The sequence below is a fragment of the Oncorhynchus masou genome, chromosome 15, assembly GCF_036934945.1.
Source record: "Oncorhynchus masou masou isolate Uvic2021 chromosome 15, UVic_Omas_1.1, whole genome shotgun sequence".
Classification (NCBI taxonomy): Eukaryota; Metazoa; Chordata; class Actinopteri; order Salmoniformes; family Salmonidae; genus Oncorhynchus; species Oncorhynchus masou.
In genome coordinates this window covers 69,049,827-69,121,915 of record NC_088226.1, presented here as the reverse complement: position 1 = coordinate 69,121,915, position 72,089 = coordinate 69,049,827, and the positions used below count along the sequence as shown (strand labels likewise).

At 45.6% G+C, this 72,089-nt stretch overlaps 3 protein-coding genes across 7 annotated transcripts in view; 1 reads left to right on the top strand and 2 right to left on the bottom strand.

Moving 5' to 3' along the window:
* The window catches only part of LOC135556734 (ATP-dependent Clp protease ATP-binding subunit clpX-like, mitochondrial), a 29,846-nt gene extending 13,935 nt beyond the window's left edge, over nucleotides 1-15,911 (bottom strand). Inside the window, exons 1-10 of one of the 2 annotated variants that reach the window (XM_064990145.1) lie at nucleotides 15,674-15,911; nucleotides 15,130-15,198; nucleotides 12,965-13,131; nucleotides 11,293-11,410; nucleotides 10,963-11,117; nucleotides 9,937-10,093; nucleotides 8,149-8,190; nucleotides 5,995-6,171; nucleotides 3,191-3,355; nucleotides 1,512-1,600 (exon numbers count right to left, since the gene is read on the bottom strand). In XM_064990145.1, the coding sequence (XP_064846217.1) occupies nucleotides 1,512-1,600; nucleotides 3,191-3,355; nucleotides 5,995-6,171; nucleotides 8,149-8,190; nucleotides 9,937-10,093; nucleotides 10,963-11,117; nucleotides 11,293-11,410; nucleotides 12,965-13,131; nucleotides 15,130-15,184 (1,125 nt within the window). In that variant the 5' untranslated portion in view covers nucleotides 15,185-15,198; nucleotides 15,674-15,911. Of the gene's footprint in view, nucleotides 1-1,511; nucleotides 1,601-3,190; nucleotides 3,356-5,994; nucleotides 6,172-8,148; nucleotides 8,191-9,936; nucleotides 10,094-10,962; nucleotides 11,118-11,292; nucleotides 11,411-12,964; nucleotides 13,132-15,129; nucleotides 15,199-15,328; nucleotides 15,600-15,673 lie in introns of those variants that run through there. The other variant, XM_064990146.1, reaches the window with a different exon arrangement.
* Nucleotides 15,912-30,127: 14,216 nt separating this feature from the next.
* On the top strand, nucleotides 30,128-37,858 carry LOC135556733 (brain aromatase-like). 3 transcript variants are annotated; one of them, XM_064990144.1, is made up of 10 exons: nucleotides 30,128-30,232; nucleotides 31,384-31,533; nucleotides 32,252-32,402; nucleotides 32,619-32,773; nucleotides 34,326-34,502; nucleotides 35,437-35,551; nucleotides 35,718-35,832; nucleotides 35,933-36,095; nucleotides 36,399-36,640; nucleotides 36,889-37,858. In XM_064990144.1, exons 2-10 carry the CDS (start codon nucleotides 31,425-31,427, stop codon nucleotides 37,126-37,128), a joined length of 1,467 nt encoding a protein of 488 aa, XP_064846216.1. In that variant the 5' UTR covers nucleotides 30,128-30,232; nucleotides 31,384-31,424; the 3' UTR covers nucleotides 37,129-37,858. The 3 variants fall into 3 exon arrangements, with proteins under 3 accessions (XP_064846216.1, XP_064846214.1, XP_064846213.1); XM_064990142.1 differs by having other exon boundaries at nucleotides 30,139-30,232; nucleotides 31,404-31,533; XM_064990141.1 differs by having other exon boundaries at nucleotides 30,139-30,232; nucleotides 31,401-31,533.
* Nucleotides 37,859-49,423: 11,565 nt separating this feature from the next.
* Nucleotides 49,424-62,087, bottom strand: LOC135556732 (acyl-CoA Delta-6 desaturase-like). Of its 2 annotated transcripts, none has more exons than XM_064990139.1 (14): nucleotides 61,966-62,087; nucleotides 61,157-61,251; nucleotides 60,756-61,067; nucleotides 58,298-58,408; nucleotides 54,877-55,074; nucleotides 54,547-54,648; nucleotides 54,075-54,200; nucleotides 53,597-53,657; nucleotides 53,412-53,488; nucleotides 52,821-52,918; nucleotides 52,570-52,666; nucleotides 51,757-51,836; nucleotides 50,076-50,201; nucleotides 49,424-49,854 (listed from the first exon to the last, which is right to left on the bottom strand). In XM_064990139.1, exons 3-14 carry the CDS (start codon nucleotides 60,990-60,992, stop codon nucleotides 49,803-49,805), a joined length of 1,365 nt encoding a protein of 454 aa, XP_064846211.1. In that variant the 5' UTR covers nucleotides 60,993-61,067; nucleotides 61,157-61,251; nucleotides 61,966-62,087; the 3' UTR covers nucleotides 49,424-49,802. The 2 variants fall into 2 exon arrangements, with proteins under 2 accessions (XP_064846211.1, XP_064846212.1); XM_064990140.1 differs by having other exon boundaries at nucleotides 60,756-61,057.
* Nucleotides 62,088-72,089: the final 10,002 nt, after the last annotated feature.

Genomic DNA, 72,089 nt, shown 5'->3' with positions numbered 1-72,089 from the left:
AAACCAGGCCCAGCTCCAGCTACACTTCATCCCTGAATCCACTTGTTTAACAAGCAACGCCTCATTTTCACCTAATTCTCTCATTCTGAAAATTAACCACATACTGTAGAGGGAAAACATTGGTTCATAGATAGTTTGTTAGCTAGTTAACTACTATCTAGTCAACATTTCACACAGATTGCCAGGGTCCAGTAAGCAACTAACACGTTATAACTTGGAAGGGCAAGGAGTCATATACCAGTTAATACTATAGTGAATTGGTTAGGTTATTAATGTTAGCTTATCTGGTGTTGTAACGATAGCTAGCTAACGCTAGCTGTGACTTTTTATTAGCCAGTTCATTTTCACACTATAAACTAAATTATTTGATCAGCTAAGTTATTTGATCAGATGTTGCTCAACATTTCTCTGGCTAGCTAATGGAGAATTCGATCCAGCTAGCAAGATAACGTTACTTAAAAATGCTAACAATACTTGTTCCACCACACTTTCTTTCTCACATCAAACTTTCCAAATGGCAGTTTTTATTTTTATTTTTGGTTACAGCTCATGAAGTACGCTTCCTTACCCTCTCACCCCCATCTCCGTGGTCAGGCTTCTCAACTACCTCTTCGTTACCGCGCTGCTGTAACTGTCAAACTGCCTTTCTACTCTCTGCTGTCTTCCCAGGGTGCACGCTGATGCTGTAACTGTCAAACTGCCTTTCTACTCTCTGCTGTCTTCCCAGGGTGCACGCTGATGCTGTAACTGTCAAACTGCCTTTCTACTCTCTGCTGTCTTCCCAGGGTGCATGCTGATGCTGTAACTGTCAAACTGCCTTTCTACTCTCTGCTGTCTTCCCAGGGTGCACGCTGATGCTGTAACTGTCAAACTGCCTTTCTACTCTCTGCTGTCTTCCCAGGGTGCACACTGATGCTGTAACTGTCAAACTGCCTTTCTACTCTCTGCTGTCTTCCCAGGGTGCACGCTGATGCTGTAACTGTCAAACTGCCTTTCTACTCTCTGCTGTCTTCCCAGGGTGCACGCTGATGCTGTAACTGTCAAACTGCCTTTCTACTCTCTGCTGTCTTCCCAGGGTGCATGCTGATGCTGTAACTAGCAAATTGGTTGTCTCTTCTCTCTTCAGCAGCGTGCTGCATTCTGTTGTTATGTGGACGGTTGGCTGAGACTTGGATACAGACAGTATAGCGGTAAACGCGCATAACTTGTTCGCTTACAGCCAGTAGTGATCCAAAGCACCCCCGCCCAATTTATTTACCCCTCCCCCCCATCGGATCTACACGAATCAGGTAGGTCACCTATTTTGGATTAAAAATGTCAAATTTCTGCTAAAGGTGACTAGTTTGCATCCCTGATCATTATTAGAGGTACGTAGATGACAGGGCGAGTGTTTGAACATGAACTAAATTATCATTATTAGAGGTATGTAGTGTTAAAGATAGAGTTGAATACCTCCCTCTACACACTAGAGGCATCTACTAGACTTGTGGACAGTGTAGAACAGTACTGACCTGTTGTACACCCTCTCCTCCTACGTCTCTGAGCTGGTGGATCCCAGGAACACTGCCGATCTTGTCCACCTCATCGAGAAACACTATGCCTATTTGTACAGGGAAATCACAGAAAAGAATTACAACTTTTATCGTCTAATGGGAATCAGAAATGGGTCTTTTTGCTGTCCTAGGTTATTCCCAACCCCTCTCTATACATCACGCTCAGAGACAGACACAGACACACAGAGACAGACACACAGAGACACACAGAGACAGACACAGACACACAGACACAGACACAGACACACAGAGACAGACACACAGAGACAGAGACACAGAGACAGACACAGACACACAGAAACAGACAGACACAGACACAGAGACAGACACAGACGCACAGAGACAGACACAGACGCACAGAGACAGACACAGACGCACAGAGACAGACACACAGAGACAGAGACACACAGACACACAGAGACAGAGACACAGAGACAGAGACAAAGAGACACAGACACACAGAAACAGACACACAGAAACAGACACACAGAAACAGACAGAGACAGACAGACACAGACAGACACAGACACACAGAGACAGACACACAGAGACAGACACACAGAGACAGACACACAGAGACAGACACACAGAGACAGACACACAGACACAGAGACACAGAGAGGGTACAAGAGGCAGGAAACAACACAGGGTCAGCTGTGGAACAACACACTGGAGCAGTTTAGCTCAGTAAAAAAGTAATTGTGATGTTCAGTTGAAAGAGCTCTTTGCATACTGTTCCAAAAAAGCAAAATGAGCGGTTAGAGAGAGATGAGCCAGCAACCGGACGGTTGCCAGTCCGAATCCCGGGTCTGACAGGCAAAAATCTGTCTGGAGGTGAGCTGGCAACCGAAGGGTTGCTGGTATCAACTCAGATGCCATTGCCTGCCATTGTGCCCATTGAGCAAGGCACCCACCACAACAACTGCTCCACCCAGAAACTCTCCAACCTTGGTGTCTTTCGGAGGGGTAAGGACAAAACCATATATTGGGGGCTTAAAGGGGGCTTCAATGGGGCTTATGTAATTAGGAAGTTGCATAATAAAATTGCAGAACACAGTCCAAATGTAGTTCCTTTTTCATAATACTGGGGCTTGTAAAACAGGTCTATTAAAGAGATTCTCCGGGACTTTTGTACAGTTTTTGGCCAGGAGTTCTGAAAGTAGTGCTCACGAGCCAAAAGTGGTGCCCCAAAATGGTGTACTACGTCACATCATGTGCAGAAAAATGCACCACGTCATTGTTCTCTCTCTCTCTCTGTCTCTCTGTCTCTCTCTGTCTCTCTGTCCACTGAGCTGTTGGGCCCACCGTGCAACATCATTGGATAACACAGGCCTCTTGCTCACACAAATGCGAAGGGCTGAAGCTCATTGGCTAGAACTTGAATTGTTAGGGGGCTGGCCCATGCGGGGGGAAATGTAGTGAAAATGGCACGGCACATCTTCAAGAATACAGTTACTTTAACTGATTTGTTGGCTAATTGAGGTAAAACAGTAATTCTCCTCATAGATTAATCCATGAACTGCACATTGACACATCCAGCCCCAAAAGCCAAATATTTTCTTAGTCGCCATAGTACCGGAACATGTCTTTAAACAGTCCCAAAATAACCCAGAAAACAGAGTTTGTGATTCACCCACCTTGCTGTGCTTTATCCACAGAGTAGTTGGCATCCTGCAGCAGCTTGGCGATAACAGACTCGATATCCTCCCCCACGTAGCCAGCCTGGGTCAGGGTGGTACAATCACAGATGGCAAAGGGTACATCTAGACACTTGGCCAGGGTCTGGGCCAACAATGTCTTGCCTGGGAAAGTATAGTAATTAATGTGTAAGGACAGTAAGGATGCATTTCACTGCAGTTTATTTGTTTGTTTGTAAATCACGGGTCTGACACAATGCATGTATTCTGCTTCTTATTTTCCTTAATCCATGTCAATAGAGGTTTTAATATTCTAACATGATATGAATAATAACACTAGATAGATAGGTAGATAAGGTAGATAGATAGATAGATAAGGTAGACTAGATAGATAAGGTAGACTAGATAGATAAGGTAGACTAGATAGATAAGGTAGATTAGATAGATAAGGTAGATTAGATAGATAAGGTAGATTAGATAGATAGATTAGGTAGATAGATAAGGTAGACTAGATAGATAAGGTAGATAGATAGATAGATAAGGTAGATAGATAGATAAGGTAGATAGATAGATAGATAGATAAGGTAGATAGATAGATAGATAGATAGATAAGGTAGATAGATAGATAAGGTAGACTAGATAGATAAGGTAGATAGATAGATAAGATAGATAGATAGATAGATAAGGTAGACTAGATAGATAAGGTAGACTAGATAGATAAGGTAGATAGATAGATAGATAGATAGATAGATAAGGTAGACTAGATAGATAAGGTAGACTAGATAGATAAGGTAGATAGATAGATAGATAAGGTAGACTAGATAGATAAGGTAGACAGATAAGGTAGACTAGATAGATAAGGTAGACTAGATAGATAAGGTAGACTAGATAGATAAGGTAGACTAGATAGACAGATAGACAGATAAGATAGATAAGATAGATAAGATATGGGAGAGATTTTTTTTAAATCATAATCAAGTCTCATAAAAATGTCTGCCTTGTATCAGTAAGGCAAGTCACTCGAATGTTTCAAGCAGATTACACATATAACGTCCTGCCTGGTTGGTCCTGTCCGGGGGTATCTTTGGACGTGGCCACTATGTCCCCCCGACTCCCCCGTCTCAGCCTCCAGTATCTATGCTGCAATAGCCTATGTGCCGGGGGGGTAGGGTCAGTCCGATACATCTGGTGAAATTCTCCTGTCTTATCTGGTGTCCTGTGTGAATTTAGCCTATGTGCTAGGGTCAGTCCGATACATCTGGTGAAATCCTTATCTGGTGTCCTGTGTGAATTTAAGTATGCTCCCTCTCATTCTCTCTCTCTCTCTCCCTAGGACCATGTCTCAGGACTACCTGGCCTGACCATGGCTGTCCTCAGTCCACCTGGTCGCGCTGCTGATCCAGTTTCAACTGTCCTGCCTTTGTCTGTGACAGACCCCCCCCAACCAAATCTCGCTTAAGGCCCTCAAAATGCTGAACACTACCCAAATAAAATCAAATGTTATTGGTCACATACACATGGTTAGCAGATGTTAATGCGAGTGTAGCGAAATGCTTGTGCTTCTAGTTCCGACCGTGCAGTAATATCTAACAAGTAATCTAACAATTTCACAACTACCTAATACACACAAATCTGAAGGGGGGAATGAGAATATGTATATATAAATATATGGATGAGCAATAGCCGAACAGCATAGACAAGATGCAGTAGATGGTATAGAGTACAGTATATAGAAATGTACCCTGTTTATAACTAAAATAAATGGTACCAAAAATGAATTAGAAGTGCCTTGGCTTTTTGTCCCAGGATATTGAAGGTACGAGCCACAACACATTTAGTTCGTCTCACACTGATGCCAGAACTGCTTTGATGACGTCACGAGTGATGCCAGGACCAGGTTTGATGACGTCACGAGTGATGCCAGAACCGGTTTGATGACGTCACGAGTGATGCCAGGACCGGTTTGATGACGTCACAAGTGATGCCAGGACCAGGTTTGATGACGTCACAAGTGATGCCAGGACCAGGTTTGATGACGTCACGAGTGATGCCAGAACCGGTTTGATGACGTCACGAGTGATGCCAGGACCAGGTTTGATGACGTCACGAGTGATGCCAGGACCAGGTTTGATGACGTCACGAGTGATGCCAGGACCAGGTTTGATGACGTCACGAGTGATGCCAGAACCGGTTTGATGACGTCACGAGTGATGCCAGGACCGGTTTGATGACGTCACAAGTGATGCCAGGACCAGGTTTGATGACGTCACGAGTGATGCCAGGACCAGGTTTGATGACGTCACGAGTGATGCCAGGACCAGGTTTGATGACGTCACGAGTGATGCCAGGACCGGTTTGATGACGTCACGAGTGATGCCAGGACCAGGTTTGATGACGTCACGAGTGATGCCAGAACCGGTTTGATGACGTCACGAGTGATGCCAGGACCAGGTTTGATGACGTCACGAGTGATGCCAGAACCGGTTTGATGACGTCACGAGTGATGCCAGAACCGGTTTGATGACGTCACGAGTGATGCCAGGACCAGGTTTGATGACGTCACAAGTGATGCCAGGACCAGGTTTGATGACATCACGAGTGATGCCAGAACCGGTTTGATGACGTCACGAGTGATGCCAGGACCAGGTTTGATGACATCACGAGTGATGCCAGAACCGGTTTGATGACGTCACGAGTGATGCCAGAACTGGTTTGATGACGTCACGAGTGATACCAGAACTGGTTTGATGACGTCACGAGTGATACCAGAACTGGTTTGATGACGTCACGAGTAGTCTACTAACCTGATCCGGTGGGGCCTAGCAGCACGATGTTGCTCTTCTCCAGTTTGATGTCGGTGTGTGTGGAGTCTAACACGTCTCCGCCCCTCCTCTCCTGAGGAGCCTGCTGAGTGGCCTGTTGCTGCATGGAGGCTCCCAGGGCGTTGCCATGGGGACTGATCCCTGCTATTTGAAGGAGTTCTATAATGACAAATGTAAACAAAACAGTCGTATTGTATATTTGGGTTCAGATTTGGCAGCAGGACAGTGGTGAATTCTAACCTGGTCCCAGATCAGTTTGTTCTCTTGCCAAATATCAACTCTGCCATCCTTGTCAAGCTTCTTCGACATGACTGATTCCATAAAGGAGTTGGCGAGAGGGCAGGAAAAAAGACTGGCACCCAGGCTAGGGGAATCCATTTTGGGTCAATGTTTCCCCATCTCTCATGGCAATGACCAGGCAATAAAACGTAACTTTTCCGAACAGGCTATGCAATGTTGGCCTCCTCTCTGTGATCTGGCAACTTGAGTTGTATTAAAATTATGTATTAATGAATTGTGTTATATATTTATAACAAGTTTGTGTCTTGTTTTTTGTGTGTTTTTTTCAAGGCATGATATTGCATAATCTAGGCTCTCTCGTTATAATGTGAAGTATCAGTATCTGTGGTGCTGCCTGCTGCCATTGCAGCAATAGGTCCAAGTTCAATCTAAAAATACATGCACCCTGCACTGCTAAACTGAACTGGGAACCAGTGTGGAGTTACCGAAATTAAGAAAAGCAGACCTGGGTTCAAATAGTATTCAAAATCATTTCAAATACTTTATATGTGCTTGATTGAGCTTGCCCGGTGCAATGCAACCAATAGAATAGTCGTAAAACTGCAAACCCCTCCCATCTGGCACTCGAGGTAGGCTAAAGCAAACGCTCAAAAGTATTTGAAAGATTTCAAAATACTATTTGAACCCTGGTGTGAATGAGGAGATCAGGGCCGAAGGCTGGGATAGATAGCAAGACTAGCCACCGTGCTTCTACACCTGCATTGCTTGCTGTTTGGGGTTTTAGGCTGGGTTTCTGTACAGCACTTTGAGATATCAGCTGATGTACGAAGGGCCATATAAATAAATTTGATTTGACTACAAATGTATTTTCTGGGTCATTGGGACACCTTATCTGTCCAGCATGGCGACTAGCTACACCGAGTTCACAACGTGCACACAGATTATTTATTACTGGCGCTGGGAATTGCCAGGGACCTCAAAACACTATATTATCACCATACTGAGGGACCTCACCATACCATATTATCACCACACTGAGGGACCTCACCATACCATATTATCACCATACTGAGGGACCTCACCATACCATATTATCACCATACTGAGGGACCTCACCATACCATATTATCACCACACTGAGGGACCTCACAACACTATATTATCACCATACTGAGGGACCTCACCATACCATATTATCACCACACTGAGGGACCTCACCATACCATATTATCACCATACTGAGGGACCTCACCATACCATATTATCACCACACTGAGGGACCTCACAACACTATATTATCACCATACTGAGGGACCTCACCACACCATATTATCACCACACCATTCTCACGATTCTATATGTATTTCGATTCGCCACTGTGATTTTACTGTGATTCGATGTTCCAAACATATTGGTCATCATATTATGTCTGCTGCAGAGAGACAAGAGAGAGTCATGAGCAGACCGAGTTTTGATCAGTCATGGGAAATAAAAGTGCTGAAATCTAATTGGCTGCCTATTTCAAAAGATGGAGAACAAATTATGAAGTGTTGGTGCAGGTACAGCCAACTAGTGCAACAATAATATTGCGATTTTGTAAAATAAATAAATAAATAAGATATATAGTATATCAAAATAAAATCCTGATATGTAACTATCAATTTTTTTTCCACCACCACTATTTATTACACTTCAAATCATAAATGGCAAATTATTTATAAAATAATTAATCTAACACACCTGCAAAACGACAAGTCATTGACAACAAGATACTATGAGTTGTCTGTAAACTCTGGCATTTGAGCAATTCTTGAAAATCAAAAAAAGTGACATGTTTAAAATAGCCAATGATACGGAGAAAGCTATGACGCAAGGAGGACCAATCAAATCACTTACTTGTGAATCTGTACTCATCCTCCCGTCTTCTCGTCTCTAGTTCTATAGAGAGGATGACATCATCATCATCATTATCACTGCAGCCTTGTAACAAAGCATCAGATTCCACTGTTGATTCTTGTCATTATCATCATGTTTAAATCCATTATCATCGTCCATTTAAGATGTTGATCGTGGGGGTAAAAGTAAATCACTGAGCAAATGCCAAATTATACAGACGAGAGCACCGTGGGGGTGACTGAAATCTGAACAGGAGTTTCAGAACATTCTAGTAAACAGTGGTTAGTTCTTGGTTCATAATAATGAAAGAATAACACTGTTGCCTAATGAAATTCTACTATTCTGAAGTAAGCAAACTTTAAAAAAAAAAAACTTTAAAAAAAAAAAGTGTTCAACCAAATGACTAACTGTACTGACCTCGGGGTGAACGAGGCCTGTTTCTAACTAACAGTAGACTGTACTACTGACCTCGGGGTGAACGAGGCCTGTTTCTAACTAACAGTAGACTGTACTACTGACCTCGGGGTGAACGAGGCCTGTTTCTAACTAACAGTAGACTGTACTACTGACCTCGGGGTGAACGAGGCCTGTTTCTAACTAACAGTAGACTGTACTACTGACCTCGGGGTGAACGAGGCCTGTTTCTAACTAACAGTAGACTGTACTACTGACCTCGGGGTGAACAAGGCCCGTTTCTAACTAACAGTAGACTGTACTACTGACCTCGGGGTGAACGAGGCCTGTTTCTAACTAACAGTAGACTGTACTACTGACCTCGGAGTGAGCGAGGCCTGTTTCTAACTAACAGTAGACTGTACTACTGACCTCGTGGTGAACGAGGCCTGTTTCTAACTAACAGTAGACTGTACTACTGACCTCGGGGTGAACGAGGCCTGTTTCTAACTAACAGTAGACTGTACTACTGACCTCGGGGTGAACGAGGCCTGTTTCTAACTAACAGTAGACTGTACTACTGACCTCGGGGTGAACGAGGCCTGTTTCTAACTAACAGTAGACTGTACTACTGACCTCGGGGTGAACGAGGCCTGTTTCTAACTAACAGTAGACTGTACTACTGACCTCGGGGTGAACGAGGCCTGTTTCTAACTAACAGTAGACTGTACTACTGACCTCGGGGTGAACAAGGCCCGTTTCTAACTAACAGTAGACTGTACTACTGACCTCGGGGTGAACGAGGCCTGTTTCTAACTAACAGTAGACTGTACTACTGACCTCGGAGTGAGCGAGGCCTGTTTCTAACTAACAGTAGACTGTACTACTGACCTCGTGGTGAACGAGGCCTGTTTCTAACTAACAGTAGACTGTACTACTGACCTCGGGGTGAACGAGGCCTGTTTCTAACTAACAGTAGACTGTACTACTGACCTCGGGGTGAACGAGGCCTGTTTCTAACTAACAGTAGACTGTACTGACCTCGTGGTGAACGAGGCCTGTTTCTAACTAACAGTAGACTGTACTACTGACCTCGGGGTGAACGAGGCCTGTTTCTAACTAACAGTAGACTGTACTACTGACCTCGAGGTGAACGAGGCCTGTTTCTAACTAACAGTAGACTGTACTGACCTCGGGGTGAACGAGGCCTGTTTCTAACTAACAGTAGACTGTACTACTGACCTCGGGGTGAACGAGGCCTGTTTCTAACTAACAGTAGACTGTACTACTGACCTCGGGGTGAACGAGGCCTGTTTCTAACTAACAGTAGACTGCACTACTGACCTCGGGGTGAACGAGGCCTGTTTCTAACTAACAGTAGACTGTACTACTGACCTCGTGGAGTGAGCGAGGCCTGTTTCTCCACCTCCACCTGTCTGCTCCCAGCAGGGATGTTGTTGTAGATTCTCTTGTAGTGATTATACACAGCTACCGCCAGCACTTTCTTTGCATAGGACTGACCCACTACGTACTTGTCCAGGTAGGCATAGATCTGAAAGGCAGGTTCATCGACTATAAGACAATATTACGTGGTCATACTTGCTCTTCATGACAAGTCTAACAATACATTAACTGTATCATAATGCATTATGGTTCGAGCACTGAATGCTGATTGGCTGACTGCTGTGGTATATCAGACCGTATACCACGTGTATGACAAAACATTTATTTTTACTGCTCTAATTAAGTTGGTAACCAGTTTATAATAGCAATAAGGCACCTCGGGGGTTTGTGGTATATGGCCAATATACTCCACTTTGCATCGTCGTGCCTAAGAACAGCCCTTAGCCGTGGTATATTGGCCATACACCACACCTACTCGGAACTTATTGCTCAATGACAGCACCAGGTATACCTGCAGCATTACCATAGTGGTTTCTGTTTAAGGATAATCATTACATCATAGAAACTAGAACCAGTTGTTGTTTGTTGTCATTGGTGCTCGTACCTTTTTGAGTGGCGGGGGGAGGTTTCTGTGTGGCGGGGGGGGGAGGTTTCTGTGTGGCATTGGAGGTTTCTGTGTGGCGGGGGGAGGTTTCTGTGTGGCGGCGGTGGAGGTTTCTGTGTGGCGGGGGGAGGTTTCTGTGTGGCGGGGGGGAGGTTTCTGTGTGGCGGGGGAGGTTTCTGTTCGTACCTTTTTGGATGGCGGGGGAGGTTTCTGTGTGGCGGGGGGAGGTTTCTGTGTGGCGGGGGGAGGTTTCTGTGTGGCGGGGGGAGGTTTCTGTGTGGCGGCGGGGGGAGGTTTCTGTGTGGCATTGGAGGTTTCTGTGTGGCGGGGGGAGGTTTCTGTGTGGCGGGGGGAGGTTTCTGTGTGGCGGGGGGAGGTTTCTGTGTGGCGGGGGGAGGTTTCTGTGCTCGTACCTTTTTGGGTGGCGGGGGAGGTTTCTGTGCGAAGGCCATTTTGACAGCCTCAGCTGGCGACTCCGCTTCTTTATTCAGGCCCTTCTTAGAGTCCGTCTCAGAGAGAACCACGAAGAAGTGATGGCACTTCTCGCACTTCACAAAACGTGTCGACGCTGAAGAGAAACAAACAAAAGTGAGAATATTGAAATATTTCTTTATCGCGTTTCTGATTTAATAAAAACAGTAGTGACTGTGTGACAAGTCAATCATTTTATACGGCTGCTTTTTCTGCAACTGGAGTCTATAGAAAACACAGCCCATGTGAATGGAGTATTTTTAGGTCCTCACATACAAAGGTCTCCACATGTGTACATGGGTCTCCACATTTGGGACAGTGTAGCTGGTTACCACCCTTCCCTGATCCACCAGAAGAGCCCGCCAATCTCTTCCCTTCACTGATGCTCTTCTGCATATATGATGGACACAAAGGAGAGAGAGAGAGAGAGATTGTATCATGAATGCAACACAGCAGAAAAACATAATTTAGACACAGAGGAAACTTGTTATAGCATGTATTACACTGACTCTATGCACACTCCAACACACTACACTGACTCTCCGACACACCACACCGACTCTCCGACACGCCACACCGACTCTCCGACACGCCGCACCGACTCTCCGACACACCACACTGACTCTCCGACACGCCACACCACACCGACTCTCCGACACGCCACACCACACCGACTCTCCGACACGCCGCACCGACTCTCCGACACGCCGCACCGACACACCACACCGACTCTCCGACACGCCACACCACACCGACTCTCCGACACGCCACACCACACCGACTCTCCGACACGCCGCACCGACTCTCCGACACGCCACACCACACCACACCGACTCTCCGACACGCCACACCACACCGACTCTCCGACACGCCACACCACACCGACTCTCCGCACCACACAGACTCTCCGCACCACACCGACTCTCCGACACGCCACACCACACCGACTCTCCGACACACCGCGCCGACTCTCCGACACGCCGCACCACACCGACTCTCCGACACACCGCGCCGACTCTCCGACACACCGCGCCGACTCTCCGACACACCGCGCCGACTCTCCGACACACCGCGCCGACTCTCCGACACACCGCGCCGACTCTCCGACACACCGCGCCGACTCTCCGACACACCGATACACTACACTGACACTCGAACAATCTTCAAATTCCGCTGCTGCTTCTCTTTATTATCTATCCTGATAGTAATTTTTACTCCAACCCACATATTACCGCAATCACTTTGTGTCCCTGCCCATTGACTCGGTACTGGTACTCCTTGTATATTACCTTGTTATTGTGTTCCAATCAATTTGTGTCCCTGCCCATTGACTCGGTACTCCTTGTATATTACCTTGTTATTGTGTTCCAATCAATTTGTGTCCCTGCCCATTGACTCAGTACTCCTTGTATATTACCTTGTTATTGTGTTCCAATCAATTTGTGTCCCTGCCCATTGACTCAGTACTGGTACTCCTTGTATATTACCTTGTTATTGTGTTCCAATCAATTTGTGTCCCTGCCCATTGACTCGGTATTGGTACTCCTTGTATATTACCTTGTTATTGTTATTTAAAAACACTGCATTGTTGGGAAAAGGCTCCTAAGTAAACATTTCACGGTAAAGTCCAAGTCTACAGTTGTTGTATTCGGCACATTTTGATTTATTAGAAAGTCTATTCTTGTGTCTTGTCAGGGTTTAATTCCATTTCAGTTCAGTCATTAAAATGATGGCTGTCATCACTTGTTCCCAGATCTGTTTATGCCATCCTTCCAGGTTGTTATGCCATGTTTGGCAATGACCATAGCAGTACGAAACACAGCACAAACTGATCTGCGTCCAAGTTAGTCACCAGTGTGTGATTCATTCTTTTTTTTTTTTTTAAAGAAAGAAAGAAAAAAGGTGTCAAACAGACATGTCACAATCCAGTGGAATCCGGTTTACCTTTCCCCCATCGCTGGATCCATCCTTAGTCGTTCCATCTTTAGAGGCAAAACATACTGCAGTTTCATGGAAGGATCTCACTCGGACTATGCGAGGTAGAGGAGCTTCACGAAAACCCCAACCAGGTCTGCTCAAAGCATAGAGCTGAACCCGAGAACAAGACAGCCCTGTATAACAGAAACACCACGCAACCAAATGTTTTGGCCGGTGTTATAATCCATTAACTTTGACATTTCAAATACAAACTCGCCCCAAATGTCAACATCAACCATTGATATTATGGAAACATAGCTAGCTAGCTGCCACCTCATGAACGCTGTATTTGTGACATCGCACTAAATTTTCTCACACCACATGTATCATAAATGGATGGAACAGGTGACCCGTTTTCAAAACTTGTGCTGCGTCCACGTGCTAGTCGGAACTAGGAAAGTCTGACATTTCCGACTTGCTAACTGGTTGTAGTTATACAACGTGCCGCGTTCAACCCGTTATCAAGTCGGAGAATTCAGTTCACGAGTTCCCGACTATCACATGAACACGGCGTAGTTCACGAGGTCAACATCACATAACTTTAGCTTATCCACTGAAATAGAGCTAGCTACAGTGCGTGCCTTCACGCCATAACTTTTTCCACATTATTGTTACAGCGATTACATTGATATTTTGTGTCACTGATATACACTCAATACCCCACAATGTCAGGGTGGAATTAAGTTTAGACATTTTTATTTAAAAAAAATAAAAAATGAAAAGCTGAAATGTCTTGATGTCAATCAGTATTCAACCCCTTTGTTATGGCAAACCTAAATAAGTTCAGGAGTCAAAATGTGCTTAACAAGTAACATAAGTTGCATGGGCCCACTCTGTGTGCAATAATAGCGTTTAACATGATTTTTAAATGACATCCCCATCTCTATACCCCACATATACAATTATCTGTAAGGTCCCTCAGTCGAGCAGTGAATTTTAAGCACAGATTCAACCACAAAGACCAGGGAAGTTTTCCAAAGGTTCAAAAAAAAAAAAAAAAAAGCAGACATTGAATGTCCCTTTGAGGATGGTGAAGTTATTAATTACACTTTGGATGGTGCATCAATATACCCAACCGCTACAAAGTTACTGACTAACACAGTTTCCAGAGAGGAAGGAAACCACTCAGGGATTTCACCAAGAGGCCAATGGTGATTTTATAAGTTAAGAGTTTAAGGCTGTGATATGAGATAACTGAGGATGTAACAAAAACACCGTAGTTACTCCACAATACTAACACAAATGACAGAGTGAACATAAAGAAAGCATAATGTTTGCAAAAAGACACTAAGGTAAAACTGCAAAAACATGTAGCAAAGAAATTAACTTTATGTCCTGAATACAAAGCATCATATTTGGGGCAAATCCAAGACAACACATCCACTCTTCATATTTTCAAGCCTGGTGGTAGCTGCATCATGTTATGGGTATGCTTGTCATCGGCAAGGACTAGTTTTTTTTTTAGGATAAAAATAAACAGAATAGAGCTAAGTACAGGCAAACAGACACTGGGAGACAAATTCAACTTTCAGCAGGACAATAACCTAAAACACAAGGCCAAATATACACGGGAGTTGCTTACCAACACAACATTGAATGTTTCTGAGGGGCCTAGTTACAGTTTAGACTTAAACGGTCTTTAAAATCTATGGCAAGACATGAAAATGGCTGTCTAGAAATAATCAACAACCTACTAGACCAAGCTTAAATATTATTTTTTTAAGAATAATGGATAAATATTGCACAATCCAGGTGTGAAAAGCTCTTGGAGACTTACACAGAAAGACACACAGCTGTAATCGCTGTCAAAGGTGATTCTAACACGTATTGATTAAGGGGGTTGAATACTTAGGTTAGTGTTTAATTTAAAAAAATATATTTAAAAAAAAAGTTAGAATTGTTCTTTCTATTTTGTGTAGATAGTTGACAAAAGAACTGACAATTCAATCCATTTTTAATCTCACATTGTAACAACAGATTGTGGAAAAAGTCAAGTGGTGTGAATACTTAGCGAAGGCACTGTAATTTGCAGGTTAGCAAGTTAGCTAGCTAGCTAGCAGAAGCGTTTAAGATGTAATGCGAATAAGTAGCTGTAGTTATTACAATTTCTCAAGATTGCAATCTGTTCTTACCTCTCTGTGCTGAATTTAAGAATATCCTCGCGGCCGATGTGCATGGGCAAGACATACTTTAGTCAAGGTCTAGCAAATAAAAACAATGAAGCAGGATTAGCTAGCATTTATCATCTCGGACAGCTGCTAAATTTCACAGGCCACAGCTACAGTACCTAGCAGAGTTAAACAAATCTGACAAACTAAACTCCTTACTTACAATACAGTTAGCTAGCCATTCAAGTTCACCTGTCAACAGGTAGCTGACGTAGATACGTGCTAACTAGCTATTTATTAAACAAAATGAACACCCCCTAGAGCTGGTAGGCCTGGCAATGTCTGTTTTGGATTGGAGTGGGGCAGCTAGCAACTTAGCAAACGGGGCTAGCGATAGAAAAACAAGTGAGCATTCCGGAAGAGAGGTACAGTTAGCAGGTCAAAGAGAACTAAACCGTTAAACTGGCTAACTATGTGACATGTTTAAGACGCAAAAAAATGTGTCTTGACAAAAAAATTAATATATATATATATATGGTTTGCTAACCAGCTAACCAGCTAACGTTACCTGTCGACTCGTAAAAGAGCACGATGGAACCAAAACAAGTCTTGACAGTTTCTTCCGGAGTACAATTCCGTTGACACTGTATGGTCGCAGGTCAACGGTGTCATACCAATGTCACTGTACAGATAGCATATGTGACCCGCTTCAACTCGGACCGATATTACCCCCCGCCCCGATACAGGTTGGACGACTGGACCCCTGTGTGATATAATGTTTGATGTTAGTAGGTCAGGCAAATTGCAAGACCGAGGCCAGCACCCCCCCCTGTGTTATTACGTATTTCAGAACAGTGTTGTTGTCTGTCTGCGTCAGATAAATCCAAGTCGAGGGGAAGTGTAAAATTATTATTCCTTTGGATTGGTTTGAGGTCATTTCGTCACATAGGGTCATCTGCTGCCATCTACCGTGAGGTGATTATTAACTTACTAAACCAGTTTCAGGACTGGACCGTCACAAATTCTAGGCCTACTCTCTTCTATAATGTACTGTATGTAGTGTGTTCTATTCTGAATTGTAGAGGAAATAAATGTGGAAGACTTCTGTGCTGTTGTGGTGCACACTATCAGCTGAGCCTAAAGGGATTGTAGTACTCTGTCTGCATGAAACATGCTTATGGTGACATTTCTCATTTGTCATTACACCTCTGCTGTCTTCAACCAAGATCTCAGCGATCACTGCCTCATTGCCTGCATCCGTAATGGGTCAGTGGTCAAACGACCTCCACTCATCACTGTCAAACGCTCCCTGAAACACTTCAGCGAGTAGGCCTTTCTAATCGACCTGGCCGGGGTATCCTGGAGTGATATTGACCTCATCCCGTCAGTAGAGGATGCCTGTTTTTTTTAATGCCATCCTAACCATCTTAAATAAGCATGCCCCATTCAAGAAATTTAGAACCAGGAACAGATATAGCCCTTGGTTCTCCCCAGACCTGACTGCCCTTAACCAACACAAAAACATCCTATGGCGTTCTGCATTAGCATCGAACAGCCCCTGTGATATGTAGCTTTTCAGGGAAGCTAGAAACCATTATACACAGGCAGTTAGAAAAGCCAAGGCAGAAATTTGCTTCCTGCAACCCTAACTCAAAAAAGTTATGGGACACTGTAAAACCCATGGAGAATAAGAACACCTCCTCCCAGCTGCTCACTGCACTGAAGATAGGAAGCACTGTCACCACTGATAAATCCACTATAATTGAGAATTTCAATAAGAATCTTTCTACGGCTGGCCATGCTTTCCACCTGGCTACCCCTACCCCGGTCAACAGCACTGCACTCCACATAGCAACTCGCCCAAGCCTTCCCCATTTCTCCTTCTCCCAAATCCAGTCAGCTGATGTTCTGAAAGAGCTGCAAAATCTGGACCCCTACAAATCAGCCGGGCTAGACAATCTGGACCCTTGCTTTCTAAAATTATCTACCGAAATTGTTGCCACCCCTATTACTAGCCTGTTCAACCTCTCTTTCGTGTCGTTTGAGATTCCGAAAGATTGGAAAGCAGCTGCGGTCATCCCCTTCTTCAAAGGGGGGGACACTCTTGACCCAAACTGCTACAGACCTATATCTATCCTACCCTGCCTTTCTAAGGTCTTCGAAAGCCAAGTCAACAAACAGATTACCGACCATTTTGAATCTCACCATACCTTCTCTGTTATGCAATCTGGTTTCAGAGCTGGTCATGGGTGCACCTCAGCCACACTCAAGGTCCTAAACGATATCTTAACCGCCATCGATAAGAAACATTACTGTGCAGCCGTATTCATTGATCTGGCCAAGGCTTTCGACTCTGTCAATCACCACATCCTCATCGGCAGACTCGACAGCCTTGGTTTCTTAAATGATTGCCTCGCCTGGTTCACCAACTACTTCTCTGAGTTCAGTGTTTCAAATCGGAGGGTCTGCTGTCCGGACCTCTGGCAGTCTCTATGGGGGTGCCACAGGGTTCAATTCTTGGACCGACTCTCTTCTCTGTATACATCAATAATGTTGCTCTTGCTGCTGGTGAGTCTCTGATCCACCTCTACGCAGACAACACCATTCTGTATACTTCTGGCCCTTCTTTGGACACTGTGTTAACAACCCTCCAGGCAAGCTTCAATGCCATACAACTCTCCTTCCGTGTTTCAAATCGGAGGGTCTGCTGTCCGGACCTCTGGCAGTCTCTATGGGGGTGCCACAGGGTTCAATTCTTGGACCGACTCTCTTCTCTGTATACATCAATAATGTTGCTCTTGCTGCTGGTGAGTCTCTGATCCACCTATACGCAGACAACACCATTCTGTATACTTCTGGCCCTTCTTTGGACACTGTGTTAACAACCCTCCAGGCAAGCTTCAATGCCATACAACTCTCCTTCCGTGGCGTTCAATTGCTCTTAAATACAAGTAAAACTAAATGCATGCTCTTCAACCGATCGCTGCCTGCACCTGCCCACCTGTCCAACATCACTACTCTGGATGGCGGTGATTTAGAATACGTGGACAACTACAAATACCTAGGTGTCTGGTTAGACTGTAAACTCTCCTTCCAGACCCACATCAAACATCTCCAATCCAAAGTTAAATCTAGAATTGGCTTCCTATTTCGCAACAAAGCATCCTTCACTCATGCTGCCAAACATACCCTTGTAAAACTGACCATCCTACCAATCCTCGACTTCGGCAATGTCATTTACAAAATAACCTCCAATACCCTACTCAACAAATTGGATGCAGTTTATCAAATTGCCATCCGTTTTGTCACCAAAGCCCCATATACTACCCACCGTTGCAACCTGTACGCTCTCGTTGGCTGGCCCTCGCTTCATACTCGTCGCCAAACCCACTGGCTCCATGTCATCTACAAGACCCCGCTAGGTAAAGTCCCCCCTTATCTCAGCTCGCTGGTCACCATAGCATCACCCACCTGTAGCACGCGCTCCAGCAGATATATCTCTCTGGTCACCCCCAAAACCAATTCTTTCTTTGGCCGCCTCTCCTTCCAGTTCTCTGCTGCCAATGACTGGAACGAACTACAAAAATCTCTGAAACTGGAAACACTTATCTCCCTCACTAGCTTTAAGCACCAGCTGTCAGAGCAGCTCACAGATTACTGCACCTGTACATAGCCCACCTATAATTTAGCCCAAACAACTACCTCTTTCCCTACTGTATTTATGTTATTTTATTTATTTATTTATTTATTTTGCTCCTTTGCACCCCATAATTTTTATTTCTACTTTGCACATTCTTCTACTACAAATCTACCATTCCAGTGTTTAACTTACTATATTGTATTTACTTCGCCACCATGGCCTTGTTTTTGCTTTTACCTCCCTTATCTCACCTCATTTGCTCACATCGTATATAGACTTGTTTCTACTGAATTATTGACTGTATGTTTGTTTTACTCCATGTGTAACTCTATAAATACACCCAGTCACTACAAAGATACAGGCGTCCTTCCTAACTTAGTTGCCAAAGAGGATGGAAACCGGCTCTGAGATTTCACCATGAGGCCAATGGTGACTTTAAAACTGTTACGAGTTTAATGGCTTGGATAGGAGAACACTGAGATCGACAACATTGTAGTTACTCCACAATACTACCTGTTATGTATGGAACGACGTGCTGTTCGTCGTACTGTACGTTGTTATGGTTTACGACAGTGTGCAGCTTTATGGATGAATAAATGGGTTGTCAGAATGAGTGTCAGATGTCATTTAACGACAGTGTGATGTACAATCCGAAACTGTGCAGATGTGCCTTTGACAGCTAAGCAAGATATAACATTGGCGACGAAGATGGCTGAATTCAGCTTACCACCACCAGGGCCATTCCTCGCCGTGTCTGGCGAACCTCCAGTCCCTGTGGAATAACTGTCTGGAAAGTTTTAACACTTATCTCGAAGCTATGGACTTTTCTAGAATCTCCGACAAGCGGAGGACAGTGCTGCTCCTTCACTGCCTCAGCACAGAGGATTTTCAGAGCGCTTGGATCGGCTAAAAATATCTCCAGTCACAGTTGGAGGCAGGCATCATTGAGCCAGTCAATGCTGCCCCCTGAATTACAAACTTGTTCATCGCAACCGAAAAAGTCTGGTGGAATCCAGACCTGTGTGGATCTCTGTGCCGTGAACAAGGCTGTTGTCCCAGATAAGTCCCCCTTGCCTACAGTCGAGGAGCTGACCTCACAATTTCATGGCCCCACAGTCTCCACGAAGCTCGACCTGCGTCAGGGTTATCTTCAGGTGCCCCTCCACCCAGCCAGCAGAGACCTCACATCCTTTTTGGACTTAGCTCCGCCCCCAGCAGCTTCCAGAAGGTGATGAGCACCATCCTCGCTGGAATACTACTAAACAAGGTCATCACAGTCAGGGATGGCCTACAGAACAAGGTCACCACAGTCAGGGAGGGCCTACTGAACAAGGTCACTGGGTATGAAATGAAAATATGGATAGAATAGAACACAGTCATGGCCTGGGTATGAAATGAAAATATGGATAGAATAGAACTACAATTTAGATGCATTGTTTGAAATGGCATGAAACACCTTTAAATATACACTTCAATATTTTCTGCTGGGGGGAGGGTGCTCGTGAGAACTAGGTCACCACAGTCAGGGAGGGACTACTAAACAAGGTCACCACAGTCAGGGAGGGCCTACAGAACAAGGTCACCACAGTCAGGGAGGGCCTACAGAACAAGGTCACCACAGTCAGGGAGGGACTACTGAACAAGGTCACCACAGTCAGGGAGGGCCTACAGAACAAGGTCACCACAGTCAGGGAGGGCCTACAGAACTAGGTCACCACAGTCAGGGAGGGCCTACAGAACTAGGTCACCACAGTCAGGGAGGGCCTACAGAACAAGGTCACCACAGTCAGGGAGGGCCTACTGAACAAGGTCACCACAGTCAGGGAGGGCCTACTGAACAAGGTCACCACAGTCAGGGAGGGACTACTGAACAAGGTCACCACAGTCAGGGAGGGCCTACAGAACTAGGTCACCACAGTCAGGGAGGGCCTACTGAACATGTCTGGGAAGACTGATTACCTGGATGGAGAATCAATGAGAAATCATCTTGTAATAGATGGCATCCAGGAGAGCCAATAGTGAGACATGTGCTGAATCAGAGGACAAAGTTCGAAAGCTGTTTGCTGAGGAGCTACAATTGGATCGACAGGTTGAGCTGGAATGTTCTCACCGGTCTGGGAAACCAGGGGGCACTAGTGGTGCCAATAGTGGTGCCAATAGTGGTGCCAATGGGGGTGCCAATAGTGGTGCCAATGGAACCAGACCCGGGCCAATTGTAGTGAAATTCTTCAGGTTCAAGGATAAGCTTGCAGTCCTTGAAAAATCCAATCGCCTTAAAAGGGTCTTTCATCTTCATCAATGAGGATTCAGTCCGTCAAAGAAGAAAGGAACTAATACCAGCCACGAAGGCAACAAGAGAACGAGGTGACATAGTATATCTGAGGTATGACAAACTGATTGTTCACTGTCCCTCCCAAGGAGTTCGGAGGAGCGACAGACACAAGTCCCCCAGTCCCCCCCCCCACACACACACACAGCCTGAGTCTGTCTCTCTCAGATTACAACTTCCGATTCATGTTTGGATATATAAAAACTTATAGTTACCTAAGAAAGGTGTGTTCATTACTCACTTGAATAATATGCAGTTTAAGGAACAAAATACATGACATATGCTGTCTAGTGCAGTCAAACAATATACATGTATTGGCAATATCAGAGACTCGCTTGGACTCTACTTTTGACGATGCTGAGATCTCTATACATGGATATAATTTGTTCAGGAGGGACAGAAATAGATATGGAGGGTGGAGTTGCAGTTTACATCCAGAGTCATACTCCAGCTAAACAATGTAAGGACTTCATGCTGAATGGATGAGAGGCACTATGGGTATAGGTGCATTGACCACATTCGAAACCAATACTAGTTGGTTTCTGCTATAGGCACCTAGTGCTGATGTTAAATATTTTGATGGAATTTGTGAAATGTTGGATAAGGTATCTGATGAAAATAGGGAAATGTATTTCTGGAGCGATGTGAATATTTTTATTTTTTAACACCAACTGTCCAATGAGAAATAAACTTTTGTTCTGTTACATTCTGTAGATACAACAGGACCAAATTCATTTTGTTCTGTTACATACTGTTGATCCAACAGGACCCAATTCCTTTTGTTCAGTTACATACTGTTGATCCAACAGGAACTTGATCTAAAAGACAGAAAGAAAAGAGGAAAAGTGGGATCAAATTACAATAACAACTTAACCATTAGCTTTAGTTCACTTTCTAAGGTTAATCAGTTCCCACTCGGCAAAAACTGGTTGAATCAATGTTGTTTCCACGTCATTTCAACCCCAAAAATCTATGTGATGACGTTGAATCAATGTTATTTCCACATCATTTCAACCCCAAAAATCTATGTGATGAAGTTGAATCATAGTTGTTTCCACATCATTTCAACCCCAAAAATCTAACACATGGACGTTGAATCAATGTGGAACACTGATTAGATTTGCAAAAAGTAATCAACGTAAGGGAAATTTTGTCTTTTTTTCATTGAGCTTTTAATCTAAATCCAATTAGTGGTTTGACTTTAATTTCCTGAGTCACTTTACATTTCTTCAGCCAAGTAGGTCCCTCTGGAGTTGAGCCAAGGCCCAGGGGATAGGATATGAGTATGGAAGAGAGAACCAAGCCACTGAATGAGTCCCAAATGACACCCAACTCCCACTGGGGCCACCCATATGCAAAAGTAGTGGCCCCAGCCGACTTGTAAGTCGCTTTGGACAAAAGCGTCTGCTAAATGGGATATATTTTTATATTTTTATATATAAATAGGGCACTACTTTTGACCATGAGCCCTATGGACCCTGATCAAAAGTAGTGCGCTATTTATGAAATAGGGTGTCATTGAGCACCACTGCACATAGTTTCCCCATGACATGCCGTTTAGAAAAAGGCTCCGGCTGTGAATGGAACTTCCCATAGTGCAATTTGGATTGAGATTACTCTTGGCATAGGCCCGGACATTTTTATAGGCTGGACAACTCTATAATAACTGGAAGTTTGGTAATTAATTTGAAATTTCCTGATCTCCTATCCTTTTCATTTGCATTCACAGTTGGACATAGATGATCTACACACATGAGAAAATCCTATACTCAATCCATGACCCCCCCCCGTCCGTCCCCGTCCGTCCCTCAAGTCAACACAGCGATGGCTCTCAAGGAACAACACTGGACTATGTGGAAACTGGAAATCGCATATCCTGAGGCAGTATTTATTGTAGCTGGGGACTTAAATAAAGGAAATCTGAGGAAAACGCTCCCAAAATTCTATCAACACATCTCCTGTGCTACACGTGCATCATGGACTCTGGATCATTGCTTCTCTTCCTTCCCGGATGGCTACAAGGACCGACCCCGCCCTCCCTTTGGCAAATCAGATCACGCCTATATTCCGCTCCTCTACACCTATAGGCTGAAACTTAAAACAGGAAGCACCCGTGGTAAGGACTGTTCAACGTTGTTCTGACCAATTGGAATCTATGCTTCCAAATTGTTTTGATCACAACTGAGAAATGTTCCGGGTTCGCCTCTGAGAATAGTATCGACGCAAACACTGACTCTGTGACTGGGTTCAACAGGAAGTGCATAGAGGATGTTGTCCCCACTGTGATGATTCGAACTTATCCAAATTCAAAAAAGCAGCCACATTCGCGCAAAACTGAAAGCACGAACCACCGCATTTGGGGCGGCAGTGTAGCCTAGTGGTTAGAGCGTTGGACTAGTAACCGGAAGGTTGCGAGTTCAAACCCCCGAGCTGACAAGGTACAAATCTGTCGTTCTGCCCCTGAACAGGCAGTTAACCCACTGTTCCCAGGCCGTCATTGAAAATAAGAATTTGTTCTTAACTGACTTGCCTGGTTAAATAAAGGTAAAAAATAAATAAATTTAAACCACGGCAAGGTGACTAGGAACATGGCCGTGTACAAACAGACCCTTTGTGACCTCCCCAAGGCAATCAAAGAGGCATAACGACAGTACAAGGACAAAGTAAAGTTGCAATTCAATGGCTCAGACATGAGACATATGTGGCAGGGACTCTTTAAAGCTAGGACTGATAAACAGATTCTATCTCTAGGCCATCAGATAGTTAAACAGTCACCGCTAGCCGGCATCTGCCCATCTGCCCTGCCCTGAACCGTAGTCACTGTTACTAGTCTGCTATCACCCAGTACCCTGCCATGAACCTTAGTCACTGTTACTAGTCTGCTACCACCCAGTACCCTGCCCTGAACCGTAGTCACTGTTACTAGTCTGCTATCACCCTGTACCCTGCCATGAACCGTAGTCACTGTTACTAGTCTGCTATCACCCTGTACCCTGCCCTGAACCGTAGTCACTGTTACTAGTCTGCTATCACCCAGTACCCTGCCCTGAACCTTAGTCACTGTTACTAGTCTGCTACCACCCAGTACCCTGCCATGAACCTTAGTCACTGTTACTGACCAGCTACCACCCAGTACCCTGCCATGAACCTTAGTCACTGTTACTGACCAGCTACCACCCAGTACCCTGCCCTGAACCTTAGTCACTGTTACTAGCCTGCTATCACCCAGTACCCTGCCATGTACCTTAGTCACTGTTACTGACCAGCTACCACCCAGTACCCTGCCATGAACCTTAGTCACTGTTACTGACCAGCTACCACCCAGTACCCTGCCATGAACCTTAGTCACTGTTACTGACCAGCTACCACCCAGTACCCTGCCATGTACCTTAGTCACTGTTACTAGTCTGCTACCACACGGTACTCTACCCTGAACCTTAGTCACTGTTACTGAACAGCTACCACCCAGTACCCTGCCCTGAACCTTAGTCACTGTTACTAGCCTGCTATCACCCTGTACCCTGCCATGAACCTTAGTCACTGTTACTGACCAGCTACCACTCAGTACCCTGCCCTGAACCTTAGTCACTGTTACTGACCACCCTGTACCCTGCCATGAACCTTAGTCACTGTTACTGACCACCCTGTACCCTGCCATGAACCTTAGTCACTGTTACTAGCCTGCTATCACCCTGTACCCTGCCATGAACCTTAGTCACTGTTACTGACCAGCTACCACTCAGTACCCTGCCCTGAACCTTAGTCATTGTTACTGACCAGCTACCACACGGTACTCTACCCTGAACCTTAGTCACTGTTACTCGCCTACTATCACCCAGTACCCTGCCATGAACCTTAGTCACTGTTACTGACCAGCTACCACCCAGTACCCTGCCCTGAACATTAGTCACTGTTACTAGACGGCTACCACACGGTACTCTACCATGAACCTTAGTCACTGTTACTGAACAGCTACCACACAGTACTCTACCCTGCACCTTAGAGACTGCTGACCTATTTGCATAGAGTCATTGAACACTAGTCACTTTAATAATGTTTACATACAGTGGGGCAAAAAACTATTTAGTCAGCCACCAATTGTGCAAGTTCTCCCACTTAAAAAGATGAGAGAGGCCTGTAATTTTCATCATAGGTACACTTCAACTATGACAGACAAAATGAGAAAAAGAATCCAGAAAATCACATTGTAGGATTTTTAATGAATTTATTTGCAAATTATGGTGGAAAATAAGTATTTGGTCATGAACAAAAGTTTATCTCAATACTTTGTTATATACCCATATACACCACAACAAATTGAAAGCCAATCCTCAGTAAAAGGCACATGACAGCGCTCTTGGAGTTTCAGACCATGAGAAACAAGATTCTCTGGTCTGACGAAACCAAGATTGAGCAAAGTACAGAGAGATATTTGATGAAAACCTGCTCCAGGGAGATTAGGACCTCAAACTGTTGTGAAGGTTCACCTTCCAATGGGACAATGACCCTAAGCACACAGCCAAGACAACGCAGGAGTGGCTTCGGGACAAGTCTCTGAGTGTCCTTGTGTGGCCCAGCCAGAGTCTGGACTTGAACCCGATCGATAATCTCTGTTGAGACCTGTAAATAGCTGTGCAGCGACGCTCCCCATCCAACCTGACAGAACTTGAGAGGATCTGCAGAGAAGAACGGGGGAAACTCCACAAATACAGGTGTGCCAAGCTTGTAGCGTCCTACCCAAGAAGACTGGAGGCTGTAATCGTTGCTAAATGTACTTCAACAAAGTACTGAGTAAAGGGTCTGAATACTTATGTAAATGTAATATTTCAAGGGTTATTTGGTAATAAATCAGCAAAAATGTCCAAAATTCTGTTTTTGCTTTGTCATTATAGGGTATTGTGTGTAGATTGATGAGGAAAGAAAACGATTTAATCAATTTTAGAAAAGGCTGTAACCTAACAAAATGTGAAAAACTCAGTGGTCTGAATACTTTCCGAAGATACTGTATGTACAGTACCAGTCAAAAGTTTGGACAGACCTACTCATTCAAGGGGTTTTCTTCATTTTTACTATGTTCTACACCATAGAATAATAGTAAAGACATCAAAACTGTGAAATAACACACATGTAATCATGGAGTAACCCCAAAAAAGTGTCAGAATATATTTTAGATTTTAGATTCTTCAAAGTAGCCACCCTTTGCCTTGATGACAGATTTGCACACTCATTGCATTCTCTCAACCAGCTTTACCTGGAATGCTTTTCCAACAGTCTTGAAGGAGTTCCCACATATGCTGAGCACTTGTTGGCGGCTTTTCCTTCACTCTGTGGTCCAACTCATCCCAAACCATATTTACATTTAAGTCATTTAGCAGACGCTCTTATCCAGATCAATTGGGTTTAGATTGGGTGATTGTGGAGGCCAGGTCATCTGATGCAGCACTCCATCACTCTCCTTCTTGGTCAAATAGCCTTTACACAGCCTGGAGGTGTGTTGGTTCGTTGTCCTGTTGAAAAACAAATGATCCCACTAAGTGAAAACCAGTTGGGATGGCGTATTGCTGGAGAATGCTGTGGTAGCCATGCTGGTTAAGTGTGCCTTGAATTCTAAATGAATCACAGACAGTGTCACCAGCAAAGCACACAGCAGTCTAATGTCCCTTGCTTGTGTTTCTTGGCCGAAGCAAGTCTCTTCTTATTATTGATGTCCTTTAGTAATGGTTTCTTTGCAGCTATTCGACCATGAAGGCATGATTCACACAGTCTCCTCTGAACAGTTTATGTTGAGATGTGTCTGTTACTTGAACTCTGTGAAGCATTTATTTGGGCTGCAAATTCTGAGGCTGGTAACTCTAATGAACTTATCCTCTGCAGCAGAGGTAACTCTGGGTCTTCCTTTCCTGTGGTGGTTCTCATGAGAGCCAATTTCATCATAGGGCTTGATGGTTTTTGCAACTGCACTTGATTAAACTTTCAAAGTTCTTGAAATGTTTTGTATTGACTGACCTTCATGTCTTAAAGTAATGATGGACCTTCGTTTTTCCTTTGCTTATTTGAGCTGTTCTTGCCATAATATTTACTTGGTCTTTTACCAAATAGGGCTGTCTTCTGTATACCACCCCTACCTGGTCACAACTGATTTGCTTAAACCCATTAAAAAGGGAAGGAATTCCACTGTTTAACTTTTAACAAGGGCACACTGTCACAAATATCACCGAAGGTGGCTCCCCTTCCTGTTCGGGTGGCGCTCGGCGGTCATCGTCGCCGGTCTACTAGCTGCTACCGATCCCTTTTCCCCCTTTTCGTTTGGTTCTGTCTAATTGGTTTCACCTGTTCCTTGTTGGGTTTTTTGGGTTGGGATTATTTAAGTTCAATTAGCCCGCCTGTGTTCGTGCGGGCTTGTTTGCTGTTTTGTCAAGGAGTGTTCCTGGTTTTTGTTGGGATTGTCGCTGTACAGCGTATGTACCCGTTAGTACATTGTTGGAGTGTTTTACGCCTGTGTTTCGGCGTCACCCGTTTGTGCGCTGTTACTGTACGGAGAATAAAGCGTTTCCTCTGCTCTCGGCTTCTGACTCCCATCACTCTTCGAGCGTTACACACACCTGTTCATTTAAATGCATTCCAGGTGACTACCCCATGAAGCTGGTTGAGAGAATGCCAAGAGTGTGCAAAGCTGTCATCAAGGCAAAGAGTGGCTTCTTTGAAGAATCTCAAATATAAAATATATGATGATTTCTTTAACACTTTTTTGGTTACTACATGATTCCATGTGTGTTATTTCATAGTTTTGATGTCTTCACTATTATTCTACAATGTAGAAAATATTATAAAATAAAGAAAACCCCTTGAATGAGTAGTTGTGTCCAAACTTTTGACTGGTATATATATATACATATATATCAGTGGAGGCTGCTGATGGAAGGATGGCTAATAGTAATGGTTGGAACACGTGTTTGCTGTATTTGAACACCTTCTCAGTGTTTTTAGATGATTTGTGATGTCTAGTATGCTACACTGAAAGTACAAAACATTAGGAACACCTTCCTAATATTGACTTGCACCCACCCGCTTTTTTGCCCTCTGAACAGCCTCAATTTGTCAGGGCATGGACGCTGTTGTCGAAAGCGTTCCCCAGGAATACTGTCCCATGTTGACTCCAATGCTTCCCACAGCTGTGTCAAGTTGTTTGGATGTCCTTTGGGTGGTTGACCATTCTTGATACACACAGGAAACTGTTGACCGTGAAAAAAAAACAGTGCACCTGGCACCTACTACCATACCCCGTTCAAAAGCACTTAAATCTTTTGTCTTGTCCATTCACCCTCTGAATGCCCCCCCCCCCCCCCCCCCCCACCACAATCCATGTCTCAATTTTCTCAAGGCTTAAAAATCCTTCTTTAACATGTCTCCTCCCCTTCATCAACACGGATTGAAGTGGATTTAAAAAGTGACATCAATGCGGGATCATGGCTGAGGTTGCATAAAACACTGTAAGTTCATTTTCCTCTTGTCTTTTCCCTTAAAGTTTCCTTAACTCTAAGTCAGTTGCACAAAGCATTTTGATGTGAATTTCCCTCTTAAATTAAGTGAAAAAAGTTAAGGGTGCCAATGAGGTCCCATAACTCCTTCATTCAGCATGGATATCAATGTAAACAGCAATTGTGGAGGTGAATGTTGATTTCATCTGCTCTGGTTACCAAAGGAAAACATCAACCAGCTCGCTACTAAGCTAAACAATGTAAGGTGAACGGCTAGAAAGCTAGCTGGCTAGTTAGCTATAGCTACTCTGTAAGTTAGCTTGACATGCTAGAAAGTAATAGAAACAAGTTGTGAAAAAAATGACCATCTTCTGAAGCAATTTGGTTATCCTGACTGGATTGTAGAAGTTCTATTTTGTTATATCACAAAATATGATATGTGATATGATCAATTTAGCCTCAGATTATATTAAATACGATTATATCAGCACTCCTACCTTTGAGAAGCTTTGTGAATACGGGCCAAGAACTATAGGAACATTCTTAAGTGTATTCTCTCAAGAAGCCCTCTCTAAGTTGATGCCTAGTCTCTATGGCAACCAGGATGATGCCAAATACCTTTTCCCTCTCCACCATTGTGCCATGCCTGGCCATGACACAAAAGCCTCCAGCATCATTAAGACCATGTCTTAATCAGTGACAGAATCAGGCATTCAGAGGGAGTGAACTGGAATGACCCTGCAGGTTAGACTACATGGATTTCTCTGTCTCTCTCGCTCTCTGTTTAACTGTTGTTTTACTTTCAATTGACTGTCTCTGTGCCCTGCTGTATATAGCTTGTATATCACCGCTGAGTATCTATCAACATCTAAGGGCAGCAGGTAGCCTAGTGGTTAGAGCGGTGGGCCTGTAACCGAAAGGTTGCTGGATCAAATCCCTGAGCTGACAAGGTAAAAATCTGTAGTTCTGTAGTTAACCCACTGTTCTCTGGGTGCTGAAAGACACCCCCCCTGCACCTTTCTAACCCACGGGGTTTGGGTTAAATGCACAAGACGCATTCAGTTGTATAACTGACTAGGTCTTTCCCTTCTCCAACTTATTGACAGACAGGGGCAAATGCATTAACATGTATTCTGTTGTAAATTTGCTGGATAAAAGCCCTATTGTTATCCTCAAATTAGCTGGGTCAGTCTGACCTGTTTAATTTATTTCTTTCTTCAGTTGATGAATTATATGGTGGTTCGCTTTCTTTTGAAGGTTAAGTGAGCCTGTTTCCATCAAAATGAAAGACCTACGGTCATACTTGAGAGACCAGGTCTACTCTATAATCTCCAACATTAAGTCTTTTTTTTGTGTGTTCATTTTGGGGTATACTTTTCCAGTTAAAAGGTAGCCAGGCCCTTCACTATAGCTCTATTGTTTTGCTTTGGCAGTCTTTTTGGTGAGAGGTTCATGCATTTAACGGCACTCGAGGGCCTAAATTGGTAGTGTAACCAAGCAACCGGTAAGTTGATATTCAACAGCTTGGATGCCTGTGATTTATCAGATAAAAGAATACTGATCATCTTTAAAACCAACCAGGAGCAGAAACAAGGACACAGGAGTGGCTACACAGGAGACGGACACAAACTGTAGCCAGGCTAGCGGCAGACTACTCTGGGGCAGTCCAGGATGAGAGCGGTGGGTATTATCCTTTTCCTACATAATGACAATTTTATAAATATGGTGGAACTTTTTGTCTGTATGTTTCTAATTAACCAGAGGGAATTGTTTTCTCTCTGAGGAACAAGACGTGTCAAGAGGGATATTCTTGAAAAGAGGCCTATAACAGAATATCGTTGAAATTTGTACAATTTTAAACATAAAACAAAAAATCTGTATTATACAATGTTACAGCAAACAAACCGTGTCTTCTAGAGGGGACGATGACGAGAACAAAGATGACCCAGTTTCTCCGATAGATAAAGAAACAACAGCATTAGTACATTCTGATAAAATGACAGACAACTCAGCCTTCCCCTCTGGTTTCAGAAGGTTCTAATATCTTTGATGTCTAATTTACTAAACTCCAGCCTTGGCAAGACATCTGGAACTGTACATGCAAATAGTACAACTGGTCAACTTAAAAAGCTTTCGTTGGTTGTGTTATGGTTACCGTGTTCACATGTTGTACCAACCCCATAGGACAAGGACAGGAGAAATATTTAAAAGGGGATGAAAAGAGAGCAAAGGGTTGTCACGGAGTTTAAGGCTGTCTACGTTCCGAATGGCACCCTATTCCCTATTTAGTGCACTACTTTTAACCAGGACCTATAGCACCCTATTCCCTATTTAGTGCACTACTTTTAACCAGGACCTATAGGGTTCTGGTAAAAAAAAAAAAATGTAAAAAGTGTCCACGACATTGGGTGTAATTTGGTTCTGGAAATACAGGGTGATTCAATACATATACCGTAAGCTCTTAGAAGCCTTTTTTCTTCGGCTGTCCCAATAGATAAGCAACAACTACTTCGGTGAGGTGCAAATCAAATCAAATGTTTTATTTGTCACATACACACATGGTTAGCAGATGTTATTTGTTTCTTCAGATGATGAATTATACGGTTGTTCGCTTTCTTTTGAAGGTTAAATGAGCCTGTTTCCATCAAAAATGAAAGACCTACAGTCATACTTGAGAGACCAGGTCTACTCTATAATCAGTGGGACATGTTTTTACTTTTTAAAATATTTAACCAGGTAGTCTCCTTGAAGTAAGTCAGAAGACCTTTTTCCCTGGGGGGGGGGGGGAGATAAAACTTGGAAGGAGAGTAATAAATAGCAGACTGCTCCAGCTGTCATCATAACACAGCAGCCTCCAGACCTCCTCACCGTAATGGCCACCAGTATAGTGGATGACACTAGCGTGTCTGGAGTCCTGCTGCTGCTGCTCTGTCTCCTGCTCATCACGGCCTGGTGCCTCACTAACGCCTCACACATACCAGGTAAGACCAATATGTATGAATGAGGTGTGAATGTGTCTACGGGGGGGGGAAGACGACACACAGCCACTCTCTCTTCGTCTAACAACTATCACTACCGTGTAATATGAATTGTCATAGTGTATTTTTTTTTGGTTTGATCGAAGATGAAACCTTTTGAGGTTTAATCGATTTTGGAATTGTATCTCTACTATCTCATATAAAAGTTGATAGCCAATAGTTCACTAGAATGACATTGGCTATTCATCTAATATAACGGTTATTACTGTGAAACGATGGCAAGTAGCAATCCTGTACTAACCTGCGTCTCTACTGTACGTGCCTCTATGGCAGGTCCTTTCTTCTGGGCTGGTCTGGGTCCAATCCTGTACTAACCTGCGTCTCTACTGTACGTGCCTCTATGGCAGGTCCTTTCTTCTGGGCTGGTCTGGGTCCAGTCCTGTACTAACCTGCGTCTCTACTGTACGTGCCTCTGTGGCAGGTCCTTTCTTCTGGGCTGGTCTGGGTCCAGTCCTGTACTAACCTGCGTCTCTACTGTACGTGCCTCTATGGCAGGTCCTTTCTTCTGGGGGCTGGTCTGGGTCCAATCCTGTCTGGGTCCAATCCTGTACTAACCTGCGTCTCTACTGTACGTGCCTCTATGGCAGGTCCTTTCTTCTGGGCTGGTCTGGGTCCAGTCCTGTACTAACCTGCGTCTCTACTGTACGTGCCTCTATGGCAGGTCCTTTCTTCTGGGCTGGTCTGGGTCCAATCCTGTCCTACTCTAGGTTCATCTGGAGTGGGATAGGAACAGCCTGTAACTACTACAACAAGAGATATGGGAGTATGGTTCGGGTCTGGATCAACGGAGAAGAGACTCTCATTCTTAGCAAGTAAGTTCTGTTGAAATGGAATTGGAAAATACTCCACTCATTCAGTTTGGTGGGGGTAGGGGGTGATATTCATCAAGCGTCTCAGAGTAGATCTAAGATCCTCGACCTCCCATGTCCGTTCATTATCATTGAAAAAGTAAAAACGGATCCAAGATCAGCACTACTCGTTTGAGACTCTCTATTTATGACACTCTTGGTCTCTCACTCTTGCTGCAGGTCCTCTGCTGTCTACCATGTCCTGAAGAGTGCCCACTACACAGCCCGGTTCGCCAGTAAACGAGGACTGCAGTGTATCGGGATGGACGGGAGAGGTATCATCTTCAACAGTGACATCCCACTCTGGAAAAAAATGAGGACATATTTTGCGAAAGGTATATGACAGAGTCTTGAAGTTTATTTATTACACGATTATCTAACTCACTAACATTTGACTCACTCTTACTAGATGTCAAATTAATTTATGTTCTGGTCTGATGCAGGGTTGGGATCAATTCCATTTAAAATCAAATCATATTGTATTTGTCGTATGCGCTGAATACAACAGACCTTACCGTGAAATACTTACTTACAAGCCCTTAACCAACAATGCAGTTCAAGAAAGAGTTTAGTTTATTTGGTAAATATTTTCTTAAGTAAAAAATAATACAAAGTATCATAATAAAATAACAATAATGAGGCTATATACAGGGTGTACCGGTACAGAGTTAATGTGTGGTGGTACAGGTTAGTCGATACTCTACCGTTCAAATGTTTGGGGTCAATTAGAAATGTCCTTGTTTTTTAAAGAAAAGCAATTTTTTTGTCTATTAACATAACATCAAATTGATCAGAAATACAGTGTAGACATTGTTAATGTTGTAATTTACTATTGTAGCTGGAAAAAGCAGATTTAAAAAAAAAAAATGGAATATCTACATAGGAGTACAGAGGCCCATTGTCAGCAACCATCACTTCTGTGGTCCAATGACATGTTGTGTTAGCTAATCCAAGTTTATAATTTTAAAAGGCTGATTTATCAATAGAAAACCCCTTTTACAATTATGTTAGCACAGCTGAAAACTGTTGTTCTGATTAAAGAAGCAATAAAACTGTCCTTCTTTAGACTAGTTGAGTATCTGGAGCATCAGCATTTGTGGGTTCGATTACAGACTCAAAATGGCAAAAAACAAATAACTTTCTTCAGAAAATCATCAGTCTATTCTTGTTCTGAAAAATGAAGGCTTCCGTGTGAGAAATTGCCAAGAAACTGAAGATCTCGTACAACGCTGTGTACTACTCCCATCACAGAACAGCGCAAACTGGCACTAACCAGAATAGAAAGAGGAGTGGGAGGCCCCAGTGCACAACTGCATTAGAAGGACAAGTACATTAGAGTGTCTAGTTTGAGAAACAGAAGCCTCACAAGTCCTCAACTGGCAGCTTCATTAAAAAGTACCCACAAAACACCAGTCTCAATGTCAACAGTGAAGAGGCAACTCCAGGATGCTGGCCTTCTAGACAGTTCCTCTGTCCAGTCTCAACGTCAACCGTGAAGAGGCGACTCCAGGATGCTGGCCTTCTAGGCAGAGTTCCTCTGTCCAGTCTCAACGTCAACCGTGAAGAGGCGACTCTAGGATGCTGGCCTTCTAGACAGTTACTCTGTCCAGTGGCTGTGTTCTTTTGCCCATCTTAATCTTTTATTTTTAATGGCCATTCTGAGATATGGCTTTTTCTTTGCAACTCTGCCTAGAAGGCCAGCATCCTGGAGTCGCCTCTTCACTGTTGACGTTGAGACTGGTGTTTTGCGGATACTATTTCATGTAAATAGTCCGGTGCCCATTTTTATTAATTGTATAGGGTGATTTCAATTCACTCAATGGAATTCTTCCTGAATTGTCTGAATTGAAATGGAATTGAGCCCATCCGTGGTGTTGTGTGTGTCAGCTCTGACAGGGCCTGGTCTGCAGCGGACAGTAGGGATCTGTGTGAGTGCAACAGACAGGCACCTGGAGCGTCTGCAGGAGATGACTGACCCCTCTGGACACGTAGATGTTCTCAACCTGTTGAGATGCATCGTAGTGGACATTTCTAACAAACTGTTCCTCAGGGTGCCTCTCAACGGTCAGTGGCAGGGTGTGTGGGGGGGGGAGGGGTTTGTCTGTGTGGGTGTGCCTGCATGCATGTGGGGACGTCTGTTCTCTGTCCTGGCACCCCAATGTTGGATTCAGCTTCCCCTTGAAGCTAGGACACCAGAGTCCCTGCCCATCTTCCAGAAACATCTGAAACCCTACCTCTTCAAAGAGTAACTTAAATAATACCACCCCCCCCTTCTCACATCAATCCCCCCCTCACCTTTACTAGCTCTGACTTTGCTGATAGCTACTTTATTGAGGAAAAGTGTACATACTATGACTGTGATATGTGGTTGTCTCACCTGGCTATCTTAAGGTGAATACATTAACTGTTAGTGGCTCAGGATAAGAGAGTATGTTAAATGACTCACTACTGTAAGTAGCTCCTGGGTAAGAGTCTGTTAAATGACTCACTACTGTAAGTAGCTTTGGATAAGAGTCTGCTAAATGACTCACTACTGTAAGTAGCTCTGGATAAGAGTCTGCAAAACGACTCACTACTGTAACTTTCTCTGGATAAGAGTCTGCTAAATGACTCACTACTGTAAGTAGCTCTGGATAAGAGTCTGTTAAACGACTCACTACTGTAAGTAGCTCTGGATAAGAGTCTGCTAAATGACTCACTACTGTAAGTAGCTCTGGATAAGAGAGTCTGCTAAACGACTCACTACTGTAAGTAGCTCTGGATAAGAGTCTGCTAAACGACTCACTACTGTAACTTTCTCTGGATAAGAGTCTGCTAAACGACTCACTACTGTAACTCTCTGGATAAGAGAGTCTGTTAAACGACTCACTACTGTAAGTAGCTCTGGATAAGAGTCTGCCAAACGACTCACTACTGTCAATGTAATGTAAATGGACATCCTTAACACATTGAATTATGCCAAGCTTTGACTGTGTGCCTTGTACTTTATGTAACTCAGAGAAGGAGCTGCTATTGAAGATTCAACACTACTTTGACACCTGGCAAACGGTTCTGATCAAGCCTGATATCTTCTTCAAATGTGGATGGATGTACAAGAGGCATCAACAAGCAGCGTATGTTCACACATGCACTTAAAGTCTCTATGTGGTGATTGGTGATGGTCACTGGTGATGGTCACTCGTCGGGGGGGTGGGGGTGGGGGGTTGCGTAAATGATGGTGTGTAGTAGTTTTGTAGAAGGTGTGTAGTTTAATCAAGTGTTTTGACGTCTTGTCTCTAGCAAGGAGCTACAGGACGTGATGGAAAGCCTTATCGAAACCAAAAGAAGAATTATCAGTGATGCTGAAAAACTGGATGAGGATATTGACTTCACCTCAGAACTCATCTTCGCCCAGGTCTGTTCTGCTGATTAATTGAAATCATATCATTGTATAGGGTGTCACTAAGGGAAACCTGCGATCTTATACTCTCTCGGTGTGTGTGTGTGTTGACCAGAACCATGGAGAGCTGTCGGCAGACGACGTGAGACAGTGTGTGTTGGAGATGGTGATAGCAGCCCCAGACACTCTGTCCATCAGTCTGTTCTTCATGCTCATGCTGCTGAAGCAGAACCCTGAGGTGGAGATGAGGATTGTAGAGGAGATCAGCACTCTCATAGGTGACTATGCTCACACCTTTCAAATAAAGGGGGTTTCAACAGTTAGGTGGAATTTCTAATAATATATAATATATGCCACATAGCAGATGATTTTATCCAAAGCGACAGCAACTTACAGTGCAGTGAGTGCATCTATTTTTAGTATGTGTTAATGATCCCTGCGGGACCCACAATCTTGCTGGCACCATACTCTTACTCTCTGAGCCACCCTTGACTAATAATTGAGACAAATATCTCACGGATGACAAATTCTATATTTTAGGCACACCATGCTGACAATCTCATGTTCACTTCTATCCACAGGAGAGAAGGATGTAATGACAGCCGACTTCCAGAACTTCAGAGTGCTGGAGAGTTTTATCAACGAGTCCATGAGGTTCCATCCTGTGGTAGACTTCACCATGAGGAAGGCGCTGGAAGATGACGTCATCGATGGGACCAAGGTTTCCAAGGGAACCAACATCATCCTCAACATAGGGCTCATGCACAAAACTGAGTTCTTCCCCAAACCCAACGAATTCAGCTTGGAAAACTTTGATAAAACTGTAAGTGAGAGTTGGGGTGGTCCTAATTGCTTAAAAGCATTGCATTGCAAACTGTTGTCATAATTGATGGACAGGTCTGTGAAATTATTCAGAAGTAGCATGTGGTTTACCTGGTTCCAGATCTGTTTCTGTCGTCTTGCCAACTCCATTGATTCATGCCAAACATTATAACGACCGTAGGAGTTGGCAAGACAGCACAAACCGATCTGGTACCAGGCTATGGTTGACCTCTCCTTTTTTTCCATCAGGTGCCCAGTCGTTTCTTCCAGCCGTTCGGCTGTGGTCCCCGCTCCTGTGTGGGAAAACACATTGCCATGATGATGATGAAGGCTGTCCTGGTGACGCTGTTGTCGCGGTACACGGTGTGTCCTCGTCATGGCAACACACTGAGCAGCATCAGGCAGACAAACAACCTGTCACAGCAACCCGTAGAGGATGAACACAGTCTGGCAATGAGGTTCATACCAAGACAGATGACCATAACCTAACCACATCCACTACTGACCACCACCACTACTGACCACCACCACTACTAACCACAACCACTACTGACCACCACCACCACTACAGACCACAACCACCACTACAGACCACAACCACCACTACTGACCACCACCACTACTGACCACCACCACTACTAACCACAACCACTACTGACCACAACCACTACTGACCACCACCACCACTACAGACCACAACCACCACTACAGACCACAACCACCACTACTGACCAAACCACCAATACTGACCACAGCCACTACTGACCACAACCACTACTGACCCCTACAACCAATATAACCTGTCCTGATCCAAAAACCTGTCACAGCAACTTGTTGACCACAACCAGCCACCAGCCACCACTGACCACAACCAGCCTCCACTGACCACAACCAGTCTCCACTGACCACAACCAGCCTCCACTGACCACAACCAGACTCCACTGACAACAACCAGCCACCACTGACCACAACCAGCCTCCACTGACAACAACCAGCCTCCACTGACAACAACCAGCCTCCACTGACAACAACCAGTCTCCACTGACCACAACCAGCCACCACAACCAGCCGCTACTGACCACAACCGGCCAGTTACCACTGACCACAACCAGCCTCCACTGACCTAGAACCAGCCTCCACTGACCACAACCAGCCTCCACTGACCACAACCAGCCTCCTCTGACCACTGATCACAACCAGGCACCACTGACTACAACCGGCCACCACTGACCACACCCAGCCTCCACTGACCACAATCAGTCTCCACTGACCACAATCAGCCTCCACTGACCACAACCAGCCACCACTGACCACAAACGGTCACCACTGACCACAACCAGCCTCCACTGACCACAATCAGCCACCACTGACCACAACCAGCCTCCACTGACCACAACCGGTCACCACTGACCACAACTGGTCACCACTGACCACAACCAGCCACCACAACCAGCCTCCACTGACCACAACCAGCCACCACTGACCACAACCAGCCGCCACTGACCACAACCAGCCACCACAACCAGCCACCACTGACCACAACCAGCCACCACTGACCACAACCAGCCGCCACTGACCACAACCAGCCACCACAACCAGCCGCCACTGACCACAACAGGCCAGTTACCACTGACCACAACCAGCCTCCACTGACCACAACCAGCCACCACTGACCACAACCAGTCACCACTGACCACAACCGGCCAGTTACCACTGACCACAACCAGCCTCCACTGACCTAGAACCAGCATCCACTGACCACAACCAGCCACCACTGACCACAACCAGGCACCACAACCAGCCTCCACTGACCACAACCAGCCGCTACTGACCACAACCGGCCAGTTACCACTGACCACAACCAGCCTCCACTGACCTAGAACCAGCCTCCACTGACCACAACCAGCCACCACTGACCACAACCAAGCACCACAACCAGCCTCCACTGACCACAACCAGCCGCTACTGACCACAACCGGCCAGTTACCACTGACCACAACCAGCCTCCACTGACCTAGAACCAGCCTCCACTGACCACAACCAGCCTCCACTGACCACAACCAGCCTCCACTGACCACTGATCACAACCAGGCACCACTGACCACAACCGGTCACCACTGACCACAACCAGCCACCACTGACCACAACCAGCCACCACTGACCACAACAACAGGCCAGTTACCACTGACCACAACCAGCCTCCACTGACCACAACCAGCCACCACTGACCACAACCGGTCACCACTGACCACAACCGGCCAGTTACCACTGACCACAACCAGCCTCCACTGACCTAGAACCAGCCTCCACTGACCACAACCAGACTCCAATGACCACAAGCAGCATCCACTGACCACAACCAGCCACCACTGACCACAACCAGCCTCCACTGACCACAACCAGGCACCACAACCAGCCTCCACTGACCACAACCAGCCGCTACTGACCACAACCAGCCTCCACTGACCACTGATCACGACCAGGCACCACTGACCACAACCAGCCACCACTGACCACAACCAGTCACCACTGACCACAACCGGCCAGTTACCACTGACCACAACCAGCCTCCACTGACCTAGAACCAGCATCCACTGACCACAACCAGCCACCACTGACCACAACCAGGCACCACAACCAGCCTCCACTGACCACAACCAGCCGCTACTGACCACAACCGGCCAGTTACCACTGACCACAACCAGCCTCCACTGACCTAGAACCAGCCTCCACTGACCACAACCAGCCACCACTGACCACAACCAAGCACCACAACCAGCCTCCACTGACCACAACCAGCCGCTACTGACCACAACCGGCCAGTTACCACTGACCACAACCAGCCTCCACTGACCTAGAACCAGCCTCCACTGACCACAACCAGCCTCCACTGACCACAACCAGCCTCCACTGACCACTGATCACAACCAGGCACCACTGACCACAACCGGTCACCACTGACCACAACCAGCCACCACTGACCACAACCAGCCACCACTGACCACAACAGGCCAGTTACCACTGACCACAACCAGCCTCCACTGACCACAACCAGCCACCACTGACCACAACCGGTCACCACTGACCACAACCGGCCAGTTACCACTGACCACAACCAGCCTCCACTGACCACAACCAGCCACCACTGACCACAACCGGTCACCACTGACCACAACCGGCCAGTTACCACTGACCACAACCAGCCTCCACTGACCTAGAACCAGCCTCCACTGACCACAACCAGACTCCAATGACCACAAGCAGCATCCACTGACCACAACCAGCCACCACTGACCACAACCAGCCTCCACTGACCACAACCAGGCACCACAACCAGCCTCCACTGACCACAACCAGCCGCTACTGACCACAACCAGCCTCCACTGACCACTGATCACGACCAGGCACCACTGACCACAACCAGCCACCACTGACCACAACCAGCCACCACTGACCACAACCAGGCACCACAACCAGCCTCCACTGACCACAACCAGCCGCTACTGACCACAACCGGCCAGTTACCACTGACCACAACCAGCCTCCACTGATCTAGAACCAGCATCCACTGACCACAACCAGCCTCCACTGACCACAACCAGCCTCCACTGACCACTGATCACAACCAGGCACCACTGACCACAACCAGCCACCACTGACCACAACCAGCCGCTACTGACCACAACCAGGCACCACAACCAGCCTCCACTGACCACAACCAGCCGCTACTGACCACAACCGGCCAGTTACCACTGACCACAACCAGCCTCCACTGACCTAGAACCAGCCTCCACTGACCACAACCAGCCTCCACTGACCACAACCAGCCTCCACTGACCACTGATCACAACCAGGCACCACTGACCACAACCAGCCACCACTGACCACAACCAGCCACCACTGACCACAACCAGGCACCACAACCAGCCCCACTGACCAAAACCAGCCGCTACTGACCACAACCGGCCAGTTACCACTGACCACAACCAGCCTCCACTGACCTAGAACCAGCCTCCACTGACCACAACCAGCCTCCACTGACCACAACCAGCCTCCACTGACCACTGATCACAACCAGGCACCACTGACCACAACCGGTCACCACTGACCACAACCAGCCTCCACTGACCACAATCAGCCTCCACTGACCACAACCAGCCTCCACTGACCACAACCAGCCTCCACTGACCACAACCGCTCACCAGCCACCACTGACCACAACTGGTCACCACTGACCACAACCAGCCTCCACTGACGACAACCAGCCACCACTGACCACAACCAGCCGCCACTGACCACAACCAGCCACCACTGACCACAACCAGCTACCACTGACCACAACCAGCCACCACTGATCACAACCAGGTACCACTGACCACAACCGGTCACCACTGACCACAACCAGCCTCCACTGACCACAATCAGCCTCCACTGACCACAACCAGCCTCTACTGACCACAACCGCTCACCAGCCACCACTGACCACAACTGGTCACCACTGACCACAACCAGCCTCCACTGACGACAACCAGCCACCACTGACCACAACCAGCCGCCACTGACCACAACCAGCCACCACTGACCACAACCAGCCACCACTGACCACAACCAGCCACCACTGACCACAACCAGCCGCCATTGACCACAACCAGCCACCACAACCAGCCGCCACTGACCACAACCGGCCAGTTACCACTGACCACAACCAGCCTCCACTGACCACAACCAGCCACCACTGACCACAACCAGTCACCACTGACCACGACCGGCCAGTTACCACTGACCACAACCAGCCTCCACTGACCTAGAACCAGCCTCCACTGACCACAACCAGCTTCCACTGACCACAACCAGCCACCACTGACCACAACCAGCCTCCACTGACCACAACCAGCAACCAGCCACCACTGACCACAACCAGCCACCACTGACCACAACCAGCCACCAGCCTCCACTGACCACAACCAGCCACCACTGACCACAACCAGCCACCAGCCTCCACTGACCACAACCAGCTACCACTGACCACAACCAGCCCCCACTTACCACAGCCGGCCTCCACTGACCACAAGCGGCCTCCACTGACCACAACCGGCCTTCACTGACCACAACCGGCCCCCACTGACCACAACCAGCCTCCACTGACCACAACCAGCCTCCACTGACCACAACCAGCCACCACTGACCACAACCAGCCACCACTGACCACAACCAGCCACCACTGACCACAACCAGCCTCCACTGACCACAACCAGCCGCTACTGACCACAACCAGGCACCACAACCAGCTTCCACTGACCACAACCAGCCGCTACTGACCACAAAAGGCCAGTTACCACTGACCACAACCAGCCTCCACTGACCTAGAACCAGCCTCCACTGACCACAACCAGCCTCCACTGATCAGAACCAGCCTCCACTGACCACTGATCACAACCAGGCACCACTGACCACAACCAGCCACCACTGACCACAACCAGGCACCACAACCAGCCTCCACTGACCACAACCAGCCGCTACTGACCACAACCGGCCAGTTACCACTGACCACAACCAGCCTCCACTGACCTAGAACCAGCCTCCACTGACCACAACCAGCCACCACTGACCACAACCAGGCACCACAACCAGCCTCCACTGACCACAACCAGCCGCTACTGACCACAACCGGCCAGTTACCACTGACCACAACCAGCCTCCACTGACCTAGAACCAGCCTCCACTGACCACAACCAGCCTCCACTGACCACAACCAGCCTCCACTGACCACTGATCACAACCAGGCACCACTGACCACAACCGGTCACCACTGACCACAATCAGCCTCCACTGACCACAACCAGCCTCCACTGACCACAACCGCTCACCAGCCACCACTGACAACAACTGGTCACCACTGACCACAACCAGCCTCCACTGACGACAACCAGCCACCACTGACCACAACCAGCCGCCACTGACCACAACCAGCCGCCACTGACCACAACCAGCCACCACTGACCACAACCAGCCACCACTGACCACAACCAGCCGCCACTGACCACAACCAGCCGCCACTGACCACAACCAGCCGCCACTGACCACAACCAGCCGCCACTGACCACAACCAGCCACCACTGACCACAACCAGCCACCACTGACCACAACCAGCCACCACTGACCACAACCAGCCGCCATTGACCACAACCAGCCACCACAACCAGCCGCCACTGACCACAACCAGCCTCCACTGACCACAACCAGCCACCACTGACCACAACCAGCCTCCACTGACCTAGAACCAGCCTCCACTGACCACAACCAGCCTCCACTGACCACAACCAGCCTCCACTGACCACTGATCACAACCAGGCACCACTGACCACAACCGGTCACCACTGACCACAATCAGCCTCCACTGACCACAACCAGCCTCCACTGACCACAACCGCTCACCAGCCACCACTGACAACAACTGGTCACCACTGACCACAACCAGCCTCCACTGACGACAACCAGCCACCACTGACCACAACCAGCCGCCACTGACCACAACCAGCCGCCACTGACCACAACCAGCCACCACTGACCACAACCAGCCACCACTGACCACAACCAGCCACCACTGACCACAACCAGCCGCCACTGACCACAACCAGCCGCCACTGACCACAACCAGCCACCACTGACCACAACCAGCCACCACTGACCACAACCAGCCACCACTGACCACAACCAGCCGCCATTGACCACAACCAGCCACCACTGACCACAACCAGCCGCCATTGACCACAACCAGCCACCACAACCAGCCGCCACTGACCACAACCGGCCAGTTACCACTGACCACAACCAGCCTCCACTGACCACAACCAGCCACCACTGACCACAACCAGTCAACACTGACCACAACCGGCCAGTTACCACTGACCACAACCAGCCTCCACTGACCTAGAACCAGCCTCCACTGACCACAACCAGCCACCACTGACCACAACCAGCCTCCACTGACCACAACCAGCAACCAGCCACCACTGACCACAACCAGCCACCACTGACCACAACCAGCCACCACTGACCACAACCAGCCACCAGCCTCCACTGACCACAACCAGCCACCACTGACCACAACCAGCAACCAGCCACCACTGACCACAACCAGCCCCCAGTGACCACAGCCGGCCTCCACTGACCACAAGCGGCCTTCACTGACCACAACCGGCCCCCACTGACCACAACCGGCCTCCACTGACCACAACCAGCCTCCACTGACCACAACCAGCCACCACTGACCACAACCAGCCACCACTGACCACAACCAGCCACCACTGACCACAACCAGCCTCCACTGACCACAACCAGCTTCCACTGACCACAACCAGCCGCTACTGACCACAAAAGGCCAGTTACCACTGACCACAACCAGCCTCCACTGACCTAGAACCAGCCTCCACTGACCACAACCAGCCGCCACTGAACACAACCAGCCACCACTGACCACAACCAACCACCACAACCAGCCTCCACTGACCACAACCAGCCTCCACTGACCACAACCAGCCGCCACTGACCACAACCAACCACCACAACCAGCCTCCACTGACCACAACCAGCCGCTACTGACCACAACCGGCCAGTTACCACTGACCACAACCAGCCTCCACTGACCTAGAACCAGCCTCCACTGACCACAACCAGCCTCCACTGACCACAACCAGCCACCACTGACCACAACCGCTCACCAGCCACCACAACTGGTCACCACTGACCACAACCAGCCTCCACTGACGACAACCAGCCACCACTGACCACAACCAGCCGCCACTGACCACAACCAGCCACCACTGACCACAACCAGCCACCACTGACCACAACCAGCCACCACTGACCACAACCAGCCGCCATTGACCACAACCAGCCACCACAACCAGCCGCCACTGACCACAACCTGCCAGTTACCACTGACCACAACCAGCCTCCACTGACCACAACCAGCCACCACTGACCACAACCAGTCAACACTGACCACAACCGGCCAGTTACCACTGACCACAACCAGCCTCCACTGACCTAGAACCAGCCTCCACTGACCACAACCAGCCTCCACTGACCACAACCAGCCACCACTGACCACAACCAGCCTCCACTGACCACAACCAGCAACCACTGACCACAACCAGCCACCACTGACCACAACCAGCCTCCACTGACCACAACCAGCCACCACTGACCACAACCAGCCACCAGCCTCCACTGACCACAACCAGCTACCACTGACCACAACCAGCCCCACTGACCACAGCCGGCCTCCACTGACCACAAGCGGCCTCCACTGACCACAACCGGCCTTCACTGACCACAACCGGCCCCCACTGACCACAACCAGCCTCCACTGACCACAACCAGCCTCCACTGACCACAACCAGCCACCACTGACCACAACCAGCCACCACTGACCACAACCAGCCACCACTGACCACAACCAGGCACCACAACCAGCCTCCACTGACCACAACCAGCCGCTACTGACCACAACCGGCCAGTTACCACTGACCACAACCAGCCTCCACTGACCTAGAACCAGCCCCCACTGACCACAACCAGCCTCCACTGACCACAACCAGCCTCCACTGACCACTGATCACAACCAGGCACCACTGACCACAACCAGCCACCACTGACCACAACCAGCCACCACTGACCACAACCAGGCACCACAACCAGCCTCCACTGACCACAACCAGCCGCTACTGACCACAACCGGCCAGTTACCACTAACCACAACCAGCCTCCACTGATCTAGAACCAGCCTCCACTGACTACAACCAGCCTCCACTGACCACTGATCACAACCAGTCACCACTGACCACAACCAGCCACCACTGACCACAACCGGTCACCACTGACCACAACCAGCCTCCACTGACCACAATCAGCCTCCACTGACCACAACCAGCCTCCACTGACCACAACCGCTCACCACTGACCACAACTGGTCACCACTGACCACAACCAGCCACCACAACCAGCCTCCACTGACGACAACCAGCCACCACTGTCCACAACCAGCCGCCACTGACCACAACCAGCCACCACAACCAGCCTCCACTGACCACAACCAGCCGCCACTGACCACAACCAACCACCACAACCAGCCTCCACTGACCACAACCAGCCACCACTGACCACAACCAGCCACCAGCCTCCACTGATCACAACCAGCCACCACTGACCACAACCAGCCACCAGCCACCACTGACCACAACCGGCCTCCGTTGGCCACAACCAGCCTCCACTGATCACAACCAGCCACCACTGACCATATCCACTGACCTGGTCGGTGGGGGAGAATGACCACAACCAACACTGACTTTTACCTCTGACCATAACCAGGACTGACCACAACCATCAATAATCTGACCACAACCAACACTGACCTCACCACAACCAACGCCAACCACACTGACCTGACAGGTGGAGGATGAACACAGCCTGACCATGCCCAGAATGATCACACATTTTACTGGTCACTTGATCACAACAGCTGAGACACACCTAGCACTGACCATATAAATGTAAATACATGAGTTACCAAGACTGTACAAACAGATATGGGACCAGGTACTACTACTGCTGGGCTATAGTCAATACTTTTTCTGTTTAAAGGCTACTATCCCACAACTATAATACAGTATTGCTACACTAGACTACATTTTCAACACTAGTCTGTGCATTTTTCTACTTATTTTCTTGTTTCTAGTTGTTTTTAAAACCATGTCATTAAAAATGTATAAAGAATAGTTTGTATCATGTGCATAACTACTGTAAACATTTACTCAATAAAATTACAATTGTGTAATAAATATCTTTGTAAAACAATTGTTATCCTCAGGTCTTGAATCTTAAACCTCTTTTGATATGGTTAATTGATATGGTTTGATATGGTTCATTGATATGGTTTGATATGGTTAATGGTGGTAGCAGAAATGGGAGATACTGTCTTGTGTCCGAATACCTATACTAGAGCTCTACGTACAGTACCAGTCAAAAGTTTGGAAACATCTACTCATTCAAGGTTTTTCTTTATTTGTACTATTTTCTACATTGTAGGATAATAGTGAAGACATCAAAACTATGAAATAACACATATGGAATCATGTAGTAACCAAAAAAAAGTGTTAAACAAATCAAAATATATTTAAAATTTCAGATTTTACAAAGTAGTCACTCTTTGCCTCATACTCACAGGGCGGCAGGGTAGACTAGTGGTTAGAGCATTGGACAAGCAAGGTTGCAAGTTCAAATCCCCGAGCTGACAAGGTAAAAATCTGTCGTTCTGCCCCTGAACAGGCAGTTAACCCACTGTTCCTTGGCTGTCATTGAAAATAAGAATTTGTTCTAAACTGACCTGCCTAGTTAAATAAAGGTAAAATATATATAATAAATACTGGGTCTCATGCCTCAATGAACTTATCCTTTGCAGCTGACTTAACTCTGGGTCCTCCTTTCCTGTGGTGGTCCTCATGAGATCCAGTTCATCATAGCGCTTGATGATTTTTGCAACTGCACTTGAAGAAACTTTCAAAGTTCTGGAAGTGTTCTGTATTGTCTGACCTTCATCTCTTAAAGTAATGATGGACTGTCATTTCTCTTTGCTTATTTGAGCTGTTTTGCCATAATATGGACTTGGTATTTTAACAAATAGGGCTACCTTTTGTATACCAACTGATTGGCTCAACTGATTGGCATTAAGAAGGAAATAAATTCCACAAATAAACTTTTAACAAGGCACACCTGTTAATTGAAATGCATTCCAGGTGACTACCTCATGAAGCTGGTTGAGAGAATTCAAAGAGTGTGCAAAGCTGTCATCAAGGCAAGGGGTAGCTTCTTTGAAGAATCTCAAATATAAAATATATTATGATTTGCTTAACACTTTTTTGGTTACTACATGATTCCATATGTGTTATTTCATAGTTTTGATGTCTTCACAATTATTCTATAATGCAGAAGAACCCTTTAATGTGTAGGTGTGTCCAAACTTTGTACTGTATTTAAATATATTTCAGTTTAATATTTTATACATTTGCAAAAATGTATAAATACATTCCATGAAATAACAAACAAAAGAAAAGTGTACATCGTAGCCATTTATAGTTTATTTGCCTAAGCATGACCTTCACCACGTACCAATTTGTTTTCCAAACATTTATTTTGCGTGTCAGCAATTAGACATTGTTTAAGTTACCCCCCTAGTACCCTACCTGAGCTTTCATGCGCTCTTTATTAAACTGTGAAAAGCATCTCTCTACAAATAGGTCGTAGAGTTAGCGAAGTTGGGTTATTTCTGTAGCAAATGAAAAATAGGCATTCTTATATCAGAAAATGTAGACTATCATACCCATATGTTAAGAACAGACAACAAATACTTTGCGAAATGTTTCTTGTTCTGTAAGGATGAGACCGTTTCACTATATCCTTCACCACCCGCTGTCGAGCTAAACTGTCTTGCATAGAAGCATTCTTCTGAGAAAGCGTAAGGTGTTGATTTTCTTTCAGAAGGCTGTGTATCTTGTCTTACCGTATTAGAATCTAAATGCTAAATTGCAGATTCTGCAGAATATATTGTTGTCATCTCCAAAGCGTCCCACCAGTGTATTGGCACCGCTCTTTTTTTTAAACTATATTATGGTTTTACATTTTTTTATATATTTTCTTGTTGAATTCATAATCTCTCTCTTTTAACTGTTCTAATTGTTGTTAATAATATCAAATGTTTTCTAAACCTCCGATGATCAGGTACAGAGTCTGTTAGAGGGGATCAGTTTAAGCAAAGTGAGGTGTAAAAATCACTGATCTACAAATAGTCGTCCATGCTAAATTAATAGGCTTAGTGCGATTACGTTCCCTATGCTTTGCTTGCGCCTCCCCTTTTCGTATCCTTGCGCCTCCCCTTTTCGTATCCTTGCGCCTCCCCTTTTCGTATCCTTGCGCCTCCCCTTTTCGTATCCTTGCGCCTCCCCTTTTCCTATCCTTGCGCCTCCCCTTTTCCTATCCTTGCGCCTCCCCTTTTCCTATCCTTGCGCCTCCCCTTTTCCTATCCTTGCGCCTCCCCTTTTCCTATCCTTGCGCCTCCCCTTTTCCTATCCTTGCGCCTCCCCTTTTCCTATCCTTGCGCCTCCCCTTTTCCTATCCTTTTGCGCCTCCCCTTTTCCTATCCTTGCGCCTCCCCTTTTCGTATCCTTGCGCTCCCCCCTTTTCCTATCCTTGCGCCTCCCCTTTTCCTATCCTTGCGCCTCCCCTTTTCGTATCCTTGCGCCTCCCCTTTTCCTATCCTTGCGCCTCCCCTTTTCCTATCCTTGCGCCTCCCCTTTTCCTATCCTTGCGCCTCCCCTTTTCCTATCCTTGCGCCTCCCCTTTTCCTATCCTTGCGCCTCCCCTTTTCCTATCCTTGCGCCTCCCCTTTTCGTATCCTTGCGCCTCCCCTAGAGACCTCCCCCCACCAAAACACTCACATACAACCAGACATTGAATGATTGGAGACAGCTTGTGTCAATTAAAGAGCATTCCATAGGATTTTCTGCCTGCAGCAAGCCCAGTGGATAATGCTTGAAATACCATAAAAGAAAACCAACACAAAAAAAGAAGCCCTACCAATGATGTACATGAACTAAGGCTATCAAACAATTAAATAGCAGGATTTAAATAGCAGGATTTGCTAATTTGCTCAACGTGAGCTGTAATTTAAGATTTTTCATACCAAAAAGTTTTCTATGTTAGCAAAATTAGGTAAACTGAGAAAGCAAACTTTATACAACCTCAATTTATTTTTACATGGCATTATAGATTTTAGTTGTATACATGATGTCTTTTGGATATTTTCAGTGTATTCAACACTTTCAGATAATGTGATTAATCACAGTAAAAAATAAAATGTATGCACTAAAATTGAAAAAAGTTAACTTCAGTTAACTAAATTAACTCTGAAAGCCCTAATATAAACCCTGATTTGTTGCTTTGGACCCCCCATTAGACAGCAGCTATTCTTCCTGGGGTCCCAAAAATGATTACAACAATTACGTCACAACAAAATACAGCATCCGACACAAACATCTGGGGAAACTCTCTGTTCACAGGTTGTTAATCTGCGATGGATTAAATCCCATCCAGAGTCAGGAAGGGATTTATTTATGGAGATACGCATCCAGCCACAGATCCCCTGACTTCTTCAGTGACCTGGAGAAGAACAGAGGTGGATAACGAACCAGGTAAATCACATAGGAGACTGAGAGCAGCAGGTATCACCTTATGATGTACAACCTATTCCCAGAGGAATAGCACTATACAAGTATTCATTAAAACATGTTTATATTTTATTTTTTAAACTGAGTAGCTATTTGTCTGCAACTATTGCATACCCGTGGATAAGTAGTGGTATATGTGATGTTACCACTTACCCGACAACATCAATGATGGCTTTCTGCAAAGTCTTGACCTGGTAGGGAAGTCCATGTTTCTCACACAAAGCACGAACCAGAGGAGCCACCAGGTGGTAGTTATGACGGGGCATGGTAGGAAACAGACTGGGGGTAGAGAAAGAGAGGCAGAGAGAGAGTGGGGGTAGAGAAAGAGAGGCAGAGAGAGAGAGTGGGGGCAGAGAAAGAGTGGGGGCAGAGAAAGAGTGGGGGTAGAGAAAGAGAGGGGGTAGAGAAAGAGAGGCAGAGAGAGAGTGGGGGTAGAAAAAGAGACGAAGAGAGAGAGTGGGGGTAGAGAAAGAGAGGCAGAGAGAGAGTGGGGGTAGAGAAAGAGAGGCAGAGAGAGAGTGGGGTAGAGAAAGAGGCAGAGAGAGAGTGGGGGTAGAGAAAGAGAGGCAGAGAGAGAGTGGGGGTAGAAAAAGAGAGGCAGAGAGAGAGTGGGGGTAGAGAAAGAGAGGCAGAGAGAGAGTGGGGGTAGAGAAAGAGAGGCAGAGAGAGAGTGGGGTAGAGAAAGATGCAGAGAGAGAGTGGGGGTAGAGAAAGAGAGGCAGAGAGAGAGTGGGGGTAGAGAAAGAGGCAGAGAGAGAGTGGGGGTAGAGAAAGAGGCAGAGAGAGAGTGGGGGTAGAGAAAGAGGCAGAGAGAGAGTGGGGGTAGAGAAAGAGGCAGAGAGAGAGTGGGGGTAGAGAAAGAGGCAGGGAGAGAGTGGGGGTAGAGAAAGAGAGGCAGAGAGAGAGTGGGGGTAGAGAAAGAGAGGCAGAGAGAGAGTGGGTTAGAGAAAGAGAGGCAGAGAGAGAGTGGGGGTAGAGAAAGAGTGGGGGTAGAGAAAGAGAGGCAGAGAGAGAGTGGGGGTAGAGAAAGAGAGGCAGAGAGAGAGAGGGGGTAGAGAAAGAGAGGCAGAGAGAGAGTGGGGGTAGAGAAAGAGAGGCAGAGAGAGAGTGGGGGTAGAGAAAGAGAGGCAGAGAGAGAGTGGGGGTAGAGAAAGAGAGGCAGAGAGAGAGTGGGGGTAGAGAAAGAGAGGCAGAGAGAGAGTGGGGGTAGAGAAAAGAGGCAGAGAGAGAGTGGGGGTAGAAAAGAAGGCAGCAGAGAGTGGGGGTAGAAAAGAGAGGCAGAGAGATTAGTGGGGGTAGAGAAAGAGAGGCAGAGAGAGAGTGGGGGTAGAGAAAGAGAGGCAGAGAGAGAGTGGGTTAGAGAAAGAGAGGCAGAGAGAGAGTGGGGGTAGAGAAAGAGTGGGGGTAGAGAAAGAGAGGCAGAGAGAGAGTGGGGGTAGAGAAAGAGAGGCAGAGAGAGAGTGGGGGTAGAGAAAGAGAGGCAGAGAGAGAGTGGGGGTAGAGAAAGAGAGGCAGAGAGAGAGTGGGTTAGAGAAAGAGAGGCAGAGAGAGAGTGGGGGTAGAGAAAGAAAGAGAGCAAAGGGTATCAGAGTTTCTCAGAGAAACCTCAGTTTCTGAGTAGGATTGTATAAATGTTGTAGCTAAACACTATTCATAATTCATTAGTACAAGTAATTAGTACAAACAACTTAAGTTATATTTAAGATCAAATAAAGCTGAATACTGCCTAAACTATAACCTACTTTAGTATCTGAATGACTTTATAAATGACCATATAATTATTGTATTTACTGTTTGACAGACAACAGTAAGATGGGATATTTGTTTCACTTACTGGTGTTCAATCTGAAAGTTGAGATGGCCACTGAACCAGTCGTTGAAGGTTGACTGTTCAATGTTGCAAGTAGCACTCAACTAAGACCAGAGAAAGAGACACGTTATAGCTCGTTATAGCTCCCTCTGCTGGAGAACTACATATGTGGCATGAGGGAACACACTAAATGTATTGGGTAAAGTGTTATGAAATATAATGTCATGCAATATTTTAAACGGTACATAACTGTATTAATGTTGCTGGACCCCAGGAAGAGTAGCTGCTGCCTTGGCAGGAACTAATGGGGATTCATAATAAACCCCAGGAAGAGTAGCTGCTGCCTTGGCAGGAACTAATGGGGATCCATAATAAACCCCAGGAAGAGTAGCTGCTGCCTTGGCAGGAACTAATGGGGATTCATAATAAACCCCAGGAAGAGTAGCTGCTGCCTTGGCAGGAACTAATGGGGATTCATAATAAACCCCAGGAAGAGTAGCTGCTACATTGACAGGAACTAATGGGGATCCATAATAAACCCCAAGAAGAGTATCTGCTGACTTGGCAAGAACTAATGGGGATCCATAATAAATACAAATGCAGACGGCACAACCCCAAAAAACACACCAGGGCCTGTATTCACTAAGCTTCAGTGTCGGAGTACTGTTCTAGGATCAGTTTAATCTTTTATGATGATAATGAATAGGAATGTATGGACAGGGGGGGACCTGATCCTAGATCAGCCCTCCTACTCCAAGACAAGACCCAGTTGTCTAGTAATGACATGTTACCTGCATGGTGAGCCAGTCCTGGTGTCGAGTAATGATGACATGTTACCTGCATGGTGAGCCAGTCCTGGTGTCTCTCGTGATCTATCTCCATCGGAAGGTGATTCATCTGGGTCACCCATACAAACCAGTGGCTTTCCAAAAACCTATATATACAGTACAATATAATTATTCAGCCACAATATTACGTTACAGTATTATATGAAGCACAGCATTGTGTTGTTTTCTAATACTGTAGATAGTTTGAATACAACGAATGACTGAGTTAATCTTTGAGCTCCCTCTCAGTTCATACTTTACCTGACGAAGCTGATCAATGCTACTGAGCCAAAGAAACCAAAGAAGGGATAGTAACAGCAGAAGAAGCGAAGGTAGAAAGTCATCGCCCACGCCAGATCCTTCACAGGAGACAAAGATTGGTATTAGGCCAGACATTATACATCTGGGGTTCCTACACAGACATGATCACATTTGGGGTTCCTACACAGACATGACCACATCTGGGGTTCCTAGCAAAGCAACAATTATCACTGTTGATTAGGAAGCTAAACATTTCTGATGGTACAGTCAGTGTTAGTGCTATTATGCTCACTAGCTTTACTGAGCAACGAACAAGGATTTAGTGCCCCCAGGTGTTCGCATAGTCATATAATTACAGCTCTCTCCCTCTCCCTCTCCCTCTCCCTCTCCCTCTCCCTCTCCCCCTCCCTCCCTCTCCCCCTCCCTCCCTCTCTCCCTCCCTCCCTCTCTCTCTCCCTCTCTCTCTCCCTCTCTCTCTCCCTCTCTCCCTCTCTCTCTCCCTCTCCCTCTCCCTCTCCCTCTCAGAAGCGTTTAGGTTCCACATAGGAAGAAAGAGGATTAAGTCTAAATTGAATTGGTATGATATCTCACCACCCAGTTCCGTTGTGAAAACATGGTCTGGAATATCTGGATGGTGAAAAACACTGGAATAACTAGTGGAGGTCCAACTGAGAGACAGAAGGAAAAGATTGGTATTACATACATTGCTTTTATGTGTTCAATGGAAGTTGATGTGATTCTATACAGAAATCCATGAAACGTGTTCAGCAACTTACTGAGGAAGAAGTACTGGTGTTGGTGATGGTAGGGCATGTACTTCAACTTCTTTATACCATACTGCAATAGACAGAGACAAGGAGTCAGATGGATCTTACACAGAAACACGAATACCGTTTTAACACGACTGAGACAAACTGTTACATGGATATTATTACATGGTTATTTCGTGAATATTACATTAAATTAATGAGCTATTACATGGATATTTGAATATTACATGGATATTATCACATGGTTATTTCATGAATATTACATTAAAGTAATGAATTATTACACGGATATTTGAATATTACATGAATACTTCATGAATATTACATTAAATTAATGCAATATTACATGGATATTTGAATATCACATGAATATTTAGATTATTATGCAAATATGCCATGACATCAGATGGGTAATAAAGCACTAATGTTGTTGGTTCAGCTCCTGCAAGGATCACATACACAAATATATTATAGTGATAACTACCTCTACAGGCTGTTTGTCTCCCAGGACGAAGACATGCAGTGAGTTGACATCAGGATCTTTACTAAACACGTTGGGCTTAGCGTGGTGCTGGAAGTGACGATGGTTCCACCAGTTAGCAGATGCACCCTGGAAACACACAGCCACTGTTACTTATTAATGGTACACACAATTACACTCACTGTAACTTACACCTGTTGGACACTACACCAAATAAGGCGAATGTATAGCAGTGAACTTTGAAATGTAACACTGCTCTGGTGAATGTAGGAAAGTGAAAAGGACCGTTTCCATGAACACAGATTAAACCTAGTCCTGGAGTAAAATGTACTTTCAAAGGAGATTATCCATTGAGAATGGTTTTCAGTCTAGAACTAGGTTTAAACTGTGTCCGGTTAACTTATCCAAAGAGTAGCAGAAGATCAGCCTAAAGAAACAGTATTGTCAAATGTCCAACCATTGTCCAGCAGCCTACCTTTAGGTGTCCAATGACAAACTTGTGCAGTACGTGATTCCAGCTGGATGTCTTGCAGACTGACAGGTGGCCATAGTCATGCTGCAGCCAGCCAGCCTGGGACTGAGAGGGAAAAAGAAAGGCAGATTTTGAACAGTGCCTGAAAGGTGGATTGGTAACCCTATGGCAAACATAAACCCTCACCATAACCTAACCTCACCACCCCTAAACTTAATCCTAACCCGAACCTAATCCTCTAATTCTAACCTTAATCCTAAACCTAACCCTAACCTTAGATCCCTATGCCTGTCAAATATCTTCTTGTACTCCCTAATAATAGTGTAATGGTACCTGAGACGTGGCCAGCATGAGGGAACAGAGCAGTGTGAGGCTCCAGCTGGTCCCCCAGACCCAGAGCAGGCCCAAAGCCAGGGCCTCTAGTAGCAGGATGTGGCCCAGGTAGAGGCTGAAGAAGAGGGGGCGGGCACGGAGGAGACCCTCCCTCTCTACACGGTCGCGCAGGGCCTGGAAGTCCTGCCCCAGTACTGCCTGTATGGATTAGAGGTGATCAATAATCAATACAGACATATGAAGTCTATCTCAATTAATCTGTCCTTGATATCAGGAGGCGAGGAGATGGCAGAAAGACAAACTGTGATAGAGCCAAGTAGATGAACCAAGAGGATGGATGATGAAGAAAGGGATGATGAATTGAGGGAGTGGAGGAGGACAGGAGGGGGATGAGGACAGTGTAAAATGAGAAGAGAAACCTGAAGAGAAGAAGAAATGATGAGTAAGGAAATAGAAGTAACAGAAAGATGTAAGACTCCTGAATAGGTAAACAGACAGCAGGAAGTGGGATATCTGGGCACATAGACAGGCTGGTATAATGTGATCTAGTTATAGGGGCATATAGACAGGCTGGTATAATGTGATCTAGTTATAGGGGCATATAGACAGGCTGGTATAATGTGATCTAGTTATAGGGGCATATAGACAGGCTGGTATAATGTGATCTAGTTATAGGGGCATATAGACAGGCTGGTATAATGTGATCTAGTTATAGGGGCATATAGACAGGCTGGTATAATGTGATCTAGTTATAGGGGCATATAGACAGGCTGGTATAATGTGATCTAGTTATAGGGGCATATAGACAGGCTGGTATAATGTGATCTAGTTATAGGGGCATCTGGGCATATAGACAGGCTGGTATAATGTGATCTAGTTATAGGGGCATCTGGGCACATAGACAGGCTGGTATAATGTGATCTAGTTATAGGGGCATCTGGGCACATAGACAGGCTGGTATAATGTGATCTAGTTATAGGGGCATCTGGGCACATAGACAGGCTGGTATAATGTGATCTAGTTATAGGGGCACATAGACAGGCTGGTATAATGTGATCTAGTTATAGGGGCATATAGACAGGCTGGTATAATGTGATCTAGTTATAGGGGCATATAGACAGGCTGGTATAATGTGATCTAGTTATAGGGGCATCTGGGCACATAGACAGGCTGGTATAATGTGATCTAGTTATAGGGGCATCTGGGCACATAGACAGGCTGGTATAATGTGATCTAGTTATAGGGGCACATAGACAGGCTGGTATAATGTGATCTAGTTATAGGGGCATATAGACAGGCTGGTATAATGTGATCTAGTTATAGGGGCATATAGACAGGCTGGTATAATGTGATCTAGTTATAGGGGCATCTGGGCACATAGACAGGCTGGTATAATGTGATCTAGTTATAGGGGCATATAGACAGGCTGGTATAATGTGATCTAGTTATAGGGGCATCTGGGATATCTGGGCACATAGACAGGCTGGTATAATGTGATCTAGTTATAGGGGCATCTGGGCACATAGACAGGCTGGTATAATGTGATCTAGTTATAGGGGCATATAGACAGGCTGGTATAATGTGATCTAGTTATAGGGGCATCTGGGCACATAGACAGGCTGGTATAATGTGATCTAGTTATAGGGGCATCTGGGCACATAGACAGGCTGGTATAATGTGATCTAGTTATAGGGATATCTGGGCACATAGACAGGCTGGTATAATGTGATCTAGTTATAGGGGCATCTGGGCACATAGACAGGCTGGTATAATGTGATCTAGTTATAGGGGCATCTGGGCACATAGACATGCTGGTATAATGTGATCTAGTTATAGGGGCATCTGAGCATATAGACAGGCTGGTATAATGTGATCTAGTTATAGGGGCATCTGGGCACATAGACAGGCTGGTATAATGTGATCTAGTTATAGGGGCATATAGACAGGCTGGTATAATGTGATCTAGTTATAGGGGCATCTGGGCACATAGATATGCTGGTATAATGTGATCTAGTTATAGGGATATCTGGGCACATAGACAGGCTGGTATAATGTGATCTAGTTATAGGGGCACATAGACAGGCTGGTATAATGTGATCTAGTTATAGGGATATCTGGGCACATAGACAGGCTGGTATAATGTGATCTAGTTATAGGGGCATCTGAGCATATAGACAGGCTGGTATAATGTGATCTAGTTATAGGGGCATCTGAGCATATAGACAGGCTGGTATAATGTGATCTAGTTATAGGGGCATCTGGGCACATAGACAGGCTGGTATAATGTGATCTAGTTATAGGGGCATATAGACAGGCTGGTATAATGTGATCTAGTTATAGGGATATCTGGGCACATAGACAGGCTGGTATAATGTGATCTAGTTATAGGGGCATCTGGGCACATAGACAGGCTGGTATAATGTGATCTAGTTATAGGGGCATCTGGGCATATAGACAGGCTGGTATAATGTGATCTAGTTATAGGGGCATCTGGGCACATAGACAGGCTGGTATAATGTGATCTAGTTATAGGGGTATCTGGGCACATAGACAGGCTGGTATAATGTGATCTAGTTATAGGGGCACATAGACAGGCTGGTATAATGTGATCTAGTTATAGGGATATCTGGGCACATAGACAGGCTGGTATAATGTGATCTAGTTATAGGGCCATCTGGGCACATAGACAGGCTGGTATAATGTGATCTAGTTATAGGGCCATCTGGGCACATAGACAGGCTGGTATAATGTGATCTAGTTATAGGGGCATCTGGGCACATAGACAGGCTGGTATAATGTGATCTAGTTATAGGGGCATATAGACAGGCTGGTATAATGTGATCTAGTTATAGGGGCATCTGGGCACATAGACAGGCTGGTATAATGTGATCTAGTTATAGGGGCATCTGGGCACATAGACAGGCTGGTATAATGTGATCTAGTTATAGGGGCATCTGGGCACATAGACAGGCTGGTATAATGTGATCTAGTTATAGGGGCATATAGACAGGCTGGTATAATGTGATCTAGTTATAGGGGCATCTGGGCACATAGACAGGCTGGTATAATGTGATCTAGTTATAGTAGATGACAGACTACATTTCTAGGAGGTAAATCGTCTCTAAATATCTCCATCCACATGACACCTGCACTTACCACACTCTGACACATTGTAGAAAGGATCATTCTGCATAGCATTCAGTCTGAGAAGCATGTAATTCCCTATCAGCCAGAGAAAGACAGGCCTCACGTTGGTCCCCGGGTCCCTACCTAAACCTACAGTATGTTAGAGTGGGTGTGGTGCTGTGTCAGAGGGAGAGATGCTGTAGGCTTCACATTCTGTTTCATTATGTAGCCTAAAACGATGTATGTTATGGGTGTGATGCTGTAGAGGGAGAGAGATAAAGATGGGCCTCCTCACGTTTTTCCCATGGTCCTGGCTGGGCTCTGTCGGTGCCAGCTCTCCAATCAGCAACGGCTTCAGAAACTTCCTGACAAAATTAGGATCGGGATGGAATGCGACAAATGCATCCTACCAATCAGAGATATAGATTAATCTATGTTGCTTAATATAAATACAAACAAATGTCCTTCTTATGTCTCTCAGTTAATGAAACATATATTTAAAACAATTACTGTGAGATTAGTTAAGAGGTGATCACGATTTTAGGATTCAACAATGTACAATCCCCTAACAACAAGTCTAATATGTAATACAGTCACAATGTACGATCTACTAACAGGGGTTTCCTGGGGCTGAAGCCCCTGTGCCCAGGCCCATAGTGGTGGACCCAAGAGGAAGCAAAAAATAAAAATAATAATAATAATAAATATAGTATATTATATATGTAGTCTTTTCTTTACTGCAACTACAGGAGGATTTGAGTGTAGACAGCCTGCTGCTACTCTGCTAATCGTCAGATGGTGGAAGGAGAGAAGGTAGAGGGCCCACGTGAGTAACTTGTGAGGCCCTGCCTTGATTGGGTAACTGATTAAGAAAAAATAAAACAGCATAATAAATGTGGCTGGTCAATTGTCAGGGGCCCAAGCCCACAGGGAATCCAAGAGGCAAAAAAAATATATACATTTTTTTTATGTTTTTTTTTTCTTTGTATAATTCTTTATCCAATTAAATTTCTCAAATATACCAGAGAGCATAATATCGCCACAGGGGATCAACAGTTTATTAAAAATAACTGTGAATTAATTAAGTTTTATCACGAGCACATAAAGGTAACTGCCAAAATAAAGGAAACACCAACATAAAGTCTCTTAAAGTGAGTTGTTCCACCACGAGCTGCCAGAACAGCTTCAATGCGCCTTGGCATTGATTCTACAAGTGGACCTAAACCATGCCAGGAAAATGCACCCCACACCATAACATACTTTGCATCCCTCGTTAACGCAAGTGTTTCCTTTATTTTGGCAGTTGCCTACAGCCTGGTTTGGCCGCAGTTTGGGCAGCATGTGCACCATATATACAGCTTGTTGTGGCCATAGACATATAATCCATAGAAGTGGTCTTGGAACCTCTTACCCTGGCAATGTGACAGTTAAACTCATGGCTACACTAGCAATGGATGCCAGTCCTGACTTGACTGGAAACTGCCATCTATGGATTATATTTCTATGATTGGTTGCAGCTATTAGTTTGCGTTTTTGCCAATTTCAAAATACAATCGCGGGGGGAAAAAAAATGCACAGTTTGGAAAGCAAATGGCTCTCACTGAAAAACAGAAGACTAGACAGTCTGAAGAACTAATAGAAACAATGTTTGTTTGTTTTTTGCTCACATCAACACTGTTTTTCATAGCTCATCTTGAGATAACAACAAGCGCGTCGGCCATCACCGTGAGTAACCTATGGCTTCATCATTAGGCGAGTCAGTGTGCCACTGGACATTTTACGTGGTATATATATATATATATATATTAACAAATATAAGTATAGTATATACAAGTATATAACAAAGTATTGAGATACATTTTTGTTATTGACCAAATACTTATTTTCCACCATCATTTGCAAATAAATTCATTAAAAATCCTACAATGTGATTTTCTGGATTTTTTTTCTCATTTTGTCTGTCATAGTTGAAGTGTACCTTTGATGAAAATTACAGGCCTCTCATCTTTTTAAGTGGGAGAACATGCACAATTGGTGGCTGACTAAATACATTTTTGCCCCACTGCATGCATGCATGCATGCATGTATGTATACACAGTTGAGGTCGGAAGTTTACATACACTTAGGTTGGAGTCATTAAAACTTGTTTTTCAACCACTCCACACATTTCTTGTAAATAAACTATAGTTTTGGTAAGTCGGTTAGAACATCTATGTTGTGCATGACACAAGTCATTTTTCCAACAATTGTTTACAGACAGATTATTTCATTATAATTCACTGTATCACAATTGCAGTGGGTCAGAAGTTGACTGTGCCTTTAAACATCATATATATATGTATATGTATGTATATATATGTATATGTATATATGTATATATATGTATGTATATATGTATGTATATGTATACATATATACATATGTATACATATATATACATACATACATACATACATACATATACATACACATACACATATACATATATACACACAAATATTGTACAATCTGTGAGTTGCTTCATTGGCCTGGGCTATTGTTTGTTTGAATTCAAGAGCCGATTGATCTCAGTTTGTCAGTCAGAGCTGTGATTTCTTAATCCGGCCATGGACCTGTCATACACTGACAGGCTACTAAACGTGTCTAAATGTACAACATTACAAACATGTGCATAGGCCTGGATGAAGATCAACAGTCACACTGGAATAACTTGAGAACATTTCACCAACAACTTCCATAGTTAGGCTACTGACCGTGGCATCTTCTCCAGCAAAGTGACTGATGACCCTGATGCCCCCCGGGTGTCTCTTCGCCCACTGGGTAATATTATAGACCTTCCTGTCGATGACCAACCACTGGTCGCTTCTGTGGCAGTGCTTCTGGACCTCTTCCCAGGTGTAGACTGCACTGCCACCTCGCCCTCCATCGGGCCCAACCCCGTCACCCTTGACCGGCTCGCTTGACTCCGTCTGCTGACCTCCGCCCCCCATCCTCGGTTCTCTCTGCTCCACTCACACCGTCGCTGTGTCGGCTGCACTCTGTCCAGTCTGTCCAACTGAAACACACTGAGGACCAGTCAAATGCAGCGTACAGAGAGGAAGTCAGGGAATGGAATCAGAATCAGATCATGCAGTCTGAGCCAAGCCACACCTACCTGGTGAAATGGTGTGACTCTTCTACAGTTTGATGTTTATTGGGATGAGTCTTGTCCAAGAGGCAGAACTGGGAGATTTCTGCTTGATGGGCCAGCTGCAAAGTAAGTGAAAATAGGCTATATTGTAAAAAATACTGAAAACAAAAATTCACTTTTTGGTCTTAATTTAAGGTTAGGATTCTCAATGTGGTTAAGGTTAGGATTCTCAATGTGGTTAAGGTTAGGGTTATATTTGATGCCTTTGTGCTGTGCCAGCTAGTGACCATCCTGCAGAGCTGCCTCCAGAACATGATCCATGACAACAACAAAAAAACGCTAACCTGCGATTCTTCTGCCAGAGGGTAGAGAGATGTTCTCAATTAAATTTGGTGAAAATATCGACTGACTAATATCTGAGCATTCTGTGTAGAGTTTCTATTCTAATATGTTAAGCATCGATGCAATTTACCGCGATGTTTATTTGTAACACTTTATTAGAATGGAGACAGAGCATTGGAATGTTCTCATCAATAAATTACAAAGAAAACAGAGATGCGCCATTGTTTGGGTATGGACTCCTCTTCCGTTCCGCACGTTTGCCGAGTTTCATATGACACAGTACAAACCATTGAGTGTTTAATTTTAATGTCTGTATATAATGATAGACATGTAGACTATCAAATTATAAAATCAAGTAGTCTATTGGTGTCAGCCCTAAAAGAAATACCTAGATTACATTACATTAAAATAAGGCTATATTACTATCAACAATAGAACGCAATTATACAATGATGATTCGAATATAGAATGAATAGAATAGACGCACTCACCAATACTCCCAGATGTCCAATCCTCACGTTCTTGACTGCTCGTTCCTTCTTATTCATAAAAATACATGAACTTCATTCTGATCACCAGTCTCGTCATTTATCCAATCAAATCATCAGTCGACCATTAAAGGTAGGCTTATCTCTCGTTCCATAACGCCCTATAGCTCAATCAGTCATTCACCCGCTCGTTCACTATACAATACCAGGCCGATCATTCGAGGGTCTCTAGACCAATGGGATTATTTCAATAGACCCCTGGCATATCTACAATTGGTTAAAAAAGGCCCTTCAGGTCTGTCAATCATCCACAAATTTCAACCAATCAGAACGCTTGGATGCACTCCAGGGCCCCACCCCTGACACATCGGCTAAGTGCGTGTCTACACGTTGTCTCAAGAAAAAGAAACAGCCCCCTTGATGCTTTAGTATGTAGTATTTTGTTAGGGATCTTCCTGGGGTTTATACAAAACATAAAACATGACATAATACATATTTTAACCTTTATTTAATTAGGCAAGTCAGTAAAGAACAAATTCGTATTTACAATGATGGCCTACCAAGAAGCGTCCTGTGGAGATGAGGGCTAGGATTAAAAATAAATAAAATAAAAATATAGCACAAAGCATACATCACGACGAGAGAGACACCACAACACTACATAAAGAGAGACCTATAAGACAACATAGCATGGCAGCAACACATGAAAACACAGCGGGTTAGCGACACAACGTGACAACAACATGGTAGCAACACAAACATTATTGGGCACAAGACAACAGCACAAAGGGCAAGAAGGTAGAGTGATAGGTGAGGATTGTCTGTTAATTGAACGATTAGAATATTCCGCCCTGAAACATATAATTGTATGGAATTGATTAGAATGTATAAAATCATAATCAATAAATGTGTAGTTCTAGTCAGAATTAGGGGAAAACAATATGCCTTTATGGTACTTCAAACACAGACTGTCTGAGCTTGGTGCCGACCGGACTACAGATTTGGGAGAGAACGGGGAGTACGTCTCAAAGACAAGGTCACTATCTCTGTCGGCTGGGTAGTGAGACAGACAGTGTGTGTAGCAGGACATGTGTGTGTATGTTTGTGTGTATGTGTGTGCGTATGTTTGTGTGTATGTGTGGGCGTGAGAAGTCAGTATAAAATTAATTGTTTTGTATTCTTGACTTCAGAAAGTTCCGTGAATAAACCTTTTTGACCATTTAGCTGAGCCTCCGTCTGTTTCATTCGACCAGGATCTCACCAATTCTGGTTTGCAGACTGAGAGTAATATAATTTAATTGGGTGATGTACCTGGAGAACATAATTCTCTTATCATAGAGACAACTATATATCACACGAAACAGCTACAACTGTCAGTAAGAGTGTCTATGATTGAGTCTTTGAATGAAGAGATGGAGAAGGACAGAACAAATTCAAATGAAATAATACAGAACATTAATAGACAGGCACAGAACTACATATATTTAAAATAAGAATAGACAATTCTCATATTCTTATGCCTTAGCAATTCATGCAATGTGTACTCTTAATAACATCTACAATTGCAGGTTCTGATGCTAATCTCTCACACCAGCTGTTCTGTTTACACCCGTGAGAATCTCACCACATGAGGAACCACCCGTGAGAATCTCACCACATGAGGAACCACCCGTGAGAATCTCACCACATGAGGAACCACCCGTGAGAATCTCACCACATGAGGAACCACCCGTGAGAATCTCACCACATGAGGAACCACCCGTGAGAATCTCACCACATTAGGAACCACCCGTGTCCTTGGTTGTCCCGTTTGACGTCAACACTGTTTATAATAATGTGATTCATAGATGCTACTGAATGCAGCAAGTGTAACAAAAATGACAATGGAAATGCAACAATTCCTCCACGCTAAAGGCTTCAAACACAGTTTTCATCCGAGCACCCGTGCCACTGCAGGTGGAGTTTACTCCCCCGCTAAGGCTTCATTTTAATGCAAACCGCGTTGAAGTTTTCTCCCGTTCAAGTTATAATGTAAATCCTTCACTGTAGCTACATAAGTGGACTCTTTCTTTAATTCAAGGTTTAACTTTATCGTCTCAGCTTTTGCAGCAAAAGGAGCATAAAAAAAAACATTGAACATGTTTAAAATCCACACGGCTCACAATGAGACACAGTTATAGTAAATACAATGATCTAGCTAATACACCTAAGTCATAGGGCTGACAGACATCAATACTACTGGATACAGTAGACCTACCAGTGATTGACATTAGCAGCAGCACTGAAGTACAGCAAGCCATAGTTGCCTAATAATTCAGGTGCTCTGTGTATTCTTACATCATCTCGTAAACAACATATCAGAAATGTTCCCGAAAAGAAAAAAATGTTAAAAAAATAAAATAAAAACATTAACGTCATAATCGTCAACAACAACATATTACCATCATCATCATCATCACCCCTAACCTACCTCCTTCTTTTCCCTGTATTTAAAAGCTTGTGCCCGTTAGTCTTAACAGTGGGGCATCTAAACCGGGAGCCAGATGGTAGGACCTGGAAGTCATGGTGTAGGGTCACCCCCCACGAAAAAAATACAAACTTAAGTCGGTTCTCAACTTACTGTTGCAAGTTAGATAAGTAGAATACACAACGTGGAATTTCAACACACAAGCAACTATGGCCCCTCGTGATGAGGTGGCCCCAACTATCAAAGTTGCCCATCCCTGGTGTAGAGGGTGGGTGTCACGATCGTCGTATTGAGGAGACCAAAGCGCAGCGTGGTGTGAATACATCCTTTAAATGATAGACGAAAAAACACGACGTACACTAAACGAACAAACAAGACGACCGTGACCGCTATCAAAACTGAGTGCAAACATGCAACATCACATAGACAATAACTCAAGAACCACAATACAAAACAGGCTACCTAAATATGGTTCCCAATCAGAGACAACGACAAACACCTGCCACTGATTGAGAACCATATCAAAACACATAGAAACAGACTAACTAGACATGCAACATAGAATGCCCACTCATATCACACCCTGACCAAACAAAACATAGAAACAAACAACACAAATAATGGTCAGAGTGGGCATAGTCAGACAGGATGGATCCTACCTCTCCTCACCACTCGTCTGTTGTACAGGTCAGACAGGTTGGATTCTACCTCTCCTCACCGCTCGTCTGTTGTACAGATCAGACAGGATGGATTCTACCTCTCCTCACCACCACTCGTCTGTTGTACAGGTCAGACAGGATGGATCCTACCTCTCCTCACCACTCGTCTGTTGTACAGGTCAGACAGGATGGATTCTACCTCTCCTCACCACTCGTCTGTTGTACAGGTCAGACAGGATGGATTCTACCTCTCCTCACCACTCGTCTGTTGTACAGATCAGACAGGATGGATCCTACCTCTCCTCACCACCACTCGTCTGTTGTACAGGTCAGACTGGATGGATTCTACCTCTCCTCACCACTCGTCTGTTGTACAGGTCAGACAGGTTGGATTCTACCTCTCCTCACCGCTCGTCTGTTGTACAGATCAGACAGGATGGATTCTACCTCTCCTCACCACTCGTCTGTTGTACAGATCAGACAGGATGGATTCTACCTCTCCTCACCACTCGTCTGTTGTACAGGTCAGACAGGATGGATCCTACCTCTCCTCACCACTCGTCTGTTGTACAGGTCAGACAGGATGGATCCTACCTCTCCTCACCACTCGTCTGTTGTACAGATCAGCCAGGATGGATTCTACCTCTCCTCACCACTCGTCTGTTGTACAGGTCAGACAGGTTGGATTCTACCTCTCCTCACCACCACTCGTCTGTTGTACAGGTCAGACAGGATGGATTCTACCTCTCCTCACCACTCGTCTGTTGTACAGGTCAGACAGGATGGATCCTACCTCTCCTCACCACTCGTCTGTTGTACAGATCAGCCAGGATGGATTCTACCTCTCCTCACCACTCGTCTGTTGTACAGGTCAGACAGGATGGATCCTACCTCTCCTCACCACTCGTCTGTTGTACAGGTCAGACAGGATGGATTCTACCTCTCCTCACCACTCGTCTGTTGTACAGGTCAGACAGGATGGATTCTACCTCTCCTCACCACTCATCTGTTGTACAGGTCAGACAGGATGGATTCTACCTCTCCTCACCACTCGTCTGTTGTACAGATCAGACAGGATGGATTCTACCTCTCCTCACCACCACTCGTCTGTTGTACAGATCAGACAGGATGGATTCTACCTCTCCTCACTACTCGTCTGTTGTACAGGTCAGACAGGTTGGATTCTACCTCTCCTCACCACTCGTCTGTTGTACAGGTCAGACAGGATGGATTCTACCTCTCCTCACTACTCGTCTGTTGTACAGGTCAGACAGGTTGGATTCTACCTCTCCTCACCACTCGTCTGTTGTACAGATCAGACAGGATGGATTCTACCTCTCCTCACTACTCGTCTGTTGTACAGGTCAGACAGGTTGGATTCTACCTCTCCTCACCACTCGTCTGTTGTACAGGTCAGACAGGATGGATCCTACCTCTCCTCACCACTCGTCTGTTGTACAGGTCAGACACGATGGATCCTACCTCTCCTCACCACTCGTCTGTTGTACAGGTCAGACAGGATGGATTCTACCTCTCCTCACCACTCGTCTGTTGTACAGGTCAGACAGGATGGATTCTACCTCTCCTCACCACTCGTCTGTTGTACAGGTCAGACAGGATGGATTCTACCTCTCCTCACCACTCGTCTGTTGTACAGGTCAGACAGGATGGATCCTACCTCTCCTCACCACTACTCGTCTGTTGTACAGGTCAGACAGGATGGATCCTACCTCTCCTCACCACTCGTCTGTTGTACAGGTCAGACAGGATGGATTCTACCTCTCCTCACCACCACTCGTCTGTTGTACAGGTCAGACAGGTTGGATTCTACCTCTCCTCACCACTCGTCTGTTGTACAGGTCAGACAGGTTGGATTCTACCTCTCCTCACCACTCGTCTGTTGTACAGGTCAGACAGGATGGATCCTACCTCTCCTCACCGCTCGTCTGTTGTACAGGTCAGACAGGTTGGATTCTACCTCTCCTCACCACCACTCGTCTGTTGTACAGATCAGACAGGATGGATCCTACCTCTCCTCACCGCTCGTCTGTTGTACAGGTCAGACAGGTTGGCTTCTACCTCTCCTCACCGCTCGTCTGTTGTACAGATCAGACAGGATGGATCCTACCTCTCCTCACCGCTCGTCTGTTGTACAGGTCAGACAGGTTGGATTCTACCTCTCCTCACCACTACTCGTCTGTTGTACAGGTCAGACAGGATGGATTCTACCTCTCCTCACCACTCGTCTGTTGTACAGGTCAGACACGATGGATTCTACCTCTCCTCACCACTCGTCTGTTGTACAGGTCAGCCAGGATGGATTCTACCTCTCCTCACCACTCGTCTGTTGTACAGGTCAGACACGATGGATTCTACCTCTCCTCACCACTCGTCTGTTGTACAGGTCAGACACGATGGATTCTACCTCTCCTCACCACTCGTCTGTTGTACAGGTCAGACAGGTTGGATTCTACCTCTCCTCACCACTCGTCTGTTGTACAGATCAGACAGCCTACTCTGCTGGACTCCTGTGATCTTTACTGACGACGTTCACTGTTCTAGCGAGTACATTTTTGTTTAGCTTCGACACAAAGGTTGCCATACCAACAAATGAAAAGAGACTGTTAAGACAGACTCTATGTAGGACATGTAAAACAGAGTCATCAAGGTCCTGTCTACCTGGAATTTTGCCCGTTTCTGGAGACCAGAAAAAGAAAGGGTGTTGACATCTTACACAATATGTCAGTGTTACACTCAAAGGTCAATTTATTATCAGTCGCTGTGCCAAGATACGTGAGGGTTGTCGACAGATACGTGAGGGTTGTCGACAGTGTCTACCTCCTGGACCTTGATGATAGTGTTTTTTTAGTTTTTTTTTTAGATTAGATTAGATGAGTTTAGTGGTCACATGCACAGATGAAATCGCAGGTTACAGTTACATTCTTATGCTCCGAGCTCCAACAGTGCAGTTATTGAGATAATAATAAATAAATATATATATATATGCAAATGTACAACTGTACAACTGTAGCCATGATACATTTTCTTTGTGGGGGTGTGGTGTAGGGTAACTATCTGTGCGGGGGGGGGGGGGGGAGAAGGAGGTGGGCACAAGGACCAGGTAGCTGCCTAGTGGCTATTCAGAAGCCTGATGATCTGGGGGGTAGAAGCTATTGATAAGTCTGAGAGTTTTTGCGATGATACTAGAATTCTGTGTCTGAGTGATGGAAGTGGGGAGAACAGGACGTGGCTCAGTTGGCTGAGCTTCTTGGTGATCTTACTGGTATTTCTGCAACACCTCTGTGTTGTATGTGTCCTGGAGGGCAGGCAGTGTGCACCCAATGGTGCGTTCGGCTGAACGTACCACCCTCTGTACAGCCTTGCGGTCCTCGGCGGTGGAGTTGCCGTGCTGAACGTACCGCCCTCTGTACAGCCTTGCTGTCCTCGGCGGTGGAGTTGCCGTGCTGAACGTACCACCCTCTGTACAGCCTTGCGTTCCTCGGCGGTGGAGTTGCCGTGCTGAAGGTACCGCCCTCTATACAGCCTTGCGGTCCTCGGCGGTGGAGTTGCCGTGCTGAACGTACCACTCTCTATACAGCCTTGCGGTCCTCGGCGGTGGAGTTGCCGTGCTGAACGTACCACCCTCTGTACAGCCTTGCGTTCCTCGGCGGTGGAGTTGCCGTGCTGAAGGTACCGCCCTCTATACAGCCTTGCGGTCCTCGGCGGTGGAGTTGCCGTGCTGAACGTACCACCCTCTATACAGCCTTGCGGTCCTCGGCGGTGGAGTTGCCGTGCTGAACGTACCACTCTCTGTACAGCCTTGCGTTCCTCGGCGGTGGAGTTGCCGTGCTGAAGGTACCGCCCTCTATACAGCCTTGCGGTCCTCGGCGGTGGAGTTGCCGTGCTGAACGTACCACTCTCTGTACAGCCTTGCGTTCCTCGGCGGTGGAGTTGCCGTGCTGAACGTACCGCCCTCTGTACAGCCTTGCGGTCCTCGGCGGTGGAGTTGCCGTGCTGAACGTACCACCCTCTGTACAGCCCTGCGGTCCTCGGCGGTGGAGTTGCCGTGCTGAACGTACCACCCTCTATACAGCCCTGCGGTCCTCGGCGGTGGAGTTGCCGTGCTGAACGTACCACCCTCTATACAGCCTTGCGGTCCTCGGCGGTGGAGTTGCCGTACCAGGCCGTGATGCAGCCCGACAGTATGCTCTTTAATGGTGCTCCTGTCAAACACTGTGAGGGCTGTCGGGGATAGCACACATTTCTTCAGCTTCCTGAGGTTGAAGAGTCGCTGCTGTGCCTTCTTCACCACGGTGTCTGTATGATTTGACCATTTCAGCTCATCAGGGATGTGTAGGCGCGGAACAACGTTTTGAAACCATCTCCATATCGGTCCCGAGTATACAGTATATCACACAAATGAGTACACCCCTCACATTTTTGTAAATGTTTGAGTATATCTTTTCATGTGGCAACACTGAAGAAATGACACTTTGCTACAATGTAAAGTAGTGAGTGTACAGCTTGTATAAAAGTTTAAATTTGCTGTCCCCTCAAAATAACTCAACACACAGCCATTAATGTCTAAACCGCTGGCAACAAAAGTGAGTACACCTCTAACTAATGCAAAATGGCCGTAAACACAGTGACAATTACTTGAGGAAATTTACAAGGTAGATAGTGGGGGCACAATGACACAGATAACAGTTCAACATCCTTCGTGCAAAGTCTTTCCCTAACCGGTAGAGTTTTGCACCATTCACATAGACACATACTCCACCAGTAACCTCGGCATCTCAGTTCAAGCGTATAGGTGCCTCAAAACCGTCAATCATAAACTCAGTGTCCTAGTCCCTACTCTTAAACCATGCCTTTATTTTGGCTCTCACGGAGACATCTCTGAATTCCTGTTGGAAACGAACATGGATAAGCTCAGTGTCCAAGTCCCTACTCTTAAACCATGCCTGTATTTTGGCTCTCACGGAGACATCTCTGAATTCCTTTTGGAAACGAACATGGGGCTTGTGCTTCATCAGTTTTTGTTACGAAGAAACGGGAAATGGGTAGGAAAATGGTGAAGCGTCTTCCCGGACTCCACCCCTCGTTAAATCGTACTTATATTGACCGCCTACCGGGGAACAGTGGGTTAACTGCCCTGTTCAGGGGGAGAACAACAGATTGTTTACTTTGTCCCCTCGAAGATTCGATCCCAGCAACTTTTCAGTTACAGGCCCAACGCTCTAACCACTAGGCTACCTCCTCCTCACCTTACAGTGTAGCCTGCTCATATAATCCTTTCAACTTCACTATGATCAAAGCACATCGAGGTTGATTAGATCTGAGGGAGGATTTGCATTTGGGAGATTATTCCATTTGGAGAAGAAACTCCCTACTGTACCGGATCAAGTGTTGATTGCGTATGGGGGATGATCTTGGAAACTTTGTGCCAGGTGAATCGCCATCCACCATAACAACAAGGCTGCTAACTCCATGTTCCTGAAAACAAGGGGGACGAGTTCAACAATACCCTTTCTGCTAGATCATTGCATTCAGTTGCATCTCAAATACAAAATAACAAACACACACAGATGGAGAAACACATCGCTGCAAGGGCATGCGAACAGATTTTAGGCAAAAACGTACATAAATTGGACAGAGGCATCATTATCAGCAGATGGGCTTCACTTACGTCCTTAGTCCTGTCTACTGTATAGAAATGAACTGAACCAAACACTTTCTGAGTTACAGTCTACCATCCGTAAAGAGTTAGCTAGTGTAACGGTTTACAGTCTACCATCCGTAAAGAGTTACACTAGCTAACGGTTTACAGTCTACCATCCATAAAGAGTTACACTAGCTAACGGTTTACAGTCTACCATCCATAAAGAGTTACACTAGCTAACCGTTTACAGTCTACCATCCGTAAAGAGTTACACTAGCTAACGGTTTACAGTCTACCATCCGTAAAGAGTTAGCTAGTGTAACGGTTTACAGTCTACCATCCGTAAAGAGTTAGCTAGTGTAACGGTTTACAGTCTACCATCCGTAAAGAGTTAGCTAGTGTAACGGTTTACAGTCTACCATCCGTAAAGAGTTACACTAGCTAACGGTTTACAGTCTACCATCCATAAAGAGTTACACTAGCTAACGGTTTACAGTCTACCATCCATGAAGAGTTACACTAGCTAACGGTTTACAGTCTACCATCCATGAAGAGTTACACTAGCTAACGGTTTACAGTCTACCATCCATAAAGAGTTACACTAGCTAACGGTTTACAGTCTACCATCCGTAAAGAGTTACACTAGCTAACGGTTTACAGTCTACCATCCATAAAGAGTTACACTAGCTAACGGTTTACAGTCTACCATCCGTAAAGAGTTACACTAGCTAACGGTTTACAGTCTACCATCCATAAAGAGTTACACTAGCTAACGGTTTACAGTCTACCATCCGTAAAGAGTTACACTAGCTAACGGTTTACAGTCTACCATCCGTAAAGAGTTACACTAGCTAGCGGTTTACAGTCTACCATCCGTAAAGAGTTAGCTAGTGTAACAGTTTGCAGTCTACCATCCATAAAGAGTTACACTAGCTAACGGTTTACAGTCTACCATCCGTAAAGAGTTAGCTAGTGTAACGGTTTACAGTCTACCATCCATAAAGAGTTACACTAGCTAACGGTTTACAGTCTACCATCTGTAAAGAGTTACACTAGCTAACGGTTTACAGTCTACCATCTGTAAAGAGTTACACTAGCTAACGGTTTACAGTCTACCATCCATAAAGAGTTACACTAGCTAGCGGTTTACAGTCTACCATCCGTAAAGAGTTACACTAGCTAGCGGTTTACAGTCTACCATCCATAAAGAGTTACACTAGCTAACGGTTTACAGTCTACCATCCGTAAAGAGTTACACTAGCTAACGGTTTACAGTCTACCATCCGTAAAGAGTTACACTAGCTAACGGTTTACAGTCTACCATCCATTTAGAGTTACA

Coding starts and splice junctions, on each gene's coding strand:
- LOC135556733 (XM_064990141.1), top strand. Junction 32,774..34,325: donor GAGGACATATTTTGCGAAAG/GTATATGACAGA, acceptor TGTGTGTGTCAG/CTCTGACAGGGCCTGGTCTG. Junction 36,096..36,398: donor GGAGATCAGCACTCTCATAG/GTGACTATGCTC, acceptor TTCTATCCACAG/GAGAGAAGGATGTAATGACA.
- LOC135556732 (XM_064990139.1), bottom strand. CDS start 60,992: ATGGGGGGCGGAGGTCAGCAGACGGAGTCAAGCGAGCCGGTCAAGGGT. Junction 51,837..52,569: donor AGGACTGGCTCACCATGCAG/GTAACATGTCAT, acceptor CTCTGGTCTTAG/TTGAGTGCTACTTGCAACAT. Junction 50,202..51,756: donor AACTTTCAGATTGAACACCA/GTAAGTGAAACA, acceptor CTCTACCCCCAG/TCTGTTTCCTACCATGCCCC.